Here is a 72,089-nt window from a genome sequence, read left to right as displayed (position 1 = left end):
TTTCTATTGGCAAAAGAACTCCTGAGCCATTACAAGAGTCTATGCTACTCTATGCAAAACACTCAATCACACAGAAATATCTACTGGCCTATCGCAGTGGTAGACCAAACTCCCCACTCAATATCAGATAAACTAAAAGCAGGGAAGCAGCCTTATTGCTAAAAGCAGCCACCTATACTGCTGAAAATTCAACTATCAGAGGACTAATGGTGGGTGTGCAATGAGAAGCTCTGGTCCAAGTTCCAGTTCTTTAACTTTATTTCAAAGGTTCACTTTCTCTTCCTATTTCAAGGTTTGAAATATGCTTTGTATTTCAAACTGTAATGGAACAACTTACCACTGCTCATGATATATATGAAATGTTCCATGGATGATAACATGTTACCTTATTGCATTTGAAATAAATGCAATACTTGCAAATACGTGACTAAGTATAGCATAAATAAACTACTGCAGAGCAAATAAAGTAAAATGAAAGTAAATAAAGTAAAATGCAAATCATTTTGTCTTTCACTGCTCCCAATTCCCCTGAACTCTAGTTAGGAATCTAGGCAATAGCCTTTGGTTTATCAGCTAAGGAAAGACTAACACTGTTAGAAATAAAAAAATGTTATTCTTATTTTCTTTTTATTCTGAAAAATGCAGTAAAAGTTTAAAGTAATTAATTCATTCATCTATAATTAGGGCTTTAATATATGCCAATGCCTAAAGCTGCATTAATGTTCTAAGCTTTCATCAGTATTCATTTTAAATGCTTTAATGCTGCCTCCAATTGTTAAGTGTTAAAATATGAATTTCTCACACCTCTGAATCATCAGTTTTACCAACTAATGGCTGCAGAAAGGAAGGAAAGAAATGAATAATGATATTCACTACACTCACTACACAAAACTTCTGACTCAAGATTTTTTGGCAATGTTTAAATTCTCTAACAGCCTACATTTAGGCTTCTGTATAGCATGCTACCCAAGCTGCCCAGTTTCTCAATGTTGTCACTCTGCAAAGTGGCAGCATCCTGCATGGAATAATATTGCACAGTTTAGTATCATCAGCAAAAATAGAAACAGTACTGTCTATGCCCACCTCCAGGTCATTAATAAACAAGTTAAAAAGCAAAGGACCAAGGACTCTGCGGTACTCCACTAACCACACTGGTCCAGTTAGGAAAAGTTCAATTTACCACCACTCTTTGTAATCTCTGAACGGCTTTTTCTCTCTCCAAGTATGCTCCGGGCCAATATTCCTTCATTTTACAATTAATCTTCTGTGAGGTACTGTATCAAATGCTTTAGCAAAATCTAAGTAGATCACATTCACAGCCATCCCAGAGTCTAGGTTCCTACTCGCCTCCTGATAAAAAGCTATTAAATTAGTTTGGCAAGATCTGTTACACATAAAACCATACTGGCTTATAGTATTGTGATTTGCAGAGTAGTAAGTATCCTAACCTTTATTGCCCTTCTAAAAGCTTTCCTACCACTGATGTCAGACTAACAGGCCTACAGTTTTCAGATTGAGAACAGGATTCCATTTTGAATAGTGGCACCACATTAGCCATTCACCAGTCTCTCGGCACCATGCCAGACCTCAATGAATAATAAAAAGTGAAGTGAGGAGGTTTGGACCGCTAAGCTCAGTTAGTACCCTGGGGTGAATACCATCCGGTCCTGGACCTTTGTTTATCTTTACATGTTCAAGTCTCTAGCTGCAATAGCCTTTCCATCTCTATTCTTGCTTGCTTGACAGCTTTTTGCATGCTTTATTGGTTTCTTTGTACCTGATTAAAGTTTCAGCTTTCCCAGCCAAAATTTTTCTTACCAACTTCGACACCAACACTTTTAGCAAGTTATAAAGGTTTTGCTTTGCAATGTCTTTTCTTGCTTACAAGGGGACTACACAGACATGTATATTTATTAAGCAACATTTTAAAAATAGTCCATTTTTTTCTGTGTTTAAGGCCGTAAAAAAAAGCATTTTCCAGTCAATATATTGCAGAGATGCCCATATACTGCCCAAGTTTGTATGGATAAAATTTAGGGGCCTATTTATTATACTTTGTAAAACTAAATAAAAAAAAAAAAACTTTGTAAAAAGCTGTGTAAAATAAATGGCAAATTTTTCAAGGTGTGTTTTATTTTACGCTGTCCGAATGCCAGAATTGCCCTTATTTCTGGTGGAAGTTGCTCTAACAAAAAAAACACATTCAAAATTCTGCCATTTTTTTATACGGCAAAGCCTGGCAATATGTGGTGAATTTTGTCACTGTTTTTTATGCCGCATAAAAAAATCTGCCTCGTAGTGTTTTAGTTACTCACTTATAGAGCTGTCTTTGCAACTTAATGTCAGAGGAGAACATGTTATTATCCCAATTCCCTAAATACTTACCCACGCAAATGCTACAAAAGAGTTCAGTATCATTAGTTATCACTACTACAAATGGTTGGCTTATGCTCACTAGTTTTTTGCTTACTAGACAATGCAGGTGTGAATTACCAGCAATTACCTCCAATGAAAGTAAACTGAGCTCACATTTGTTGGTGTTTTTGTTTTTACACAAGAAGTAAGGGCTAGGCTTTCTGAAATAGAAATATGTGCTTTTTACCTACCTGTGCTGGTTGTATTCCACATAATATATGCCTTGGCTATATCTTTATTACTGTATGCTTTTTCTCAACAAAATAAAAGCTGTTTTGCATTCAAGAAAGTAGGCAGTAAAAGGTTACTTAAAATCAACCCTTTCAAGTAGGAAAAGCAGGGCCAAATGAAAAGGTACTTTTAGCATTGTTGTTTGCCCTTGAAGCATTTTAGAGTTTAGGTGCCAAAACCACCCAATAACTATATTTCCAATACAAATTTCATCTTAACTAAGGTTTACCATAACTATATTCAGTGTCGGACTGGCCCACCAGGATACCAGGAAAACTCCCGGTGGGCCCAGGTGTCAGAAGGCCCTCCTGCTTCTATCTATTTAGCCTATTTCATGGTCATTCCCTATTTCTGTATGGGAACAAGGAAGCTTGATGGATGGAAGAATAGAGTATAGTATGTAAAGAAAAGAGACTAGGGTGATAAAGTCTGAAGGAGGAGAGGAGGAATAAAAGTTTTGAGAGTGGGCCCATGGTCCAGGGTTTTCTGGTGGCCCCTGCCATCTCTGTCTGACACTGACTATATTTACAATACCTATACTAAACTTCCTTAAGATTACTATAGCCTTGGATATTCTGCTTGTTCAATAACTCATCCAGGCCCCTCTTAAAGGCATTAATGCAATATGCCATCACAACATTACCCAGAAGGTCATTCCACAACCTCACTGCCCTCACTGTGAAAAACCACATATGCTGCTTCAAATGGAAGTGCATCTCCTTGAAGAGGTAGCATCTGGTTTGTTGGTCTTTTATATGGGAAAGAAGTCCCCCTGCAATCTGTCTATACTGTCCCTCAATGTACTTGTACAGAGTAGTCATGGCCCCTTGCAAGCACCTTTTCTCCAGTTAAAACAACCCCAATCTTGACAGACTTCTCTCATAGTTTAATTGTTCCATTCCAGTTCAGTATGTTATTTCTATCAAACTGCATAATGTATATGTGTGAGTGCGTAATTTTATTTTCGTCCTACTTCAGCTGTGTATTCCCTATTCCCTAGAAATGCTGGAAGAACCACTGGAGGGTTGAACTTGATGGGCTGTCTTCTTTCTACCTAAATAAATGATTTAACAGATTTCTTTGCTTGATTGAGACAGGCATATTTTCATGATAATCGTGAGATTATCTTGCCTAGAAATATATTTGATTTTAGTCATTATGTTGTATGTGTTATTTTAAGAATGTCTTCATTGAGGGTTCAATGGAAATATTTACAGTTATTCTAGAAACTTGGTAACCCCAAGTAAACAAACATACTAGCCCAGTGGGTATATACCCCCCTGTTGGAAGCATGAGAAAAAGCACCTGGACACCCCAGTCTGCCACTGGTATAGTATGTATTGTATGTAATGGGCTGAAGTGATAGCAGTATCTGTTTAACAAAAAACAAAACGTGTCATTGTAAATATGTATTCCCACATTTAGGCACTTGGATTTGGCATCTGAGTGAACAGAAAACATGTATGCAAATCACTACAAAAAACTTCACTAATACTATACTATAAAAGATATTTTTTTCCAGTGAAACATTCATTGACCCCTTACTTTGAAAATTCAGTTTACAACATTAAAACCGCAACAATCTAAATCATTTTCTACCCACTCACTATAATGTGTCACTTGTTCCAAGTGCTCTCTCCATTTTGTAGGGTATCAGGCAAAGTAATTTCTTCCTTCAAAGCCCTCTTTGTCAGATTACCTTTCCTGTTTCGGAACACCAGTGTATGTGAGTAACACACAATAAAATAATTTCACATGGTCAGGAAATAACAATAAATTGCTTTCACTTTCAAAATGCACCATGCACCATAACAATAATAAGCTTGCACTGTGAGGAACTACTGTAGGAAAGCATCAAAGCACTAAAGATAGACATGAGTAATTGGCGTTGAAGCTAGTTTATACAGTAATGTGTATACTGTGATATATTAGAATGCTTAAGTCCTTCCATTCTGTGAAACACTGTTTTAGAGATGGTGAGCTTTGGTCTAGTCGAGGAATCTATAGCAACAAGTCAGTAATTAGCTATGACCAGTCACATTAACAAAAACAAGGGGCTTTGCAATAATCAGGGAAAACCTGACCTAAAGCCAACATTCAGCATTTACTAGTCTACTGCAACTAGAAGGAAGAAATCAAATGTCTGGTTGCTATGGGTCGAGGCTACTAAAAAGAAATAAGGAACCTACTGGCTGCTGAGGGCACAGAGGTATGGAGGGCCCTTAGAGGTTCCTAGCTGATGCAATACAGGTATGTGATCCATTATCTGGAAACACATTATCTAGAAAGCTCCAAATTACTGGAAGGCCATCTCCCATAGACTCCATTGTAATCAAATAATTCTCATTTTTAAAAATGATTTCCTTTTTCTCTGTAACATTAAAACAGTACCTTGTTCATTCTCTTTGGATTATATAATGTTAAATTAGTTTTTAGTAGAGTTAAAGTATGATAATCCAAATTACAAAACGATCTATTATCTGGAAAACCCTAGATCCTGAGTATTCTGGATACTCCTGCCATGAGGCAAGGTGAGAGCCTTTTCTGAGGTGGCTGGGAGCAGCAGTTACCAGGGATGGAATAAAGCCACCTCTGACTAACTTTAAGAGCCACATTTTCTTTTTTATAAATTGAAAATTTGGCTCTGCTAGTGCAGAGAGCACAATAGAGCATAATATCTAAGAAGCTAGCATGAAAGACTAAAACCACAAGCACAATGAACTCTTACCTTTTTTCACAGAAAAATACAAAAGAAACACATATGTTTGCCTTTAAAGTGGTATGTTCTTTTTTCCAATATTATCCGAAGCAATGCATGCAAACAAGGACTCATACTTTGAAAATAAACGTACTGATCCAAGATTAATATTTGACAAGAGGATGGAGGTCCCTGCCCCGTAGAGATTTCAATCTAAATGGTAACTTACAGGCACGCATACAGTATTAAGTGCTGCAGGTTACAGTGAGTGACACTCTGATATAACTGCCAGTTCCGGTGCTGTGCGAGTGCTCCAAGAGGGAGTTTTTGAGTTTAGTTCTGAAGAGACTGAGGAAGGATTCAGGAAATTCAGGGATGGCATTACAAATATAAGGAGGAGCTAGGCAGAAATGTTTATGATGGGGAAACAGTCGTAGTATTGTGGGGTGCAATATGACATAACTATGGCTCCTATAAATTTCACCTGAAACTGGTGATATATTTTCATGAAACAAGTTCATTTTATGCATTAAGTAACAGAGCACAAAGTACCTGGAATAATAACACAGTAGCACACAGGTTAAAATGGGAATGGGTAGTTCACTTTGAAATTAACTTTTATATAAACAGTGACATACTAATGGGGATCATTTAAAGGAGAAGGAAATGTTAGGCACCCCCAAGTGACTTGAATCGCTTACCTTCTACCCCGGGCTGGTGCCCCTGTATGGAGGGTAGCAGCGATCGCTTCCTCCTTCCTTCTTCGCTGCGGAGTGGAAAGCCGAACTTTAACAGAGAAGTCGGCTTTTTCACTCTACTGCACATGTGCCGGACTCGGAGTCGCAGCGAAACCAAGGGGGAAGGAGGAAGCGCTACGCTCCAGGTACCCCGGGCTGGTGCGGTTTTCTCCTAACAGGGGCACCAGCCCGGGGTATGAGGTAAGCGATTCAAGTCACTTGGGGGTGCTTAACAATTTAGCACCCCCAAGTGACTTAGCCTTTCCTTCCACTTTAAGAAGACTGGCAAAAGAAGTGGAAGATACAAAAGTTCAATGCTCCTCCACGAAGCAGTTCTACTGTCACTCTGGCTGCGCTCCCTACCTTGTCTTGTGCAGAGCTCAGCATCAGGGGGTACTTACATGCCACAGGACAGTTGGAATGGCCAGGGCCCCTTGTGGCCTGTATCCTCTGCCACTCCTGAATGACACACTAGTTAACAGATGGGTAGAGCATGGGAGGGAGGATGACTGCATGCCTCCTCCCACCTTATTGGGCACTGAACACAGGCAGCGCTCTATTAAAGGGAGTAGCATCAGGTCTGTGTGTTCTAAAATGTAGTGTGGAGACATGTCAGTACAACAATACAAAGAAGGCATTGGAGAGGCCATTTTTCTGCACATTGCACACTCCTTTCCTTGCGGTCAGTGATCCATAATTGGTAATAAACTTTATTAGTTGTAGTTTTTTTCTAGAATACAACTTTTGGTTCTGACCCTCTGTATAAAAACTAGTTTTTAGAGTCCCATTTATTTTTGTGTATTTGGCTTTATTAAAGTCATTCAAATAAAAATAGGACTTTTACTACTGTAGAAATATTACTATTCTCAGAAAACAGCACAAAACAATTTTTTAAGTGAAAGTTACAAAACTTCTCTGGATTCTCTAACTTAATAGGTTCTTTTATACACATCACTATACTTGTGCAAAAACCCTATGTAAACTATTATACAGCACCTATGTTTTACAACCATGTTTTAAATTAATGTTATTGTCCCCGTGTACATACATTTAAATGACACAGATGATTTGTCACACCTTCTGCTGTTTCTGCCTGATTAAATATGCTGATGTATACCTTTATGGTATATCATGTTCTAGAACAGATGTCTCTGCTGAACTTTCCTTTGCATGTATCACTGTGCATTTCTTTACTTTTTGCATATTTTAGGATAACTGAAAATATTCAGCTATGAACATACTATATGATATTCCTATAACTGTATTTCCCTGGCTTCTGTTAAGTTATCACTGCTGGCTAAAAATAACCTTGCCCTGGAGAGCGACTGGTTTTGCCTTTATTACACAGTCTTCTTTATCACCTCTCATAGCTTCCCTGTAGATCCTAGTCATGTGTAGTAATTGTCTCCTGCTAGCCTTGGGGTACGGCCTAGCAAGTAGGACACAGTGTGTGTGTATGCTTGGAAAAGACCAAACATTTTAGAAAACAGTTACACCTACAACATACATACTAGCACGGCTGTGCGGTTATCCATTTCCCTGTCAAAAGAATGCACTAAGGCTGCAGATTCTTTCTATACCATGTATCAATATACACCTCTCCAAATTGGCTGGGTGTGCAGGGAATTTTGGATCTCTGGGGTGTTACACAACACCCTGGGATTCTTGCCTCTATACAATAAAAGCCTAACGGAACACTTGTGGTACAGGTATGTGATCCATTATCCGGAAACTCATTATCCAGAAAGCTCCAAATTATGGGAAGGCCATCTCCCATAGACTTCATTGTAACCAGAAAATTCATATTTTTCAAATGTCAGTCATTTCCTAAAAAACCCTAACTGAAAGAGGAGGAAGGAAAAAAAGTTGTAAAAATCGCAACCTTTTTGACTTTTTTCACACAAAAGCCAATAGCACAAAACCTCTTAAATTATGAAGCAAAAAAAGATCTTCCAATTGTAAAAGGGACATCTGCCATTGACTTCTAGTTGATCTCAACATGTTTTGAATGGTGTATTATATATATATACATATACATGAAATATATCTTTACAAAATATATAAAGATCCAAATAACAGGTCCCATACCTGTAAATTTAAGCTGCACAATTGAAAGTGGGGCTTTCCAGTGGCTCTCAGTGAGGAAGGCTCTCCAGTGGAGCCAAAACATTGGTTTCTTTCATGATGCATTAAGCTTGTGAGAAATTCTCTATATCGATTACTTAAGTCCTGTGTTGCTCGAAACCTTTTTTGGGCTATATTATATAGACACATACTGGTGTTTGTACAGGTAGAAGAACCATTATCTGGAAACTCATAAAGCCAATTTCCACAGGGTCTTAAGGTGGCCATACAGGGGCAGATATAAGCTGTCGATTAGAGCCCTTTAGACCTATTTGGAAGCTTATCTGCCCCGTCAGGCCTCCCCAATCGATATCTGGGTGAAAATTGTCTAAGTGTCGATCTGACAGGTTTGGTATTCCTGACAGTTCGGGGACCCGCTTCAGCTCGTTGATGCATTCCTTGGTCCGATGGCCCCTATACCCGTTGCTGTAATTTAATCATTTGGCTCTAGGGACAAAATAGCTTGATATTGCCCACCTTAGGTGCACACATCGAGAGAAGATCCGCCAAAAGGGTGGCTCTTAATCTTTTCTTGATAACACTTATAAATCAATGTTTATAGTAAAACTCACCTATTGCTTTTTAACATTTAAATGTTGAAGCTTTGGGGCTGATTTACTAAGACACGAATTTGAATCCAAATTGGAAAAATTCCGATTGGAAAACAAACATTTTGTGACTTTTTCGTATTTTTGCGATTTTTTTCGTCACCTTTATGACTTTTCGGAAATTGTCGCAACTTTTTCGTAACCATTACGACTTGCGCAAAAAGTCGCGAATTTTTCGTAGCCATTACGATTCGATCGTATCTTGTCGCGACTTTTTCGTATTGAGCGCTCGTAAGCGGCGGGCGAAACTTTCAGACTTAGCATGATTTTGGAAGCCTCCCATAGGACTCAATGGCACCCTGCAGCTCCAACCTGGCCCAAGAAAAGTCACCATACTGAAGCTTGAATGAATCCGAATCTTTCGTACTCAGCGCGAAAGCTGCGAAAAAGTCGCGACTTTTCGCGCAATTCGTAACGGCTACAAAAAAGTCGCGACATTTTGCGAAACATTCGGAATGGCTACAAAAAAGTCACGAAAATTTTGCGAAAAATCGCAAAATACCGATCATTAAGAAAAAAAACGCATTTGGACGCCGACGGAACGTTCGTGGGTAAGTAAATGTGCCCCATAGTGTTCTACGTTATGGTAAGATTGCTTTCCTAGGAAAACCCAGTTCCTAAGCACTCTGAATAACATACCCCGTATCTGTATAATATTTATGTGCATATGTGTGCGTGTATCTTCGATTAACAAGTCTTCAAAATAAAGCATTGGGATGTGTTTAGACTTTTCGAATATGAAAAAACAAACAAATGGACTTGATAATAAGAAAATGGTAATGCCGTCCTTATGAACGTGTGAATATTTGCTAATTACTATGCAAACACTTGGGAATCACCAGATTTTTATGGGTTTTTTATGTATCTCTAAAAGAAATCCTTTGTTTCTACTGCGTCTAATGTAAGCAACAACGTCTGATTAAAATCTAGAATTCCTATGGAATACTGCATATTTAATGTATTAGTGACGGTTACTCTGTAACAGTGCTATCATTGCATTAAACTTATGAAACTGATAAAGCAAATGGCATATTTTTTTTTAAATATCTACTGCTACTTCATGTAAAGTATTTTAGTAAACATTCAGTAGTTTTAAATAATGTAAGTTAATGTGTAGTTACTCAGTTTCAGTTTAGTTTAACACTGTGATCTAGTATGTGTTTCTTCCATTGATTCTTCAGTAAAAATCGCTATAGATTCAAATAAACTTTCAGAGCTCCTATATGAAATTGTGCTCCCTGAAATCTTTGTTGACAAGTTGACACAATGTCCAGTTGAGGGCAGTTTAGTAACGTGTGGGTTCTCTTCCCTAAAAAAAAAAGAAACACTCAAATGTAAAAAGCTGTCACGGTCATGTAGAAGTCAATAGGAGCTGTCTTATGCAAAATGTGACAATTTTTTATTGAATTTGTGGTTTTAGAGGTTTTTGTTTCTTTTTTCATTTCATGAAGATTAGTAGGACAACAAACACCACGAAAATGGTGTGTTTTTTGTGTTCTTTTTGTTTTTGATCTGAATTTGAACTCATTTGTGATTTTTTAAATACAATCTTTTGATAAATGTCTAGACCAGTGGTCCCCAACCAATGGCTCATGAGCAATTCCTGGTTTGGGGCAAGTTTTAGTTGGATAAAAACCAGTTGTACTACCAAACAGAGCCTGTAGGCTACCAGTCCACATAGGGGCTACCAAATAGCCAATCACAGCCCTTATTTGGCATTCCCAGGAAGTTTTTTCAAGCTTGTGTTGCTCTCCAACCTTTACATTTGATGACTCATGGGTAAAAAAGGTTGGGAATCCCTGGTCTAGACAATAGTGGTTTTAGTGAAAATGGCTCTAACTCTAAAATCACTGAAACCCGAATGCTGATGAATGGGCCTCTAAAAGTTAAAACTTAGGGGCGTATTTATTATGCTGTGTAAAACTAATTCGCCGAAAAAATGGAGTAAAAAGCTGTGTAAAATAAATGGCAAAGATCGCCATCTGAACACCAGATATTATACCGGATATTACACCATTATTTTCCATAAGTTCCATTGGAAGAAAAAACGTGTAATAAAATTACACAGATTTTATGCCGTTTTTACGCCATTTTTACACGGCGAAGCCTGGCGATGTGTGGCAAATTTTCTCGCCGTTTTTTAAACAGCATAATAAATATGCCCCTTAAAGTTGACCCACCCCTTTAAAGACATAGTGACACCGTCTGTGCATATTGTACTAAATTACAGAATGATGTCTTCTTAACAGTTCCTTTTACCTGTTTTTTAAAGAAGTGATTCACCACAAATTAACTTTTATTATGTTGCAGATGGAAGAATTATATACTAGAAACTTTCATATATTGTGTGGCTGATAGAAACATAAACGTTGTGACTTGTTTGCAGTGGGGTTGTCTGGGGGCTTCTTACCTTAGCAGAAATATTCTTAACAATGTCAAAACTGAAAGACAATAAAATAAATCCCCTTTAATTTAATCAGTGGTACAATACAGCACTATCTTTGTTTTTCCTTCACAGACATTTACATACTGTAGTTTTCGAACACAAAACACAGAAAAAGATCGCCAGGACTCAGTCTAACCCACGCTGTAGCATTGAGCAGCTGCTAGAAACACCCTTGTGCCAGTGTTCGGTCTAACCCACATGCTGGAGTTGATCAGCTGCTACAAATGATAAAAAGCCATTATTTGTACACAAAAGAAAGAGAAAAATTGCCAGCACTCAGTTTGCCTTTTTACAAAAAAATGAGGAGTTGTACGTGGGTCCTACACTGCCTATTATTCAATTAAAATCAATTTACATAGTTTTATACGTATTTGATATAAACACGCACTAAACCATAGTGAAATAGCATAAAATCATAAAGTATAATGTATTTCATTCAGTCTCTACTGAGAACTAGGCCAATATTGGTCAGATAAAACAAAATCTGTACATATTCTTTATTCTAACACAATCCCATTGCAGCTCACTCAAGTAAAACATTTCCATACCTGTTTCTTAAATTATTTACAGCTTTTCTATGCCCAGATACAGATGTTGGTGTATTTTTTTTATTGAGAAACAAGCTTCTAGGGCGCCCACACATCAGACATGCATAAAAGGACAGGGAGTAATTAACCTTACACTTAGGATCCTGCGTGCTCTTTAAGCTGGGTTTGCTGCAGGTGCTGGAATGCAACATACAGCGGCCACCCTCCCAATTGCTGCAGGGATGATACAGGAGGTTTCTGGGTGCCTCTATGTGTGATTCCTGAAGAGGTGCTAAATCGCTGAAGGAAATTAAAAACAGACATATTTGGGGAAAGGGAATAAGTCATGCTGAAGATAAAAATGCCATTTGCTTTCTCTGTGTGACTTTGCCCAAAAGTGTTAAAATCAAATCTTATTATGGGGAGGTTCAGAAGCATAACCAGTATAACTGCAGCAAACATGACTGCAATGGGGAGTTTGTCAGATTTGTCACATAGCTTTATATTTTTGTAATGTCAAATACAGATGCAGGACATACTAGCATTTACAGGTTTAAACAGACTCCAGAGGCAACAAATATTTATGTACAGGATTTAATATGCTCAGTATGCTTAGGGAGGTTTTAATGTGAAAGGGTTATGTTATCCAGTTCTATGGAGCACTGTTTCCAAAATCCACTAAAAACTGATTTAAAGAAAAAAGGTGTTCATTTTTTCCATAACAAAGGTTTTATGCTGTGTTACCGTGAAATACATATTTATTTAAGAGAATCAGGGCAAAAGGCACAATACACTGGGGGAAATAGCGCTGTCAGATCTCAGGGAATTCTGATAACAGACCCCCATAACTCTATATAATATATAACCCATTATCCAGAAAGCTCCAAGTTACAGGGGCTATCTCCCATAGACTCCATTTTAAGCAACTAAATGTATGGGATACCTTATCTGAAAACCTATTATCCAGAAAGCTCCAAATTATGGGAAGACCATTTTAATGTCCATGTCCATTTTAATCAAACAATTGTAGTTAAAAACTACATCTTCCTTTTCTGTGTAATAATAAAACAGTAGCTTGTACTTGATCCTAACTAAGCTGCATAAATTCATATTGGTGGCAAAACAATCCTATTGGGTTTATTTAATATATCAGACTTAAGGTCACCCTTTACATTCCTAGGCAACCCATAGGGTCTGCTTCCTCCAGATTTATTCCCACTAAATATAAAATGATGACAATGCTTGCAACAGGAGCTTATTGGCAATCCTGGTAACCTGCTGGGTGCTGCCGCCTCAAGCAAGATTCTCATCTCATCTCATGGCAGCAGCACCCCTGGCTTGCAAGAAACTTATATATATTTTTTTAGATTATGATTAACATGGGACTACATTTACAAACCGAGCTAGGGGCAAAACATTGTCATGATCTGCCATGATTTCGTTTTTCCACACTAAGGGGCACATTTACTAACCCACGAACGGGCCGAATGTGTCTGATTGCGTTTTTTTCATAATGATCGGTAATTTTGCGATTTTTTTCGGCGTCTTTACGACTTTTTCGTATTTTTTGCGATTTTTTCGGCGTCTTTACGATTTTTGCATAAAAACGCGAGTTTTTCGGCGTCTTTACGATTTTTTCGTAGCGTTAAAACTTGCGCGAAATCAGCCCCTTAAGGTGGAAATGGTGGATTCTTTTTGCCTCTGTACACTGTGCCACAAGCCTCCACATTAATCACTAGCATTCTGTTGCTAGGCCCAAGAAAATACTGCTTTATGCATGGTGTTCATGTGTGCAAAATGTTCTCTGTAATCATCAAATGTTGCTTAAGAATAACACTGTCTTGTGCAAAATGTCAGGAATTCAAAGCAGATTTCAGTGAGAAAGGCAGTCTATTCAGCTCCACCCATGAGCAAATGTCAGGCCATACTGGTTGATATGGGATATCCTTCCATTTATTGCTAGGTTACCATGGTAGCCTCCATGAAGTGTGAGAAGGTAATTTAGAGTTAAAAATGTGTGATGTGGGATTATTTCACATACTGTATTTCATGCCTTTTTACATATCAATAACTAGAATACCCATATACAGTACTTATAACACAGGGTACCTGTACTAGTTCAGAGACTAATTAACCCTAGGACAAAAAGTTACAACCCTTTAAACCACCCCTACTCCCTAATGCAGACATTAGCATCACATGTTAAAGTGTCTCAAAAACAGCATTTGTGTGTGCCCTACTGACAAACTACAGTGGCCTAGTGGGGCAGACATGTACTGGGCTGGGAATCACCTGTGCACCTCCCCAATTGCTTTTTGTACCTGCCGTGTATTTACCTTGAATGTATGTATCATGTTGTGGTCTGTATTGTAGTTCCTTTGTTACCCCATGCTATTAAATAGGCAATTGCCTATTGCCTTGAAGGAGAAGTTTTACCAAATCTATGGTCTGAGAAGTCCTGTCCTCAGTTCAAATGCCAACACCACTGATCTTTTTTACCTTGATTTTAAATTAAATATGATTTTGCCTATAGTTCTACAATATTTTTTATGTCATCAGTTCAACCAAAATATGAAGACGATGGTTTTATGCCAATAAAGCCTTTATTATAAGAATCTGCGTTTCTAAAAGCTAAAAAGTACATTGTGGAGTCTATAAGAAAGATTCTTAGTCACTAAATATGCAGAGAAACTAAAGCAAGTATCACAAATATGTGCTGGTGATGCAACCAACAACACTTAATTATCAGTTCCACATGCAAATTAGGTGAGAAAATGACTTGTCTTTTTATATTTATTTTATTTGGAAAGAGGAGGTAAAAGTTGATGAGAATTCACTAACCATATGTTAGATGTGGACTGCTGTGGCTTAGGTGGGTGGATGGGGGGGTTCTGCTGCCTAGTACTAATCGTGATACATTTAAAGATGCTCTTGAAATGTGTTGAAGCCATGGCATGGAATAATTAACACAAACGTGCTCCTGTTAAAAGCAGCCATTGGTTAAAATTGTGACCCGGCATTCTTTATTGTCACTGGAATACATGCATGGAGAAGCAAAGAGAGGGGCACCCATTCCTTCTTAGCCCTTTGAAAAACAATTTTAGCGTCTTTTTTCCCATGAATTATAGACATATATTAGATTTTGCCAAAATAAAGCTCTGCTTTTTCCAGTGATGACAACAAAATAAAAGGATATCAATGTACAGTTCCTAAGCTGCAACCTATAAAAAACAATCTTGACCAGGGTTGGACTGGGTCAGCAGGACACCAGAAAAAAAGCTTGGTGAGCCCCGCTAACACAGACTTGCTCAAGGGCACAATGAAGAAGCAAATGGTACAGCGCTCAGTCGAGGGGGGTGGGGGGTGGTAAGGGAGCCTGACAGCTGGTTTGATGAGTTGGGAGAAGAATTTGACTGGGGGGCCCTTGATATGTCTGCCCAAATGGGCCCTGGACACCTCAGTCTGACACTGATCTTGACCCTAAGCTTGACAATAACTTATTCCCCAGTCTAACACTACTCCCATAAGTTGTAAAAGATGGTAGAGAGCTTCTACGAGGGGGCCCCTGGGCTTTTACATGTGGCTAGTAATGCAGCTGGGAAGGGGTTATTAGTATAGAATGGAAGGTGGGAGATTTAGTTCTGCTGTAAGGGTAATGAGACAAGGAACTATCTTAAATTGTGTGGCTCTCACATGGCTGAAACAGCCCCATGTTCCCTTATATGATCCCATGGAAAAAGAATGGGAAGTTGGGAACACAAAGAGCAGACAGAATTCTTACAGAAGATATTTTTTTTATTCGTTGGGCCAATAACTGTAGGAGCCAAACTACTATTGGCAGCACGCACCCTTAATAATATGCTGCTGGGTTAATCATGATTAGTAAACATACATTGGATCATTCATTTTGTTTTGCGAGATTTGGAGTAAGTACATTGTACCATAGATGGGTAAATGCTAAATGAGATGTTAGAAACACTATATTGTTGGGGGAATTAGAAATATTACATTTGATCCATTATTCTCTTATCCATCCTATGCAGCTGGTAAAACTTGAGTGATCCCCTTCTTACTTAAGTCTACACTATTTTGTCAGTTTTTTCAACTATAATCAAAGGGAATTGTCTGTGAGGAAGGTACAAAGGTACCTTTATAGCCTTTCATGACTTGACACCATTTTTATGTGTGACAAACAGGCCCATGTGCTGTAATGGCGAGAATTTACTATTGGCTTTAATGTGTGAGAAAATACACAGAAATGATATGCAATCACTGCGTAGAAGGTTGTGCTTAAAGGAGATGGAAAGGTACAATCACTGGGAGGTGCCAAAATGTTATTCAACTCCCAGTGGTTTTAATGTTATGAGAAAACCGCACCAGCCCGGGGTGCCTGCGAGACAAAGATCCTCTTCCTGCTTCTGTGTTTGCACCGCTTGTGCAGTAGAGTGAAAAGCCGAACTTTTACAAAAAAGCCAGCATTTCCACTCTACTGGACACGTGGGGGCCCCGGAGATCCCAAAGATTGAAGAGAGAAGGAAGAGGATTGCCGGCTCGCAGTTACCCCAAGCTGGTGCGGTTTTCTCCTAACAGAAGCACAGGTAAGCGATTACAATCACTGGGGGTGCCTAACATTTTGACACCCCCCCCCCCCCAGTAATTTAGCTGTTCCTTCTCCTTTAATCCTTGGCAGCTACAAGTAACTGAATTATATAATATTATTGGGAAATTGCATCTAACTCTTTACAACAAAGAATATAAACCCAACAAATTATCGATTTAATTTTTTTCCTGGTATTCAGGAGTCGCGCACATGCAGTGTTTCATGAACCCGTTTAACAGTTGAGGTACTTGGGCCTTTTTGTTTAAGAAGCTTGATGCAGCTATAATAAAGTATTGAGTTACTTGGTTTTCACTTCTTTGCATCTCTAGTTCACACCGTTATCTGACAGCACTTATAAACAGATCTGTGACACCTGAGAAATAGCAGATTTGTTTGACATGTGTGAAAGGGAGGAGAGAGATGCACTTGAGATGCATGTCTTGATAGATACCGATATAATAAAACTGCTTATAATAAAAAATGATCATGTGGAGCAGTAAGAACATTTCTGGGAGTAGCTGTAGGGTACCTGTACCAGGAGAGCTTGCACATAGATTGCACATTCTAGGTCATTAGTGAAGCAGTAATTTGCAGCTTTTTCCAATACTTTGTATCTTCCCCTGAAGCAGTAAATGAGCTCTATAGCCTTTAATAAACTTTTCATAGTATTGTTTCTCAACTTAGATGTTACTGGATTCCCACTCTACTTTCACATATGCTGGGTCTGGTAACATCATGGCTGGATTCTTACAGGAATACTGCTCAATAAAACATTTTTTCAGGGTATCCACGTATATAAGTCCACAAATTGTAAGAGGGTCCTCTAATAGCAATCCTGTCCAATCTCTGCTCACTCAACTCCCTGTACTTTGCTTATATGTATGTATTAAATGTGTGTATATGCAACTAATAAATGGAGTAGTCCCAGGGTTATTTATGATTCTTTTCAAAGTAGTACAAGGGCCATCATATATGACTATCATGAAGTGCACTATAACATGTATTCTATATAGTAAATATAATGAGTGTTTTAATTTGTACAAAAACACAACTTTTGCCCTGAATCTGTTTCAGGTGAAAAAAAATCACTCATCCCTGGCAGATAAAACTGGATGGGAATATCCTTCTGCACATTGGAGAACTATATCTATATATGTGTGAATGTATTTATATATATTTATATATCTAAGGTAACACCCAATAATAACACCTTGAATATATTCAGTAGCTACGGGCTACAAAAAACGCAGTACATGTATGGGACCTATTATCCAGAATGCTTGGAACCTGGGGTTTTACGGATAAGGGATGTTTCTGTAATTTGGATCTCCATAACTTAAGTCTGCTAAAAATCATTTAAATATTGAATAAACCCAATGATTGTTTTGCCTCCAATAAGGATTAATTATATCTTAGTTGGGATCAAATACAAGGTACTGTTTTATTATTACAGGGGAAAAGGAAATCATTTTTAAAAATTAGAATTATTTGCTTATAATGGAGTCTATGGGAGATGGCCTTTCCGTAATTCGGAACTTTCTGGATAATGGGTTTCCAGATAAGGGATCCCAAACATTAAAATCTACAAGAGTACAGGACTTTTTTTATAGGTTACGTTTATCTTTATACTAATATTTATAATAAGTTATCAATGGGCCTATAATTAGGGGCCGATTCATTAAAATACGAGTTCAAATCCCGAACGGGAAAAATTTGGATCGATTATGTTGCGTAATTTTTACCGCAAGTATGAAAAAGTTGCGTAAAATAATGAACAAAATCACCAAAAACACGCAAGGTACGAAAAAGTTGCGTAAAATACCAATGCTCCGATCGAACAAACACTCTGATCGTTCATGGATTGATGAATCTCCCCCTAAATGACAATTTAGTCTTAATTAATTTTGTATATTTTTAAATTAGTGATGATCCAATTTTACTTCCAGCCTACAGTTAAGAATGCTATCTGGTTATCAGGGTCACTGACAATAGCAAAAAAAAAATCAACTGTGATGCTTTACTCTTATTGTTATTCCTTTTTGAATTTTTTATCATTCTTTTCTGACCCTCTTGTATTGATTTTCCTTTCTGATTTCCAAACTGCCAGCTGGTCATCAGGGTTATTAAGAAATAAGCAACCAGATAGCTGCAATAACAATCCAGAGAGCAAGAAAATCAGGAAATATTTCTAAAGTTTTAAAATAAAATGAAAATGATGACTGAGATTATCTTCGAATACGCCTCAATACAGGTCTACATTATAACTAAAGGTAATAATAACTGCATATTTAAATGCAAGAAAATGTATTAAAATATCTAACTTTTCTATCTTCTCTGAGACCTTTTCAGGTTTACAGATTCTCAGCCCTTGTATATTTAAACCCACCATCTAATACTGGTGCTGAAATTTAAAAATCAACAAATGGCTATTACAACACTGAAACATTATAGTCTCACCCTTCTAACAAAAGGAAATACTGACTTTCAGTACACCACGGTCATAGCAGTGGAATAGATATAATCAACGTATAAGAGTGTAGCTGTGTATTTTATCAAATAAAACATCTCAAAGAAAGGATCCATAAAACGCAGTGTTTTGTATGCACAGAGGTAGTGCGCATTCAGTAGGAGGAACACTGCTATATACACTGCTGCTGTATTGGAAGTCAGTATATTTGGTCCTTCTGTTTGGAGCATAAGAATATGTTCATATGATTGTGTACGGTTGGGGGTTTTCCTATGTAATGCATCTTTTTGTGAATATTGGCCCCAAAATAAGTGGGAGTGTAATGTAGCCTTAAAGAAGAAGATCTCAAAAGACACAGATGTTTACATGTATTAATAATTAATCTATATTTAATTAAGCAATAAGCCCTTGGTGCATTACTGATGCTTTCTGCTGTTTAGGAGCACATAGACTAATGTAAAAGAGAACATACAATAATATAAGAATAAATACAAACAAATGTTAGTTAACTAGGATGTCTATATACATACAAGTGCTAAATATCTACATATATATGAGTCTGAGAGTCTATATGGTAAGTGCCAGATTAGAACGTATAATGCACTACATAAAATCGCTGGAGGATTACAGGATCAACATGCAGACACACAAAATTCAATGATACAGGCATGTAAATCTCATTTCATTGTCATTTTTCAGTGTAGTTATTTTGAGCAATAACTAAACCAACTTGTAAACACAGTGGTAACAAGCCTATATGGGCTTTTTTCCAATAATTCCTAGCTGCATTTAGCCATCCTGACATGAGCTGTCGCATGAACTCAAAGGGCCTGAAAGCATGTATTGATTGGGGACTGACATTGGAAAATATAATGTGCTTCCATGTCCCCATTTCTGTTCATGAATGCATGGACTTTTCCTTTGTTTGAGCTGCTATACCTTAGCTACAAAGTGATCCGTTTATTTATATAAACACCATTCAGGTAATAAAGGAAAACTGGGCAACCGTTGGCATATTTATTTCTTCACACATTAGGAGATAATATGAGGGGGTTCTTCTGTTTTCCCAGCTTAAACGATATGACGAGAAAATGCTCTCAGAAAAGAGGTTTGAACCCAGATTGCATGTCAAGGCAGCAGTATAAAACAAATCTGTCTTTCTAATACAGATGGAGTATAAAAAAAAAGCACCACAAAAACTGACTGGCCATAAGGTATTCAACATGTTCCTTTGAAAACAATATGTTGTTTCCCTCTAATGTGTTTAATGTTGTCACAATAACTTGTTTTACAGACTCTTGGAGTTCTACGGTGCCTTCTGGTCCACCACATTTATTTTCTGATTTCTGTTTCTTTTTTATAAGCTGCAAATGTTTGTTTCCAGAATATAGAAGCAACATGTCTGACACAGTTTGGTTTTCTCATTTGTATGTTAAGGAGTTTTGAATTGTTGATCTTTGCTTTACAGCAGGGGAGTCTAAAGGTGGCCATACACGCACCGATAATATCGTACGAAACATAGTTTTGTACGATATTCGGTGCGTGTATGGTATGTTGGCGAGTCAACCGATATCGCAGGAAGCTGCTGATATCGGCCGACTCGCGATCGGACCAGTTTGAAAATTTTGATCGGGCGCCATAGAAGGCGCCTGACCAAAATCTCCCTTCAGCGCTGAATCGGCAAAAGGAGGTAGAAATCCTATTGTTTCTACCTCCTTACCTGCCGATTCAGCCCTGAATGGTGTGTGGCGGATCTGACGATGCTTTGTGCGACCGATGGTCGCACAAAACATCATCAGATCGCCACGTGTATGGCCAGCTTAACTGTGGCACTACCAGGGGTTATTATGTCCTCTTATCTGCTCCAGGGTTTCATATGTGTTTTTGTATAGCATTGGTATTTCATCTGGCCCTCTTATGAAATACAGCTCAGTAACTGTAAAAAAAAAGTTGCAAAGCGCTGCTCTAGAAACAGTATACTCAGGTCCAGATTTAAGTGAAGGCTACAAAGGCCAAAGACTAGGTTGGCAAGAATTTAGGTCTTGGATCACAACTGCAGACCCCAGTACTGCTGGTAGGAATGAATGGTTGCAAGCAGGTTCAGCAAGTGATTGGTGTGAACATGCAGGGAAAGGCTGACCAATTGCCCTCCCCCAGGGGCACTGGTCATCAGACGGACTAGGGCTGAACCCAATGGAGATCTGGCATGAGTAAGCCAAAACAATATCAAAGAGATTAAATGACGGTTATACAGACAAACATCAAGGTTGCCTTATCTGTTTTACAGTGGGCAGATGCTAACTGGAAGCAAAGAGCAGCAAGACTATGCCATTGTAACTTTATAATTGCACCATAGGATAAAGGGTAATTTGAGAAATTACAGGCCTTACTGCAGTATTTAAAGATTGGAAAAGCAGGGAAGAAAAGACTGTTGCTGCTGTGACTACTGGGTGCTGAGATGGTTACATAACATAACATACAATAGGGATTATAATCTGCAAAAGGGCAGTACAGGCCTGACTGCTGCTGACATTTTATCTAGAGAATGTCCATCCAAATGCAATAAAAATCCAGTATGGCAGATTTGATGCAACACCCTGAAACATACCAACAGATCGATAAGGCACGGTGTATTATACATCTAAATCACATGAGGTCACATTTAGTCTATACCCCATGTAGGGGTATATTTGTTTATTTTAATATGCTTTGGTGATTATTTTTACTGGAAAATCTCCAGCTAACACCCGTTAAGCATTCTCTACCGAGGTGTTTAAATTTTAATATTTAAGGGGGTTATTTATCAACATTGGTATTTTAATTTCTTTCTTCTTTTTTATTCCTTCTTTTAATTTCTTTCTTTTGACATTATTTTGCACTAAAAATCATGAATTTGAATTATCGCAGAAAAAAATAAAATACAAATGTTAATAATTTGATTTTTTTTAATGTTTTTTTTTTTAGCCATTAAAAATTATGAGTAAAATACAATTTTGATGTATTCAAGTTTTTTTTTTATTCAATCACGTTTTTAATTCAAGAATTTTTTAATAAGGGGCACATTTACTAATCCGCTAATCCGAATGGGAAAAATTCGGATTGGAAACAAACATTTTGTGACTTTTTGGTATTCTTTGCAATTTTTTAAGTCGCTGTTACAACGTTTTCATAAATTGTTGCGACTTTTTCGTAGCCGTTACGACTTGTGCGAATTGTCATGACTTTTTCGTAGCCGTTATGATTTGCTCGTATATTGTCGCGACTTTTTCGTATTGAGCGCTCGTAAACGGCGGGCAAACCTTTCAGACTTTGCATGATTTTGGAAGCCTCCCATAGGACTCAATGGCACTCTGCAGCTCCAACCTGGCCCAAGGAAAGTCTCCCATAGGGCTCAATGGCACTCTGCAGCTCCAACCTGGCCCAAGGAAAGTCACCATACTGAAGCTTGAATGAATCCAAAACTTTCATACTCGGCGCGACGACTACGAAAAAGTTGCGACAATTTGCGCAAGTCGTAACACTACGAAAAAGTCACGACAATTTACGAAAAAGTCGTAACGGCTACGAAAAAGTCGCGACAATTTACGAAAAAAACGCGAAATACCGATCATTATGAAAAAAACGCATTCGGACGCTTTTCGGACGTTCGTGGATTAGTAAATGTGCCCCTAAGAGTTTAAAATGTGACCTGATGTAAAGAGAAAGATGGTCTGATATAGTTTTGCTTACAAGTCCTATCTTAGGTAGTTAGTGCCATCCCCGAAGTCTCTTATTTCCTTAAGGCAGACCCAGTTTGCATGATTTATATAGTGAGGCATAAGATACAATTTTCCGGGCACAAAAAAAAGTGGGCAACATATTTTTTTCATGGTGTTTAATAGAAATTATATGTTTTTCCTTCTATTTTGTATGGTTTTGCTGAACTGTTTTTTGGTGTACTATCATATGTATATCATATGTGCATGCAGGGGACATGCATCCAGACATTTAGCGAAAGTTGCACAAATAAAACCAAGATTTTTTTCTTTAACCTTTAACTTGGCGTGTAGAATGTAAATATTTTTCCAGGCTTCATTCCTATAAAGAAACTAAAAAAGGTTCTGTCCGTTGGTACACTGAGGGGGAATATAGTATTAGAAAGCAAAGTAGCAGTTGTTAACAAGTGGCTTGTTAGGCCGCAATGCCCGAGCTATGATAAGCGCAGAGTCATTTTGCCACTTTTTAGTCAATCCTTTGAGGATAATAAGTAAGGGGTATGGAATAAGTGCTTCCCTTGTGGGCCTCCCCTTAAGAGTTTAAAAGCGAAATATTGATTTTTGAGTTACCCTGCTTCAACTCAGCTTTGCTCTCGTGATTTTTTTCATATCCCTTGTAGATTTCTGAGGCCATTTGTAAAGAAATATAAAATTACCGGTGAAACTGTGGCATGTTCATGTAAGTTTTCTGCACCTAGATTATGGTCAATTGACACCGTACTGGTTTCCAAGCAACAATAACCATCTGTGACATATTTGAGGTACCTTTACTATTTGCATTTTTGCAAGAGAAACCATAAGGAGAATAGACTAATTTAAGTATTTAGTACTGATTATAGTACTTTTGGTATATTTTTTGTTGTTATATAGAATGTAAATGTCACAATACAAGGCTGATTATTAATGAATTCAAATTCACATTACATGGCAGCATAATGAATCACTTTCTGCTAATGTTTTGGTAATTTTTGATGACCCCAGCTTCTCAGCAGCAGCTCAAAGAACAATAGGGTCGCACTGAGTCACTGGGTTGAAAAAATGGCCCAAAAAGATCACAAATGGTGATCATTACTGTTATAGGGTTGCTGAACCTCTGCCATAGTTTGTTTTAGGCTTCATTTGTCTTTTAATACTTGATTTAAAGTCACCACTACAGTTGGAATCTTGTAGTTTAGAGAACCTTTAGAATTCCTACTTACATAAACCTGTGGGTGCCCCAAATGTAAATTGTGTTCTACCTGTAGGGCTTGAGCTAGTGACTAGTAGATCACAGCACCCCTTCATTGTCTATAAACTAGTCAATCAGATCACCCTTCTGGGTCCATCTTTCAGATAGCACTTAAAATGGTTGACCATGATCCTAAAGTGTGGGTACCTCTGAGCCCAAACAGAGCTTGCATTCCCCATAACATACATCATATCTGGAAAGGTGCACTTATTTCACAGCTGTTTTCCAGTTTAGGGGGTCATTCCTGAATCTCCTCTTCCCTGAACATGTGCACACTCTGGTAAAGGTTTACATATTAGGTAGGGACCTTCAAAGACCTCTAAAACCAAGGGGGTCTTAAAGAGAGACAAATAAAGATAGGTATAGATAGATGCATAGATAGTTAAGTAGATATACTATACTGACCCATTAAGTCATCACGTACAGAGATTTGATGGAACCTTCTATAATTAATAGGCATGAAGCTGTAGCACCCTTTGCCCTAAATAATGAACAGATACCCAGATAAATCTATTGTCCTGTGCAATTTATATTAGCTGGTAATTTTACTTCCGAGCTACTGAGGCATCATCAGTCTGGAATGGTTAATTTCACATGTTACAGGTTATTTTGGTCCTTATTAGTATTCTTAATATGATAATAAAGCAGTGTGAAAAATGCTATTGACTTTCTTCCACAGCAAGCTTAACTGTTTGATAAGTGTTGTGCTAATTGTGCAGAATGATGGCTTACCAACAAGATTTGCTGCGATGTCTACCTGATATGTTTTGTACTTCAGCTTTGATCACAGAGACCTGGGAAATATCTGTTGTGCCTTTTCACAGCCTGCTTATTAAGAAAACTGATATACCTTTTTGCAGAGTATTATGAACCAAAGTAAAATGTTCCACACTGCATAGCAATGTATTTGTTACAAGATCCTGGCCTTTTAGAAATGAGTTGTGTTTTTTAGATTCAGAATCTGGAACAATAACTTGGTTCTCAAACACATTCTTATCTTAAACTGATCCCTCCTAAATAATTCTGTCTAAAACTGCACATAACTGGAAGGTGAGAAAACGCCAGGTATCTATATATAATGATCATGCCCCATTAGTTGAGAGAGTGGGACTTTGATTTCAGCCAAGCCTCTCTTTATATACTCCTGGGATCTGCAGTGCCTTCACCCTTGAGGAAATTGCTCTGGTAACCTTCAGGCTAAGGGTTACATCACTACTAAATGTCGTTTAACTTGAAATTGTCAGTTATTCAGGCAGAAGATTTTTTGACCCTCTATGTGAGACTATTGGGTTTAATTTCATATGAGGTTTTCTTTATATTCTCCCTGGACTACCTGAGGCATTAGCTATTAACCTGCTGAAGTGCAGCTACATTTGCTCCCATACTATGATGTTGCCAAGCAGTTGCATCTGAACTGGACCAAAAGCTATATATTAAGGCAAAGATCACTCTTTAAGTCAATCGGTACTTGCGTGTTTCTGTGCTTGGTCCCCTTTATTGTTATATGAATTCTCTTTGCCTGGTGGATTAAAAACATTGTTTTTATTATAACAATGTTGTAATAGGCAATTACTAAACTAAATCATCATGAAAAATATTCTAAATTCCATTCTAGAGTTATTTGAGTCGAGAGACTTTATGTTTATACATGTGAAATCATGGGTGTCCAACAAATCTCCCTCCCTGGTATGTCCTTAGCAGGCCCCCTGTTCCCCTGGCCCCTGGTCTGCAGCCTTTAGTGACAGATGTGGATGGTCCCCAAAATTGGGAGTTGAGGCAGGAAGGGGCATAGAGGGTAAATATATGGTTTTTTTTGCAGTGTGGCACGGGGAGTGCAAGTTACACCCCTGATTCTAAACATTTTATTTGCCCAAATCCATTGTAACCATTGCCTAACTCTTTGCAGTTTTTAAATGCCCACAGACCCAGCAGCCAAACAACTACTGCTCTGTGAGGCTACACATTTATTGTTATTGTTACTTTTTGTAACTTTCTTTTCTATTCAGGTCCTCTCCTATTTATATAACAGTCTCTCGTCCAAACCACCTCCTATTTGCTAAGGTACCTTGGACCCCAGCAACCAAACTAAAAATGAAATAACGACAAATAATACAAAATCAAGACCAATTGCAAATTGTCTCAGAATATTACTCTCAACATCATACTACAAGCTAACTCAAAGGTGAACAACCCATTTAATACATTGCAAACAAAAACACCCAGTCTGTAATTTAGTGCTAAGTACTGGTAATATTAACGATAGAGTCAAAAACAAGATTAGGTATATACTAAAGCTTTAATTTTATATATAAGTTTTATATATAATCATGCATCTGGTTACCTAACCAATTTTTGTTGCATATTTGAAATTGAAAATGAGAAATGTATCATTTACAACAACAAAATTGACTCATTAAAAGTCACATTAGGATTCAGTTCACCTGTACACTTAGGGGCTGATTTACTAATCCACGAACGTCCGAAAAGTGCCCGAATGCGTTTTTTCGTAATGATCGGTATTTTGCGATTTTTTTCGTCGCCGTAGCGACTTTTTCATAAATTGATGCGACTTTTTCGTAGCCGTTACGACTTGCACAAATTGTTGCGACTTTTTGTAGCCGTTGCGAAAAAATCGGAAAGGTTTGCCCGCCGTTTACTAACGCTCAATACGAAAAAGTCGCGACAATTCGCGCAAGTCGTAACAATTCGCGCAAGTCGTAACGGCTACGAAAAAGCTGCGACAATTCAAGAAAAAAAAAATCACAAACAATACGAAAAAGGCGCAAAATGTTTGTTTCAATCCGATTTTTTCTCATTTGGGATTCGGATTCGTGGATTAGTAAATCAGCCCCTTAGGATTTGGACAAATCATTCAAAAGTGGCAAATTTGGCAGAATCCTAAAGCTGATCCTGGATTTGGTGAATCCCTATTGAATATTAGCATGCCGTTTCCCTGTAAGGAGCTACTGACTTTAGTAGTTTGCAATAGGAATTGGACATAGGGGCATTGTGTCACACTGTAGCAGGGTCATTCAAGAGAGAGATAGAAGGCTTTATTAGTAGTGCTCTGCCCAGAGTTAATTAGCTTCTCTTCTTTAATACAACAAGTATTTCTATTTTCTCCTTTTTTTCCACTGGACTTTTTTTTCCATTAACTCACACAACTGTAATGAGGACTGCATCTTTATTTTAGATATTGTGAAGTAGTACAAATGTACTCATTTTCCAAGAGGTGAATGTCGAGGAGGAATGAAATGTTCCTCATTTGTATAGTCATTCATATTGATATAATGTGCAAAATGGCTCTTTGTTTGCCTGGGTTTTAATTCATTTCAATATCTTTCCTGCATATTAAGAGATCATTTTTACCATTTCACCTTAGGCAATTAGGCTAATTAGCAGGATGAACTGTATGATTCCTATGTCAACGTTCTTCTACTTGTGCTGAGCAATAAATGGATAGATGAGGTGCTCGCAGGCCTACACATGTCATTATTTATGTAACTAGTCCTTACACAATGTGTTTCTATCTTTCCCTCCCCTAATATAGGGACCTTGGCAAGGATGAACCAATATTCAAGCATTTAATAGCAATTATAATGAAGTGTTGTCTTCTATCTCAGAGCTGTCACTCTCTGCCACATCACATATTCTTTGAGACAGAAAAATAATTGGCCACTTTTTTTTTCTTGCTTTGAAAATGGATCTCCATGGGGAATTACAGTTTTTCATAAATCTGGGACATGTTTTCCAGTGCCGTGACTTTTTTTTAAGTTTAACTTTAAAAATAATCTCCTTTCATTTGTATTGGTAGATTTTGTTTTATGGAGGAACTGTACCCCTGTTTGGTGTAAATAGAATTTTGAATGAACCTTTTGCCCACTGGGTATATTTTATTATGAGGCTGTTCTAAAATATGTACAAAAGACAAACACAAGCCTCAATATTGTGATAAAGACTTATATAAATAACTGAATGTCATTTTGTTTGTATTATATCATTGAATTATGGGTATTCCTTCTGCAAGATGTTCTTTTATTCAAATAACACAAAGGGACTGATATTTTAATTGTTTTTATTTATTTGATTTTCTCTGCTGCAACCCTATTTCCCCCCTATTTTTGTTTTTTTTTTCTTTTTTAAGTGCCAAGCCTTTTTGATCTTTCACCTTTTTTTAAGAAAAAATGCAATCAAAATAAATTGCATAATAGGCGGATAGAGATAGATGGCCCATGGTCCCAGTGGGGTGTTTACCCTTGTTTTTCCAAAAACATAGTGAAATGATCCAGAAGGAACTTGATAGAAACAAAAGCAGATAACAAATTATCAGCCATTTATTTCTCATTACAGGTATGGGATCCGTTACCTGGAAACCCGTTATCCAGAAGCTCAGAATTACAGGGAGACCATTTCCCATAGACTCTATTTTAATCAAGTTATTCCAATTTTCGACAATGATTTCTTTTTTTCAGTAATAATAAAATAGTGCCTTGTACAGGTATAGGACCCATTATCCAGAATGCTCGGGACCAAGGGTATTCCGGATAAGGGGTCTTTCCGTAATTTGGATCTCAATAACTTAAGTCTACTAAAAAATCAATAAAACAGTAATTAAACCCAATAGGATTGTTTTGCATCCAATAAGGATTAATTATATCTTAGTTGGAATCAATTACAAGGTTCTGTTTTATTTCTACATAGAAAAAGGAAATCAGTTTTAGAATTCTGAATTATTTGATTAAAATGGAGTCTATGGGAGACAGGCATTCCGTAATTCGGAGCTTTCTGGATAACGGGTTTCCGGATAAGGGGTCCGATACCTGTACTTGATCAAGAGGCTTATTTAGCAAAATTCCTATTTGTAATTTTCATGTGTTTTTTGCTACTTTGATTAATCTCGAATTTAAAGAAAAATGTGAATGTTACCATATTTGTATTAAAATCCGGATAAAAAAGTGAAAAAATAAAATTGTAAAATACGTAAAATTTTTAATTTTTGCGTAATCTTTAATCTGTCTCAAAGCTTAAAATAAAATTTAAAAGCCTTGATTTGGCTAAATAGTTAAAACTTGAACTAGGACAGTTCACATTGACTTCGACATGACCTCACAAGCTTATGAATGCCGAAGTTCTACATCCATGTTTTTTCGCTTAATAAATATGCAAAAATGTGCCATGGGTTCACTCTCCAAACTTTTATTCCTCCCCTCCTCCCCCAACCTCTTTATTATCCTAGTCTCTTTTCTCTACGTAATATATTCTTGCATTTATCAAGGGAGACATATTGGGCCAGATCTGATTCAGTGAAAAAGCTATCTATTAGTTTAAGTGAAAACTTATGGATGAGAAAAAACTTTTCACCTAATTCAGTTTCAGTTTTTTCCCACAGTTTTTTTCTGAACTGAATCCCATCTCAAATGAAATCTTGTCCATAAGTTTTCAGGTAATAAACCTTTTCTCCGGGGCTGTACGGGGAAGCCAGCAGCACTCAGTACACTGCACTTTAGGATAGGAACCAATCAGCAGGTAGGCTGACCTGATAGATAACTGAAGCCTGTCTTGTTTATGTGAATGCAGGGCTGTTATTGGCTATCGCCCTACTACTATGTCTCTGGCAAGGACTGTTAGAACACACCCACCATTCATTTGAAACACGTGCAGGGACTTTAGCAGGTCTATGGGAAGCTCCGAAAAAAAGTAAAAACCAGCGCCATATATTATTCATTATTGTCTGTAAGACTGTGGGGATTTTCAGTTATACTATATCTCTCCCAATACAGAAATAGGCAATGACCATGAACTATGCAAAATAATTAGAAGCAAGAGGGCCTCTGGCTAGTGATGAATTTATCACCAGGCATGGCTTTGCAGCGAATTTCCGCATTTCGCCATCTGCGAATCGTTTTGGGAAACTTCCATGAAAATTTGCAGCAGAAAAATTTGTTGCAGAATTTTTTTAATGCACGTCAAATTGGGCGCGGTCGTGTTAAAAAGGGCGTGGCCACACCAAATCAGACGTGGTCGTGTCAAAATTGGGTGCAGTCGTGTAAAAAAAGGTGTGATCGTGTAAAAATTGCCTGTGCTCACGTCAAAAAAGGCGTGGTCTTGACAACATTGGGTGGGTTTTGCAAATTTCATGGCGAAGCAAAACGGGACAGATTCGCTCATCACTACCTCTGGCACCTGGGCCCACCTGGACTTATTAATAAATACATTTTTAGTTCTAATAAATGGCAACAGCATATTTAAGACTACCAACACTGCAAACCAAATCTGTTTGGTAAGTAATAACTTGCTATGTGTCCCATGGGTTTGTGCATGCCTCTGCTTTTGTCTGCATGTTGAAATAAAGATGTCTGTGTGACGTAGATGTGGCCTAAACCACCTGACAGAATCTAACCATATTGGCCAGATGGATGCTTTGTTTGCAGTGTTTGGCTGAAGGGGTACATTAGACAGAGAAGTACTGGGGCACAGGAAGGAGTACACCATCAACACATATATTAGATGCTACAAAAATAACTGTGGGCCTGTCAGAGAATGAAAACCACCACAGGAAACAATATGAGGAGAGGCAGTGCCAGGAAAGTGAGAGAATTGTCGCTAGTAGGCAGCAGGTTTGGAGAACCAGCTATAAACAGAAATAAATACAGAATACAAATACAGAAGTAAGTTTATAAATGTCAGGCAGGCGCCACTTACACGACTCTCTTCTGTATCTCCCTCACTTAAGGTGCAAACCTCAAGCATCAGTATAAACTGTGTTGTGTTTCCTGGTGCCATGTCCATTGTTGGGATCTATTAAAGAAACCCAAACCCATGTTTTTCTGACATTAAAATCAGGTGAATAGGTGGTAGGTATTTATTATTGGCTTTTGGAGCAGTTACATCTGAATTAATAGAGGAGTTCAGGAGTTCCTGACTGCTGCAAGTTTTCAGCACTAGAGTGAATCACATTCAATTTTAACATTCTGGAAAACGGGGGCATAACCTTTACTTTGAACTCTTCTATTTGCTCCCCCCACCTCTCCACAGTAGGGCCTCCCAAAGCCAGAGTAGCCAGGGTTGTCATTGTCAGATTCTCTTAAGGTGGCCATACACCATCAGATCCGCTCGAATTAGAACGACAGGTATAGTAGAAGTCGAATAGGGGACCACAGCAACGAGCCAATGCGGTCCCCAATCCGACTAAATTTTTTAACCTGCCCGATCAATATCTGGCCAATTTCAAGCCAGATATCGGTTGGGCAGGCCCGCCGTTGGTGCCCCTACACGGGCCGATTAGCTGCCGAATCGGTCTTAGGGACTGATATCGGCAGCTAGAATCGGCCACCTTTAGTTCAGTTGTGCCATTGACTCTGGACAGCTGAGAATTTCAGCAGTATTTCTTCATATATCTATTATATTGAATGCTCTCAGCATACTTGACCTTTTATCGTAATCTTTCATCACTGTTGCGAAAGGTTTAAATCTTGTTTAGTTTGTAAAAGACACTGCTCACTTGTATAGATGTTACTCCCATGTCTGTAAAGGTGGCCATACACGAGGCGATTTCGCTCGTTGTGCGATGAACGATTATATCGACAAACGATCGTATGGCGATCGAGTTCCCATACGATATGCCATCCACGGGCAACGATAATTTGGGAAAGATTTGTCGCATCATTATCGTAAAATACGTACGATCGTACATCTACGTACGATCGAATGTCGTTGACTTCCGCTGCTGGCAATCGTGACATGCGCAGAGAACAATCGTTGAAAGACAAATGTCTGACACTCACACCAACTGGCAGATTTTATCGTTAAACGACCAAAATTTTTAAACCTGGCCGATCGATTTTGGGGACGATAATGTCGGCTCGTTTAGTGGGCCGACGATCGTTCGTACACCACCAACTATACGATACGTCGGCGCGGGGGGGTGGGGGAAATATTCGCACATGGGGGGGCACAAATGGGGGGCGGCCTCGGAGCGCCTGGATTTGAAATCCAGAATCACTTTAAAGGAACAGTAACACCAAAAAATGAAAGTGTATAAAAGTAACTAAAATATAATGTGCTGCTGCCCTGCACTGGTAAAAGTTGTGTGTTTGCTACAGTAACACTACTATAATTTATATAAATAAGCTGCTATGTAGCCATGGAGGCAGCCATTCAAAGGAGAAAAGGCACAGGCACATAGCAGATAAAACACTATTGTATTCTACAGAGCTTATCTGTTATCTGCTATGTAACCTGTGCCTTTTCTCCTTTTTTTCCAGCTTGAATGGCTGCCCCCATGGCTACACAGCAGCTTATTATATAAATTATAGTAGTGTTACTGTAGCAAACACACCAGTTTTACCAGTGCAGGGCAACAGTGCATTATATTTTTATTACTTTAAAGCTCTTTTGGTGTTACTGTTCCTTTAATAAAAAATAGATTTCCCTATAGAGCCAGGTGCAATGAAAAAAACTTTTCTCACTGTTTATCACATGAAAACTATATTAAAGTCTATAAGGAAAACTGGAACTGATTTAAGAGAAAAGTTCATTCTCCTCAGATTAATTCTTGCCCATACATTTTTACACGATAAATTATAAAATAAACGTTTTTCATTGATATAAATTTGACCCACTATCTGAGGTTCTGGGTTGCTGAGCTAAAAGACAGGTTAACAAAATAGACACAATATACATTATTTCTATAAATATACAATATAAGGCTGTTTAGTAATTGATTCTGATTCACATTACATGGAAGCTGATCATTACTGTTATAGGATGATGAACCTCGGGCTGGTACAGCTTAGTATATAAAGTATTTCTAGCCTGTCTCGTCTCTTTACAGTTGAATGTCAATTCTTGAGGGCTTATTTATGTCCGTAAGTGCAGTGAGCAAAGCGTGATTTTTAAACACAATTGTCATGTCTTTTTTCCAACAATTCACCTTCTTCCCAAAATTCTGGCATAATTGCATACGCAAATAAGTGACTCAGTTGCGCTGTGCCTACCACAGTTGCATTCTATTGGCCTATTTACATGTGGTTCATGTAAAATCAAGCTCAACTAAGTTGAATATTTTTAAAGTTTTTCTGGCATCACTTATGGTGTTTCAGTGTTTGGCATATGAGTGATGTGTGTGCCCTATTCCTTGGCACAAAGAGAAGGTGCAGTAGCTCTAGGGTTCTCCCGTGTCAATAGGCGCAGCAGTGCCCAACTGGGAACAGAAAGCAGGAAGCACTCAGCGGTGCAGAGTGCAACTATAGAGAAATGCAAGCAGTGCGTTTTAATGCAAGTACATTTAATGAAAGTGGTTTATCATGCAACTGGCTGCTGGAAAAAGTGCAAGATGCCACTGGACGTAAATGCACTTGTGTTTAAACATCACTATGCTATCCTGCAGTTATATTTCAGTGTAATAGCAGTGTGTTCAATAAGGACAATACAACTGACATAGTGGTCCTTAATTCTTATATAACAAATGTTACATCTATAAGCTTGAAATGCCTACTTGGGAGAACTAGGAGGCGCAAAAGAGACTGTTTTAGAGAAGGCTTACAACCATTTAAAAAACCTTGTTTTGTAGAGCAATGCTATGTGTGTAACATGAGACAAGGCCATTTCAATGTAGTTGATAGTGATAATCTATTTCTACATGAAATATGAGCTGAAGCAATCACTATTTCAAATACAATTTTATATAGGATTTAAAGCAATTTCAACATCTACATATAAACTTTGTTTAGAGTAAGAAATTTAAACCTGACATCTTTGTGAAGCCTTCTAGGTAAAGTATCTTCATTTTGCTTGGAGCTGTATTTCTATTTCATATTTCTGTATTTCCGTTTTCATTTTTTTAATAAATATCTGGAGAGGGAACTGAAAGACTAGAGTGTGACTGGTCATATTCTGCTCTAAAGAAAAAGAATTTGATGTTCTATATATTTAGGATACTGGCAGGAAACCCTAGCACATGCTGAACACTCACTAACCAGATGAATACGAAAATATCTCTTCACACTAAATGGAAGGAAGCTTTACCCCTCGGTGCCCAAGCATAAATATCTTTAACACCTGGTCTGTTCGAGGTGTTTGAACTCCCAGGGTGCTTGTCACTATTTTTACACTATGCAAGTGAGGGATGGTTGGAATTGTAGTACTGAGAAACAGGCATATCATCACTTTACATTTGAACATTCTCAGCTGGTATCATTCTTTACCCATCCTTCCTTCTGCTGCTGCATCACACCTTTTCTACTGTAGCCGGGAGCATCTTATTCTATGGCAATTCAGCTCTCATGGACTTACTGTACATACTTTATGTAAATGGCACCCGTAATATAAAGTACCATGGAATTCTGATAATTAAGGATAATGTTGCTCATATCATTCCTTACTAAGCTTCTATCATAGCATATCTGCCAATGCATGGAGATTTAAACATTTGAATGCTTCCGTTCCACTTCCAAGCTCTCCAAATTGGGCTGTACAAGCTTTATTACAGTTTCTAGTGGATTTTATTTGTATACCACAAATGTATGCAGTGCTTACCACAAACACGGGTACACAAACCACAAGCAAGGGTACAGTTATACTTAGAGAGAATTAGGAATTTTAATACACAGTTGAGGTCCCTGCCCCAAAGACCTTACAATCTATGATATATGCAAGAGGTTTTTTCTTGAAGAGCTCTACAACATAACTATATTGGTGTTTATACTCTAATTTTCTGTTGGAACAACCATTCCAACTAGATACAGTGGCTTGCAAAAGTATTCGGCCTCCTTGAACTTTTCCACATTTTGTCACATTACAGCCACAAACATGAATCAATGTTATTGAAATTCCACGTGAAAGACCAATACAAAGTGGTGTACACGTGAGAAGTGGAACGAAAATCATACATGATTCCAAACATTTTTTACAAATAAATAACTGCAAAGTGGGGTGTGCGTAATTATTCAGCCCCCTGAGTCAATACTTTGTAGAACCACCTTTTGCTGCAATTACAGCTGCCAGGCTTTTAGGGTATGTCTCTACCAGCTTTGCACATCTAGAGACTGAAATCCTTGCCCATTCTTCTTTGCAAAACAGCTCCAGCTCAGTCAGATTAGATGGACAGCGTTTGTGAACAGCAGTTTTCAGATCTTGCCACAGATTCTCCATTGGCTTTAGATCTGGACTTTGACTGGGCCATTCTAACACATGGATATGTTTTGTTTTAAACCATTCCATTGTTGCCCTGGCTTTATGTTTAGGGTCGTTGTCCTGCTGGAAGGTGAACCTCCGCCCCAGTCTCAAGTCTTTTGCAGACTCCAAGAGGTTTTCTTCCAAGATTGCCCTGTATTTGGCTCCATCCATCTTCCCATCAACTCTGACCAGCTTCCCTGTCCCTGCTGAAGAGAAGCACCCCCAGAGCATGATGCTGCCACCACCATATTTGACAGTGGGGATGGTGTGTTCAGAGTGATGTGCAGTGTTAGTTTTCCGCCACACATAGCGTTTTGCATTTTGGCCAAAAAGTTCCATTTTGGTCTCGTCTGACCAGAGCAGCTTCTTCCACATGTTTGCTGTGTCCCCCACATGGCTTGTGGCAAACTGCAAACGGGACTTCTTATGGTTTTCTGTTAACAATGGCTTTCTTCTTGCCACTCTTCCATAAAGGCCAACTTTGTGCAGTGCACGACTAATAGTTGTCCTATGGACAGATTCCCCCACCTGAGCTGTAGATCTCTGCAGCTTGTCCAGAGTCACCATGGCCCTCTTGGCTGCATTTCTGATCAGCGCTCTCCTTGTTCGGCCTGTGAGTTTAGGTGGACGGCCTTGTCTTGGTAGGTTTACAGTTGTGCCATACTCCTTCCATTTCTGAATAATCGCTTGAACAGTGCTCCGTGGGATGTTCAAGGCTTTGGAAATCTTTTTGTAGCCTAAGCCTGCTTTAAATTTCTCAATAACTTTATCCCTGATCTGTCTGGTGTGTTCTTTGGACTTCATAGTGTTGTTGCTCCCAATATTCTCTTAGACAACCTCTGAGGCCGTCACAGAGCAGCTGTATTTGTACTGACATTAGATTACACACAGGTGCATTCTATTTAGTCATTAGCACTCATCAGGCAATGTCTATGGGCAACTGACTGCACTCAGACCAAAGGGGGCTGAATAATTACGCACACACCACTTTGCAGTTATTTATTTGTAAAAAATGTTTGGAATCATGTATGATTTTCGTTCCACTTCTCACATGTACACCACTTTGTATTGGTCTTTCACGTGGAATTCCAATAAAATTGATTCATGTTTGTGGCTGTAATGTGACAAAATGTGGAAAAGTTCAAGGGGGCCGAATACTTTTGCAAACCACTGTATTTCTAATAAAAAGCTGGTATATTTTGTGGAGATGTTATATTTTTTTTCTTGGTTTGGTACATTGACATTACATCTGCTTCAGTAAGTACAGACCATTTCTTCACCGCCTGCCTTTAATTCACTTGCTTCATGGTAGTTCTGTCACATTGTGGAGCCCACCAATGAGATCTGTGCCTTGGACCAGAGCAGATAGTATTTTTCCCACTGGAGGATCATCTTGGCTAAACTAGGCTGCTGGTCCTGGAAGACTTGAAAAAAGCTGGACTACAAATTTCATTGAGCTATAAGTCTTAAAATTATGTTGAAGTTTGCAGGTATTTGTAGTCTAGTGACATTAAGTAATGTTGAGCACCAGTGTTTACATTAACTTTAACATGCATTTTTGATAGTAATACTATTTCTTGTTACTGATAAAGACCTATCCACATCCATAAAAATGGTTATATATCCCAATGACTTACCTAGCCTGGGTATATTGGGCTCCTTATAGTTACGTATTGGATGTGGTAAAAAACAAATGTATAAGCTACACACCAGACCCCTGCTCAAATGACATTATAGAAAAAGGAAACATTATAAAAAGTTCCTAGGACTGGCTTAAAGAGATTCTGTCATTATTTTTATGGTGTACTCTTTATTTCTCAATGACACTGTTTACATAGCAAATAATTCACTCTACCATTAAAAATATTATTCTTGAACCAACAAATTTATTTTTTAGCTGTAATATTGCTGTGTAGACAGCCATCTCAGGGCATTGTGCCTGAGTCTGAGCTTTCAGCAGGAGCCAACACTACACATTAGAACTGTTTTCAGGTAACCTATTGTTTCTCCTACCTTAATGTAACTGGAGGAGTCCGAAGCCGGACTTGGATTTCTTACTATTGAGTGCTATTCTGATATCTGCTCGGAGCTGCTATCTTGCTACCTTCCCATTGTTCTGCTGATCGGCTGCTGGAAAAGAGGGTGATATCACTCCAACTTGCAGCGCAGCAGTAAAGTGTGACTGAAGTTTATCAGAGCACAGGTCACAGTCTGTGGCACCCTGGGAATATTGCTAGCCCCATGTGAAGTTTCAAAATTAAATATAAAAAAATTGTGTTTTTGAAAAATGGATTTCAATGCAGGATTCTGCTGGAGAAGCTCTATTAACTGAAGTGTTCTGAAAAAAAAACATGTTTTCCCATGACAGTATTCCTTTAAACTGAGGAGACTGAGGTGAGGCACTTTTTTTCTATAAATTCAGTTTGCAGAGGTATTGCGATCCTCCAACATATTTTAGGGGTAACATTCTTGCATTGCATTTGTTGTCAATAGAGCAGAGTCGCTCCACTGAAATATTGGTCGACACCTATAATTTTTTAGCATATTAATAAAGGGTAAATGCATGATGGGAGCTTTGGTTCAGTCATTTTTAAAGGGGATCTAAAGTCAAAAAATAAATTGATGTAAACTTACTCTGAACATTTTTGAAATTTACATTTATTTATTTATATTTATTAATTATATTTATTTATCTTTTCAACAGATATTAGCAGTTTTAGATATAGTCAATACTGCCAGGCAGGCTTCCGCTGAGTAAGTTTACAGTCTTAGATTCCCCTTTAAAGCAATGCTGCTTAATAAACCTTTTGAAACCTTGAAATGTTACACTTGAACTCAGAAATTTCATAATAATCTCAATACATTAGATAACAATTACACAGCTGACATAACACTAGTGGGCATGATTTGGTGATGGAATATCCCATTTTTGTTATTGTTTTTTTACCAGAATATTGATTTATATCTCTTATATGTGCATGATATACGTATCATATATATATAGTATTCTTCCACCTGTGGCCCAATGAATCTTGAGTCTTCTCTCTCTATTGTACCATGCTTGAATGCACTAAATAAAGACCATATAATTACTTCCTAATGAAAGAATTTTGCATAAAAAGTATGTTTGTTTCAGCCTAATAAGTGGGACAGCTAACAGACAGTATCTTTTCCAATATGCAATCTAGAGGCAACAAATGCACAGCCAGGCCTTTTCATGAACAAGAATGGCTGCAGGTAACACTATGATTCTGAATGTAATTGAATTCCAGTTGCTCTTTATTTTTAAATTTGTTTTACTGTGGCATCTTTGTGAAATATATTTATTAATACATGTATATTTACAATTCAGTTAGTTTACTCAATCAAATTCTGAGTATTTAATTAATATTAATTACCATTTTACACATTTTGCAACAATTGGGATTATTATAATGTATCTACATATATATTTAAGATGATATAATATGAGTTTAGTTTTGAATGAATATATATATACACACACATATACATATAAACTATAACCATTAGGCTGGGGGTGCAATGAGGCTGTGACCATAAAATTCATATAAACAACAACAAGAAGCAGTGTAGGGCAGTGATGTTGGGGAATGCCCTTCCTAGTGATGTGGTAATGGCAGATTCTGTTAATGCCTTTAAGAGGGGCCTGGATGAGTTCTTGAACAATCAGAATATCCAAGGCTATTGTGATACTAATATCTACAGTTAGTATTGATGGTGGTATATAGGGTTTATATATGTGAGTGTATAGATAGGTCAGTATAGGTTTGTGTGTGCTGGGTTTACTTGGAAGGGTTGAACTTGATGGACTCCGGTCTGCCCTACTGTGTACTGTGTTGTACCCAGGCAAAATATATCTTTCCAGTGTGGTTTCTTATATCCTTACTAAGCCAATAGAATGTCAGTTTTACAGTACTGCTATATAAAAATAGCGGAAACACATTCATTGAAGCATGGTGTTTCACCTTCTTTAGCACCAGCTTCAAGAAGCTCACATTTACAGAACAGATGCTGGTCCTCTCAAACCGAAAGCTTCTTAACATCCCACTGATTTACTGAAGGTGTTTTCTTCTTTTGAGATACCCCTTACATTCTCCCACATGCCTGAGTCATGATCTATGTGTCTCCTCCATAGAATGGAAAGCCCTGGGTGACAAAAACAGAGCAATCCTAAGAAACCCACTCAAGCCTCAGAGTAAAAGGCATGTGGTTATTACTGTGAAATGATTTACAGGAAATGTATTCAGTTAAATGGCCAGAAACACAGAGAACTGAAATTATAATATATTTGCACTAAAATGTTATATACTATAGGCTCGTGCAGCACCTGCAAATAAAATATTTATTGTCATCAAGTCTTATTTTATATGAGAAAAGTTTTCATTCCATATGCAAACAACTCGGATAGTATTGGACACCTGTTTATCCCCTTGAGAATTAAAACCATTGCTTTCTGAGGGGTAGCTCTATCTGCTACACTTGTGAGCTAGGCAGCCCTACTGGAACCTGTATGACATCCCTCATAGTTACTTTATGTGACAAAATGTGCTTGTAGTTGCACTAATTTTTATGAATTAGCTGCAAATTTGGAAAAAATGTTATTCATCACTAATAACAATACAGTTATCATTTTCAGAACTTTTTTAAAACCCCATACCCTTCTCCCCATGGAGCAGATGACTACATGGGGTGTAATGGCATATATCTATATTCCTAAGCTTTTTTACTCATGAGCCACACCAGGGTTGGACTGAGCTGTGCAAGGCTTCCCCAAGGGCCTCCACACCACCTCAGGGGCCCCGACCACCTTTTCCCCTCTCATCCATCACCAGCCTCTCTGCTTATATGTATACCTTATACTTCACCACAATCGGGGCAGGGAGGGCAGCAGAGAGCTGCAGGTGGGGATCAGGCCCACAAGGACCGGGGCCCAACCATTTTTTCCTGGTGTCTCACTGGTTCAGTCCGACTCTGAGTCACACTCAAATGTATAAATGTTGGAAGGGGAATGCCTATGTGCCTCCCCCACACATCTCTCTTGAATCAAGAGCTGCCCAATGCATGTAGTGCTTGATTTAAAGTGCAGTATAAAGGTCTAGGGCAATTTGCACAATGCCCCGTGCAGTGGGCAAAGTGCAAAAAAAAACGCACTTTGCACACTGCGTGGGTCATCATAAATCAGACTTCTGAACAGAGACTAAGCTCAATTTGGCACCAATTCTCACTTCTATTTTTTAATTTTGGCCTGCAGACTACTCTAGGTGCTTTAAGTTTTTATCTGGTTGTTTGTTGGCAATGCACCATGGTAAACATTAAGGTCCCTTGCTGAGCCTTCCCCAAGTAAGAAAAGAAGAAAACATTTATTGCTGATTCGGCCTGAGGTCTTAAGCTGGCTTTGTAAAGATATCTTCCTGATATGCTCACTTTTAGGCGAGCAACATTGGGTTTAAAGGAGACATATCCTATAAAAATGATGAATGTACCAGGGAATTATACTCCTCTAGATATAGAAGGATTGTGCTTAAAAAAGTTGTGTTTCTGACTGATTTATTGAGAAATTCCACAAAACCCCCACTAGCCCCGCCCATCTGGCCCACTTCCTGCTGGCTGAATTCTCTGGATGAGCTGGGGAGCCGGCGGCCCTCAGTACACTGCACTGTAGGATAGGAACCAATCAGCAGCTAGGCTGACCTGATAGGGAACTGAAGCCTGTCTGTGCTTGTGTGAGTGCAGGGCTGTGATTGGCTCTCCCCCTCCTACTGTGCTTCAGGCAGGGACTGTTAGGACACACCCACTCTTCATTTAAACTCGGACAGAGAAGTGATACGATCTATAGGGAGCTCCAATAAAGGGGCCATTTTTACAGATAGGATTCATTTTTAGCACAAAGTGAAACCAGCACCGTATATTATTCATAGTTGCCTACAAAATTTGGGTTTTCCCATTTATCCAATATGTCTCCTTTAAACTGATTGACTGGCCCAAGGGTCAAACAATCAGATCACAACGAAAGTATGCAGGCAGATCAACAAGCTTATTGGTCCTCACCTCAATGGGATTTTTAAACCTGCTCACTCATCATTTGCCCAATTTTTGGCCAGATATCTGTAAGGCACGCCCATTGGAGGGTCCTCTACACAGGCAGATAAGCTGCAAATCTGCCCATGTATGGCCAGCTGGATAGCTGGATAGGACAGTGTGCTGGGGGATAAGAATTGAATCTCCTGCCACATGGTTTAACATTATATGAAGATGAGCCTTTGTTGCAAATCAGCTACTGCAAGAATATACAGTACATGATATAAACTACAGTTGGCGAGTAAGATCCCTGGGATTATAATAAATCCTGATGCACGAAAGGCCACTGACTTCAGGAGGGATCTAAAGTCATAGACACAGAGTGTGAACTCCATGCTCCAAAAATACAACAATTTAATGTTAAATTAATGATATTTATGCACAAAAAACTACTATCAGGCCTATGGGACGTAGAATGTTTCTTGGGCATTCTGCCTGCCACATCTCTCTTCAGCTAAAAAAGTCAATGCCAAAATGTCCAAAATTGCTACTTGCCTCCTACAACTGTGCTCAGTGAGCATCAGTTGAAACCATGACAACAAGTTATTGCCTGAAAACATTTTTGTGTGTGGGAAATGCAGAAGGAAAAAAACTGTATGCCATTTTCCTAATTAAATAGACATAACAGGGAAGTAATGTTAAAAAAGTGCTACGTTTTCTATAGGTGTAGGGGTAGATAAACTTTAACAACCAATCAGCAGGTAGAAATTGCCATTACTCTATAAATATTACAGCACACAACCATATGATACACTTAGGAACTTGAATCAGCCCCATCTGGCATTAACATTAACAAGGGTTACAGAATACATATGGGCAGAGGGCCCTGCTAACAGGAGCTTGCAATCTAAAGGTACTGCTTTGCTTAGTTTTTATTGTGTTAGAATTTTACACCCCCAATGCCCCAAGTTTTTCCAAATCATGCCATCTGACATTAAGTCACACATCCTTTCTTGATAAACACTAATCAAGTTCAACCAGGTCTGATCCAATGAGGTTTCTCATCTTCTGACATGTGAAAATACTTCCTTTTTCATTCATATATCTCCTTAGGTAAATTATTGTGGAGTCTCAGTAGAAATTGTTAAATTTAACTGTTCAGTACCAGGTTCTATTTGCTAAAAGTCAAAAACACCCAGTAAAAATAAGCTGGTTTGACAGAAACCGATGCATTGCTTTCATGTTTCCTATTGGTATGAAATTATTGTGGGTGTATGTGGCTTCCAGATGGCTTTGCAGGCTGCAATGTGGAATCAGAGGTGGCGCTAATGAGTTGAGGCCACAGCGGAATTCACAGACGTGATTCATTCATTCTCTCTGCGGGGAGTGACTGCAGCCCTAATCTTGTCTATCCAGCCTCCACAAACCTTTGGCAAAGAGTTCAGTCTTTTCCTTTCTCCATTCAGCTTTCCTACTCCCACTCTCCAATGCCTGTTTATCTTTTTGTAGGGTTTATTTATATTGGGGCATTATTGAATAGAATCACTTTTTAGCAATTCTGAATAGATTTCCTGTGGGGTAGGTGACATTCTATCATCACAAATAAATATATACTGCAATAAAGCACATAAAGGACCCAGTGAAAGTAAAAAGCAACTGGACCCAATGAAAGTAACAAGCAACTGGATTGTTTGTTTCTGACTGGTCCCACAGCTTTTCAATTTCTTTGGTGCTGCTACACTCTAGTATTTTTTCTCCAGGGCCACCTAACCCATTTGAAATCATCTAGCCATACACATAAATATCCAACCATTTAGCCACTGTCTAACTCCAACCCCCTGTTTAACTCATTACACCTCATTGCCATCTGGGCTACACTCTACCCCTTAGTGTATCACTCCCTCTGTCTTCCTCTTTGCCTGTTGCCCAGTCCCCTGATTGGCTCTTTCTATTAAGCAACCTGCCATATATTATCAGCTTCTTACAAAACCTGAAATTGAGAAGAAAGTCTGAAGAAAAGTTGATTATTGGAGCAGCCAAAAGAAATGCCATCTTCTTGTCTATGCAGCCAGTAACATTTACATGAGCCCTAGGTACTCTGAATCACATACATTTAACAGTATATTATATGATATGATAATGGGTCACATTAGGTTCTCATGCAAAACAGTAGTTTAGAAATCTAAATAAAAACAACAAGCCTAAGATATGCCTGGTTACATTCAGTTTCTAATACAATGCCTAGGCTTCAATCAACATGTTCTGTTCTTTTGTGCTCCTTGTCCAACATGGACGTCTTTTACAAAAACCAGCAGGGGTGCTCTGGGTTTCTTTTTTCACAAAAAGCCCCAAGGATACACCCAGTCTGAACTAAAGCGTATTAAATACAAATGTTAAAGCCTTCACACATTTCATTATGGGTATATCATTTTTTAACTTTCTCCTTAAGGTACTTCAACAATAGAAAAAGGCCTGGATAAATCAAAAAGAAACAAGAGAATATGAAATCTGACATTTTTATTAAAAGGAGAGTTTGTTGGATATGTATGTCTTCCAAGTGTGTGGGCATGTGCGTGTGTGTGCTACATGGTGTGGGTAAAACCTTTGTAAACATGAGAATATGATGTGGCATCTGACCTGCTACACAAATACATAGCCAAACAAAAGCATAAATATAATATACCTCTGCCCTTTTTTATTATGATGATTTATTATTATCTGTTTATAAAGCACCAACATAGGCAACTGATTTCCAGCACAGAATAAGACAGACATGGTAGTAATACTCTAGTTACTCTACATGTAGCATGTGTCATAGGTTTAAAAGTTGTATGTAACGTAATTCAAATAAATATGCCCATTTGAAGAAGCAGGGACCTTTTACACAGCAGTACACAGAAATGTAACTAGGACCTCCTAGGCCCTGATGCAGGATGTCCAACCAGGTCCCCTATTCCTCCCTGGATGCACATTTTCTCTCTTCCAGAAGATGCGATGCGGCCTCCGGCGGGTCACTAGGGGGCATGGGCCCTGATGCAATTGTACCCCCTGCTCCCACAATACTTATGCCCCTGGCAGTAGATTAGAGGTTCTGCATACAGGGCTTACATGTAATTTACCTTTCATATGCTAAACAGGACAGTGGGAATATTTTATTCCCAGGTATTAGATAGACAAATATATAATAAAATCAAAGTGGTCTGCACTCCAAATATCCATGTTTCTCAAAGTGCTTTATTCCATAAATTTCACCAGAGAAACACGGCACAGATATTTGGAGTGTGGATCACTTTCATTGTGTGCGAGTGCAGCTTTCATATTATTTATATTTATTGAACATCTACAAAAAGTATTTTCACTTTTTAATGTTACCGTGCTGTACTGGGTGGGACTTAGAAATTGCTCTGTGCTAACCATTCACGGAGCACTGAATAAGCATGGCAATGATACAGATGGTCACTAGCTAACTCTCAAGTGAGGTAATTGTTGCAATTATATGGCCCTGAGCCACTTTCAATACTATGTGGCCCCCAGATACTGGGGCTCATTTACCAACGAATCGCAGCGCTATTACTAGTCGCAGAGGCAAAACTTTTGCCCTGCGCATAAGCAAATTTAACAGTATAGTGCAAACACGGTCGCTTAAAGTTTCATGCACTAGTGTTGACGCAAACTGCTGCGCCATACAAACATGCACATATGATGTCGCAAAACTGCACATATGATGACGCAAAACTTGTCATAAATTGTGTGCATAGATGGCGAAAGCTAATGCTCTAATAAACCCGTACCAACTACATGCTTCCTAACTTAACAACCTAGTCAGTTGGTGTTTAAATGGAAAAAAGATATGAAAGGCTCCATCACATTAACATGGGAAACTGCCTTTATAGATAAGAACAAAGTTAAAAAAAAGGGTAAATGTTATTAAAACTTTGTAAACAAATTAACAATTATATTTTTCTAATAATGCTAATTAACATATCATAAATCTGAGAAACATTAACATGGTTTTATTGATGACATACCTAAATTAGTTTATTGTAGTGTAAATCTGCGAATATACTAGCGCAAATGTTGAAGAACGCGCAGTCAGAAATACGCCACAAATGAACAGGCGTAAAGATTTCAATGCAGCCGTGCCTGCGCAAATCTGCCCCTATATATGCGCAAATAGCACATATATAGGTGCAAAGGGCGCACTCTCGCAAAAATTGGGCACTTAAAACACGCCCCTAGCCACACCCCCAAAAAACATGTAGTTGTTTGTGACATTATTGCCCAGTATTTGCGACATGTGCATAAAAAGAACTGGCAGAAAAATAAATGAACCAACGCAATGTAACGCATATGCAATTGCGTGTGCCCACAAAATGGCGCATGATCATAATAATAAATGAGCCCCACTATGTTTTACTGAATTTGCAGAAACCTTGACTGGATGATTTGATGTTATATTTCAGATTGCAGTTCAGTTTCTAATACATTTGTTCTATAGTAAATTCAGGAACAGGGCCAGTCGCCTTTAGAGTGAATGTGGCCCTCCATGGGATATACCCATTGACTATGGCCCTCCATGGTATTTGAATTAAACTTTGGTTGGAAGCTGTAAACTGGTGATTTTTCAAAATATATATTTTTGGTGTAGAGGACCAAAGGGACGTTTCCAAACCATAAAGCGGGCCGTATAAAATTAAGATCACTACAGCAGAATTTTGTTGGAAAGAGAAAATTTTATAAATGTATTACAAGATTGTAAAGGGGTTGTATTTTACACAACTGTACATTTTTAATGGTGAATGGGGTCTTCACATTTCATTTTATTGAAGAGGTAGGTCAACTTTATTTGTAATTTTTAGTATGATGTAGATATTGATATTCTAAGGCGATTTACAATTGGTCTTCATTTTTTTTTTCTTCATTTTTTGTTGGCTGCCCTCCGTTTGGTATTTCAGCAGCTATAAGGTTGCTAGGGTCTTATTTACCCTAACAACCGGGCTGTGAATTGAATGAAATGATGGACTATGAAAAGGCAAAGGACTGAATAAGGAAATGAGAAATAAAAAGTAACAGTAACAACAACAAGTTTCTAGGAATATAACATTATATAACATACTTAATGTTAGCTTAGAGGTGAGCCACCCGTTTACATTAGGTAAAGCATGTTTTATAAAACTATAATTTGCAATATTATCCACAGTAGAATTCTGTTGTTGTCAGTAGAGGCCTTATTCTTATCACTTTGTACTGCAGTGCTTTAGAAAACATAAAAAAATTTAGTTCAGAAACATTACGAGAGTTAAAAACATTTGAGACATTCAAGAAACCACTGAAAAGAATTTCTGTCCCAAAGAGCTTACAGTCTATGAATGAAAAGATTTCGATAAATAAAAGAACAGTGCAACATCTGTAAATCTGGGCTGTATTTGACTGGTTCTTGGCTATTTTGGTTTTTAGTAGTTGAGCTGCAAGGGAATGAAAGACTTTGCTATTCTGTATTAGATGGATATTTTATTAATACAGCAGATAAATCACCGGGGAAAACAGCTTTCCCTATTTGGCAGCCAATCGAGAGTGGAAGTGGCAGCTTGCTCTGCCTTTCCATGAATCTACTCGGCATTGCCAGTAATGCTGTAATCTGTCACGCACACATTAATAACTGCTAAAATGGAACACCAACAAACAGAATTTTGACACATATGTTCTTTGGAAAGGTTTCCAAGAAATATAAGGGGAGTAAATTCTGATTTTAAAGGGGAGATTGTGCATGCTTAAAGATGAAAACAGATTTCTGTCCAAACTGCGATACTAAGACATCACATTAGTCTCTTTTTGTTTTGACATTTTAGAGCCCCCCTTCCCTTTATGTTGACTTAAAGGCACTTTTTAATTTTCACAGATACATTTACAGGCCTTTATTCTTTGTGTTTTCTGTGTCTGAAGCTACAAAGATTCTCATTTACATCTCTATAAGTCTGTGTGCAGGGCTACGGGATTCCTTGTCTCCATTTTGTTGCAGAGGAAGTGAGGCGCAATCCACAATTAGGCTGCATGCAGAGTCTATCTGTCTGAACAAGACTGGGCACCTTGTAAGTTTTACTCAATGTACTGGATACTAAATGGCTGCTAGGGAAGCAGTGGGAGTGTTTATAGGATATACTTACAGTTGGGTTAATCAGACTTATTGTAGCAGAGGAAGTGAAGTGCAATCCACATGCAGCCTATATAGGTTATTTACAGTGTATATGTCTGAATGGCATTGCCATAGGCCCCCATGGGGTTAATCAGACTTTACACAATGCAAGCTCTCTCCTGTATTATACTTAATATAAGCATTTCAAAGCTAACCTAAGCTAGGAAACCCAGAATATCTTTATGATAAAACTGATAGATATCTGTGTTAGTAGGGTACAGCTGTCTATTGGTTTACTGGAAGCAAAGCCCCTTCTCTGTTATCCTGCCAAGGGGTAATAGAATGTTAAACCTGTAACAGACAGGGATAACTATCTACCTATCATTCCATTCTCTTTCTCACACGCATGTTATAATATCCCTCTCTGTCTGGATGTCATGTATGTGCCTAAGAGTGCCTAGTTTTTGTATGTGTATTCCTCCGAATGTATTTATTTATTTATTTATCTATGTAGCTATCTATCCATCTATAAAAAGAAGATTATGAAAATGATAGATCAATAGATAGATGATAGATAGATAATAGATCACTAATGATATATAGCTAGATGATAGACTGACACATGATGAATAAAGATAGATAGATAAATAGATAAATAGATAGATGATAGATAGATAGATAGATAGATAGATAGATAATAGATAGATAGATGGATGACTGGTGCTAAATAGATCATATAGATAGATGATAGATAGATGATGATAGATAGATAGATAGATAGATAGATAGATAGATAGATAGATAGATAGATAGATAGATAGATGATAGATAGATAGATGATAGATAGATAGATAATAGATAGATAGATAGATAGATAGATAGATAGATAGATAGATAGATAGATGATAGATAGATAAATGATAGATAGATAGATAGATAGATAGATAGATAATAGATAGATGGATGACTGGTGCTAAATAGATCATATAGATAGATGATAGATAGATGATGATAGATAGATAGATAGATAGATAGATAGATAGATAGATGATAGATAGATAGATGATAGATAGATAGATAGATAGATAGATAGATAGAGTTAGATAGAAAAACAGTGAGTTTACGTGCTGTATTTTCTTTAAATGTAATACTGTTTCTCCAGGAAATGCACATTAAAGAACAAATACTAATAATCAGGTAATATGCAGAACCCTGAAACCCTGCTAGCAAGTATAGGCAGCCTGCTTATTGCTAAATACAGAGTTTGCCATCAAACTTGAAAGGATAAGTAGTCTTTTCTTCTACAGAAATATCAAGTCTGCTCTTTAAATGCCTTTGCTCCTTGTCCTTCCTTCATTTTGTAAGTATTGATATATATTATATATATTATATATATTACTGTTCTGCAAGAGCCATCCAAGAGTGGCTTGTTGAATGAATATTCTGAAGAGTGAAAGAAAGAAAGCTACAGGAGAGCATGTGCATTGTGGGGAATCTCATAACTAGAGCCACTTTGTACAGCGAGTGCAGTCAGTGTAGCAATGTGGATTGCACTTCCTCTGCATCAAAACGCATAGAAGACATCCACTTGCACTGCAAACAGACTCATAGTGATGTAAATACATGGCCTTGAGCTTCAGACAGATCATGGGAATAAGAGTCTTTCTATAGATGTCTGTCCAGTCTGAAAGTAAATCTGTAGAATCAGCTATATAGATCAAATAGAAAGAAATGAGGCATTTTTAAAGGAAGGGGGGCAGTAACTAGTTATACTAGTTCTCTTTCCCTAATAAAGGGCATGTTGGTATATAAATATATATGTTTTTAAAAAGTATAATACTCTTATCACAATTACCGAAACACTCCATGTATCGCCTCATTTAACCAAGACTCTCTGTGCGGATTATGTATAATGGTGCTTTCATTTTATTTGTTTATATGGCATTATAATAATATTATATTGCATTTATTACTGCAAAAAAAATTTATTATTATTCTATCATATTCCTAGTTTGGTTTAACAAAAATGTCAAGGGGCTTCACCTAAACTCAGTTTGGCTTCTGATCAATGCTGTTACCTAGTTTATCCCTCTCCTTCCACCCCCTCCTACCAGCTTAGTAAGAGCTCAGTGGGAACTATATAACCGCAGCTGATAATTTCAGAACTGAAGATTTGTCCTATACAACTGGGATACTCCTCACTGGTTCCTAAATCAATAACTAGAAACTGAATCATTTGGATCCTTATGTCTTCTGGATTTGAGCACCTTGTTAAAACAATCAGCTTTCTTAATATTATTGGCTGCTCTGTGCCCATATGTACAAGCTGACAGATCGTCTAACCAAAATGTTTGCTGGGTGTGTACTGTGTGGGTAATGCAGCAACGTGACACATATACAAAATAAGGACACTGTCCCCTTCAAGATTTTACAGTGCGAAATAATAACATAGACAGACTGATATAGATAGATAGATGACAGAAATAAAATGAAATATGAGAGATAGATGAGATCTATCTATCTTTCCATCTGGGGGTGATACATAAGAAACTGCTGGGTGTGTACAGTGTGGATAATGCACAACAATGTACCCAAGACACAACTATGAAATAATCACAGATATAAATAGACAAATAGATAGATGAATAGATGACTTAACTGAATCTGTATCTATCAGTCTAGGGATGATAGATAAGTAGATAGAAAGACAAATAGAACCATGCCATATAAGAGGTAGATGAGATCCATCTATCTTTTCTCTGGGGGTGATACATAAGAAACTGTATTTTTAAATTAGTGAATTCTGTATGTATGAGACCATTTTTACATATTCTAAGCATCTCACCTAATGTATCTCAAAAGTCTCAGTGGCGTTTTCCTTAGTGGGTATTACAGTTCAAGATAAAATGTAGCAAATTTAGACACTTAAAAACGACTAATTTGCTGGCACTACAGATGATTTAAGACAATAGGACCCTATGAGCATGTCAGGGAGAGCCCACAATGACAGTTCTGTGGCAGCGCCATTAGTGCGCACTTGGGAGGCAGAGGTGCGGGCCCCAGCCAGCGGCGCCGCTACAAAAGTAAATAGTGAGGAGCAGCTCCGTTTGGCTCAGCACCAGGGGCAATGTAGCACTGTGTGGGCTGCTCCCACATGCCGCAGCTTCCAAATCTCATCACTTTCTCCCTCACAGACTCACAAAAGGGGATCCTGCAGGCACAGCAGCAAATAGAGGGGAATGACTGGGAAGGGAGTATGGGGCTCCCCTGTCTGTCTGTGCAGCAGTGTAACAGGGGGACAAACTAAAGTGCCAGATGCCTGTCTCTTTCTCTCCTCCCACTTTTACCTGAATTTCAGTAAAACCCATTTATGAAAACCTTTTTCTTATAACCTCTCAACAACAAAACCTTGCTACATCCGAGTCCGCAAGTGCCAGGCTCAGTTAGTGGGACTCCTCCAAATATAAAATATCACTTACATACATGTGATAATAGCAAAACGAAAATGAAGATCACTCGAAAAAAAACAAAGCAATCGAAATCTTTTTTGTGTTATTTTATTTTTTGCTCATTTGTTTTATGCTTAACCCTTTTTGCCAACTAGAAATAACTGTATCCCACTTTGAAAATTTAGAGTTAAAGGCTTCCTTTAGTAATTAGTCCAATTTCAAGACTATAATTACAAAAAGCCAAGTGGCGGTCGGTGCCAAGATCGCGTTTCGTGCGCCCGACTTGCGCCGGCTGCTGTGTGCGGGGGTTCGTGTGCCAGGGCTTTAACCAACCAAAGAAATGTTTAACGATACGGAGTCTAACGAATCTTCTACTAGTAGCCCTGTGTGTCTTAAAAGGGAGATCACACCGGGATGGAGTTGTGTTTTCTTACACAAAACGACTTTTGATGAAAGACTTAGTTACAGTAGCGACTCCCGCAGTCTGACTTGCCTGCCCTGTGCTGGGCTATTGGGCTGAGGGTGGGAAGGCAGCGGAGGCAGTTGGATTATTAGCAGAGCATGGTGTTTAGATTCCCTTCTGATACATTTACTTAGCAGGAAATGTCTCTGAATTGACACCAGTTAAGCATGCGGCCAGACGTGTTATTCTGTTAGAATGTTGGGTTTTAGCACCATCAGGCTCATTTCTTTTTGGATAGGAGAAAGATTGTATTTTTAACCACTTGCTAAAAAAATGCCTTTTGTTTCTGGACTTCCATATAATGTGTTCTAAAGGGGCCGCACGGCCCAAACAAACACTTGCAGGGGAAGGAGGGTGCGATTAAACGGAGCAGCTTTGCTTGGTTAACTTCCATTCAGTAGTCCCTTTGAGCCAAGGCTAAAAATAATTGCTAGCATTGCATGTGATGTAGAATGCTCAGCAGCCAGTGAGAGAGGCACAGGTGACATGTTCCAATTAGGAGTTGTCTAATTAAATTACTGTCAGTGAAAGCAACCAATAGGCCAAGGACTAAAAAGCTTTTCCCCCCTTTTCTCTTTTTTCTTTTCTCTCTGCCTCTTGCCTTGAAAGAAAGAGCAAGCCCCTCCCCGAAATGATTAGCCCTAATGGGGGAGTGATACAGGGGAGTATATAAAGTCTCCCAAGCTGCCCGGTGACACATTTCATTTGCCACTTGCTGAGAGAGAAGGCTGGTGTGTGGGCTTTCTCTTCAGCTGCACCCATTTATCTGGAGACACCTATGGAACACCTACCTCACTGAAAGCCATATCCTATGATTCAGCCCCCCCTTCCTGTGTGTAAGTGAAGCCCCGCAGTGCATGGTGCTTGGCGCTCCTTATTTACTTCTACAAGTTCTGCCTCAGAAGAAGAGAATCGCAGTCAGAGGATGCAGCTAGGAGAGCAGCTACTGACCAGTTCTGCTCCGAATCTGCCCCACACCTTCTACCCTCTGCCAGGTGACCCCAGCAGTGCTGCCCACAGCCCCAGCTTGGAGTTCAGCGTGGGGCAACACAAGGGCCAGCAGCACAAGAAATACAGCAGAGGGCTCCAGTTAGACAGCCCCAGAGAGCCCGGTTCCACCAGCACTGCCTCTGGCACAATGCTCAGCGAAACTGGAGAAGCTTTTTCCGTAGCCAAAACGTTGCCGGACAACGGGCGCAAAGGCTCCCCCTCCGCAGAGGAGGAACTCAGCACCGCGGTACCCTCTTCAGCTCCTCGTTACCTGGACAGCAGCCTTCAGGCAGCCTCTGAGCGCTACTACCTACAGCCCCAGGGGCAACAGCCTCAACAAGCTGCCACAGAGCTAGGCTCCCCATGTTCCATCTTCCCTTATGCTCCCCCGCAGCACAGCGCAGTGTATCCCGCAGGAGGAGCGGCCAGGTACCCTCCATACGGCAGCATGTTGCCCCCAGCCGGCTTCTCCCCTCCAGTGTGCCCATCCCGGCCTCAGTACTCTTCAGGCTACCAGTACAGCCAGGCCCCAGGGACCATGTATAGCCCATACCCACCTGCAGGTACTGGCAGTGGACTCAGTGCGCTGGGGCTGCCTGGCGGCGGTGCGGGAGTTCGAGCTCAGGTCTTCCTCTGCAACCGGCCCCTCTGGCTTAAATTCCACCGGCACCAGACTGAGATGATCATCACCAAGCAGGGCAGGTAAGGTTACTAGCCCAACTTGTTATTAGTCTTATTTGCCAACAGGGGAATGAATGTTACTACTACAACTACCTAGTTATTACATTAGTATAAATACGAATTTAGAAATGACAGGGCACGTAGGGGGGTTATTACTATACATATATATTTAGCGCAGGTATAGATTCTGTAGAATATCTATTAGCAGGCAGGTATGGGGGACTATTCAAAGTATCCGTAGCACGGATGGGAGTAATATTACTGTTATTCTGATCTAGAGGACAGGTAAAGAGTAATACATATATTAGCAGGGCAGGTACTTCCACCGTATTTGTCACCAGGCAATCAAAACATATTAATTTCGTTTCATCAAATTATTAGTACAAGTATTATTATATTTTCTAATACCACTAGGGCATATCGGGAGTAACATTACTTTTCTTATATCCAGCAGGGCGTATAGGGAATTAATGTTATTACTGTTATATCTATTAGCAGGGCTCTAAAGTGCTGACACTATTATTTTAAATACAAAATATACATATTTATTTTAAATAAAAAATACACACAAGTTTAATGAAAACTGTTGAGACGGGACAGCTCGTTGGGTACAGTAACTATTGATGATTTTCCAAGCGTTTCTCTTCATATCCCTGGGACAGCTGCCTTATTCACAACGGGGTACGCAAGGGTCCCCTAATATACTAGGTCTGTAGTGATTATAGGGACAGGAAAGTTGATTGATTTCTAATTGCAGTTACTCTGTATGCAGGTTCGGGTGGCAGTTTGCGCAACTCTCTATAACTATAACTCCTAAAACTAAAATATATACATTATTTCTAAGGGCAGCAGCAAATAAATACGCGTTCCTTATACACATGCCATTAGGAGTGCACCCCTGTAGTTTAAAATTACTCTGTCATTAGCCAAATAATTTATTAATTTCACTGGCGAGAAATTGGTGTAAGTGGATATATTTTTGGTTTCTTGTATAGGACTAGATCCCTTTACTAACTGGGCTCTATTTTGCTATTTAATCAGAAATACACACTGCGTTTTGGATTTATAAGATTTTGTTTTCTTTCTATGTCAGTTAATTTTATTTTCTTAACTTTCTTTACTTTTTATAAAACTATAACTATTCATTGCTTAGCCGGGGTATCAGATGTGCTTGTGTGCCATCTAGTTAACTTAAGAGAGTGCGATGGGACTGTGATCTAATGGATGGTATTGCTAATATTTTCATTTATATATCTGGTACAATATGCGACAAGAGGCTCCTGAATAGTTAGTTCCAGGCTCACCTGATTGGTGCTTTTTACCTTGATGTGAGTCTGGAACTATCTGCGCCTCTGTCCTACAGTAAACATGCCCCTGCGCCCAGCGCTATTTGCGCCTCTCTGCCCATTACACTTTCTCATCAAGCCCTACACCCTGCTTATCAGGCCCTTCTTTTCATTTCTACTTCAAGTGCCCTGCCCTGCTGCGCTTTGCTTTTTCTGTGTGCCCTGCCATCACTAATCGACCCCTGCTCTTTCCTTACAATTTCTCCGACCCCGGATTCGCTGTCCATCTTCTCACAGTGTCTTTGCTTTGCAGGAGGATGTTCCCTTTCCTCAGTTTTAACATCACTGGCCTGAACCCGACAGCCCATTACAACGTGTTTGTAGAGGTGGTTCTGGCCGATCCGAACCACTGGCGCTTCCAAGGAGGCAAATGGGTGACCTGCGGCAAAGCGGACAATAATATGCAAGGTGGGTGCCGCGCAAGCTCTTGGTGGAATTCACATACAGTCCCACTAAACAACTTGGATCTGAATTTCAACTGCAAGTTGAATAGATTATTTTGCCGTGTGTTTTCTGCTCAGATTTTTAGCTTTGCACTTATTTATTCAGTTTTACTTATGTATTTAGTTTAAAGATAATACATATGACTTGCGTTTTATTTCCGAAGCTCCGGGTTATTTCGGGGGGAAGTCAGTAATAATAATGACAATAATAACTTGCTTTGTTTCTTTCTCAGGGAACAAGGTTTATGTTCACCCAGAGTCTCCCAACACCGGCGCACACTGGATGAGGCAGGAGATCTCCTTCGGGAAACTCAAACTCACCAACAACAAAGGCGCAAATAACAACAGCACCCAGGTGAGCAACTACTCCCCAGTAGCGACGCTGGGGTGTGGGGGCGGGGTTAGGTGGGCAGTAAGACCCATACCTGTATCAAATGAACCTAATATTATAAGTAATTAGAGAAACAAAAACGCTAAAGAAATAGATGTCAATAAATATACCCAAATTAGCGGGCATTAGTAAACCTAATGTAGGTATCCGATTGTATATACTTCTACACAGCGGTATATATTCTTCTACACAGGGGTATAACATACATATACACAGGGGTATATACACTCCTACACAAGGGTATATATATACTTCTACACAGGGGTATATACTTCTACAGGGGGGAAGATACACTCCTACATGGGGCTTAATACAGTCCTACAAAGGGGTATATACACTCCTACACAGGGGTATATATACTCCTACACAGGGGTATATATACTCCTCCACAGGGGTATATATACTCCTCCACAGGGGTATATATACTCCTCCACAGGGGTATATATACTCCTCCACAGGGGTATATATACTCCTACACAGGGGTATATATACTCCTACACAGGGTTATATACACTCCTACACAGGGGTATATATACTTCTACACAGGGTTATATACACTCCTACACAGGGGTATATACACTCCTACACAGGGGTATATATACTCCTACACAGGGTTATATACACTCCTACACAGAGGTATATATACTCCTACATGGGGCTATATACACTCCTACACAGGGGTATATACACTTCTTCACAGGGCTATATACACTCCTACACAGGGCTATATACACTCCTACACTGGGGTATATACACTCCTACACTGGGGTATATACACTCCTACACTGGGGTATATACACTCCTACACTGGGGTATATACACTCCTACACTGGGGTATATACACTCCTACAAAGCAGCTGTTGGTCTCTCCGCAGATGATAGTGCTGCAGTCTCTGCACAAGTACCAGCCTCGCCTGCACATAGTAGAAGTGAGTGAGGATGGAGTGGAGGATCTGAACGACTCTGCTAAGAGCCAGACTTTTACCTTTCCGGAGACGCAGTTCATCGCGGTGACAGCCTACCAGAACACTGATGTAAGTAACCGGTGGCCCATTAGCGCTAGCGACTGCTTTCTGGCTTGAAAGTATTAGGACGTTTCAATATCTCAGCTCTTGACATTACCTTTATTCTCCTCTGGTTTCAGATCACTCAGTTGAAGATTGACCACAACCCATTTGCAAAAGGCTTCAGGGATAATTATGATTCGTAAGTATTAATAATATGTTGGAAAATGTATCTGGCACACAGGGGACACACTGTCTCCTCTTAAAAGGGAAGGTGGTGTGTCATGGTAGCCACCCATGTATTAGAGATATTAAAACCTTAATAGAGAAATCATATGGCTTCTAAACACAAGCTTGTTGGGGGCCTGTGTATGCCCCCATATAAGAACATGACCAGGTACCATGGGAATCTGCACCAGCAGAGCTATCTCCTGCTGGTGCAATTTGCTGCATATTATTTCAGAAACCACCATTTTGGCAACCCTTGATTATATGTAGTGAAAACAAATGTGTCAGATGCAAGTTGTAAATCACAGAATACTGTGGGGAAACATGCTGGATTTAGCTATGAGGGCTGAATTAAGAGTCATTTAAATGTAGTGCCCCAGTTAGTTTCTTAATGAATGATACCCCTTCAGCACATTGTTAGAGTGGGTTCCCTGGATTTGGTCCTTTGCACCAGCCAGTAAACTAAGTTGTTTATGATTTCTACACCAATGGCTGCTCCTCAGCAATCCCATCATTTGGGTTCAGAGCAAGGGTGATGTAAGGAGGTACCATTACTGTTAGATAATATTCATAAATTACTACTCCCAGTGTCACCAGTGGAATTTGCATCAGATTATGCTTTATTAAAGCAGTTTGTTCACTCTGCACTGTGCATAAGTAAATCCTTGGTATCCTATATGGGCCCCATATCATTGCCCATAGTCTGGTCATGTTTGACTCTTATTTCTTCTATTGTAGCATGTACACAGCATCAGAAAGTGACAGATTAACGCCATCTCCTGCGGATTCTCCTAGATCTCACCAGATAGTCCCTGGGACCCGCTACAGTGTGCAGCCTTTCTTCCAGGACCAGTTTGTCAACAATCTGCCCCCTGCCAGATATTACAGTGGGGAGAGGACTGTCCCCCAAGCAAATGGTCTCCTGTCTCCACAGACCAACGACGAAGTGGCAAATGCTCCCCCTCAGCGGTGGTTTGTGACCCCAGTCCAACAAGCTGCTGCAAATAAACTGGACATGGGGGCATATGAAACAGACTACTCCTCAGGTTCCCTCCTCACCTATGGCATTAAGTCTCTGCCCATCCAAACCTCCCACCCAATGGCCTACTACCCAGATGCAGCCTTCGCTTCCATGGCAGGCTGGGGAAGCAGAGGTTCTACATATCAGAGGAAAATGACAACAACTTTACCTTGGTCCTCAAGGTCAAGTCCTTCAGGTTTCTCAGAAGATCTCCTACCCAAGGACAAGGTCAAGGAAGAGATGAGCTCTTCGTGGGTAGAAACCCCTCCTTCCATTAAATCGCTAGACTCTAATGATTCTGGGGTATATACAGGTGCTTGCAAGAGAAGGAGGCTCTCCCCTAGCACCTCAAGCAATGAAAACTCTCCTCCTATAAAGTGTGAAGACATTGGCAATGAGGACTATAAAGATGCCACAAAGGGACTTGGGTATTACTCTTTCTACTCTAGTTCTTAAAGAAAGGTTCTTTTGCTGTATAAATATGACCTTATGGGATGGACCACTGTATATGCCAAAAAGTGGGTTTGCCTTTCATTTGGCGTCCTCACTCAGCCATGAAAGTGTTAAAGCCTCAGTATTATTATTATAATTTTTTTTTAAGGAATGGAATAAGCTTGGCACTAATGAGTAAAACAGGTTTTCTAAATATATATATATGTATATAGTTGTTATTATATATATTTATAAATGTATAAATATATATAATTATTATTATGTTTTATTTATGGCACAAAATGCCAATGTACATTTATTGTATATACACCTGCATATTGTGGAGTATAAGATATTGTATAAATAGCAGCGTCTCTGTTTGGAAAGATGTACCTGACATAAAATGCACTGGTGGGTTGTACATTGTATTCGTGGCACAAAGCTGTATATTTATAGAGTTAGGTGGCAATGTCAGAATGTATTTTCCACTTTGTCTTGGAAGATTTCTATTTAAATCTTGTCTTTTATGGCAAATCATGTACAAATGTAAAGTCCAGTACTGAATGTTCCGAAGTGGGACGCATTGTGGCTTTACCTAGCTTTCTCTTTCTTTCGTTTTTGTATATATTGCTGTCATTTTTAATAAATGTGGTGCCTCTTGGGAAATCCATACCTGTTCTTTGCAAAGCTTACTTAGCACGTACCAGCTATGCCCGGGGATGGCCTAAATGGCTATAAATATGTAATTGTGGCTAGCTCCTCCTCTTTCTTACTAGCATACTGTTCATTCCACCCCCTTTTACTCCATATCACCACACACACTTATACGCAGCCACAAGAAACAAGTGCACATGCACAAAAAAAAGAAGTTGCACAAATATACACACACTCATGCATTCACTCATTAAATACACAGGTGCAACTCCTCCATGAACATTTGTCCATACCCAGTGACAATTTGCAATTTTGCACTAACCAATATTACCCCCCCCCCCCAAGTTCAGCCTGTTTCCCAGTATGTGAGGATGTGTTACCCCCGTGTGCCAGTTACCCCTGTGTGCCAGTACACTCCGTGTCATTTCCTGGAGCTGCTGGAAGGCACAAAGGATGCAGAAAGCCATGGTACCCCACATTTATCAGATAGCCAAGGGCAGAAAGTATAGGATTATATCCTTCCTGAATGCAGCTAATTCACTCCCAACAATAAAAGTACAGTTCCCTGCAATGGCAAATAATTCTTTTTTTGCCCTGGGGGTGGGGCAATGCCACAATAAGGTTTAATTGCCAGGGTATATTTTAGCAGTTAGGGGAAGACCTCTAGTGCTTTGAATTCATGTCAATAATACGATATTAGCAGTAAATATCAGCAATCAAAATACCAATTATGACACAGGGAAGCCAACTCTAACATACTAATGGGACAATGTGCACATTCCCAGCCAGCTAGGATCGGTTAGCGTAATGTAAGCACGCCAAATGGCCCTGGGATGATCGCTGTGGTTTATTGTAGTTTTATCCCCAAGAAAATAATGAACCCCCCCACAAACTTTTATTCTCCCTATTATTCCCTTTTATTCTCTCTATTATATGATTTAATTTTATGTTCAGTCTACTTTTCTATATTCTTGTAAAGTACCTATAACTGGGTACAAAATACATACTCACCCTCTGTGAGAAAAAAAATCACAAAAAAGGGGAAAAGGAAACGGTGATTTGTTTTCATTTTAAAATATCTTTCACTAAGTGAAAACAATAAAAAAAAATAATGCTTTCAAAGTATACGTTTTAATATATTTTAATTGAAAGGAAAAAAAGATACCTTGTTCTAAATCATGCCCACAAAATAGAGGCAGGCAGCCCATCTGTATTACAGCCTGGAATAGAGAACTAGATTTAGTCATTATAGACAGTAAATTAAATATATTGAACATTATTCATATATATATATCTATATCTTATCTGATCATATATATATATATATATATATATATATATATATATATATATATAATTTATATATTATTATAATAATATATATATAATAATAATTATATAATAATAATTATTATATATTTATTAGAATTTTTACAATTTGGAAGAACCTGATAGACACCAGAAAATTAAACAACAAACACAACACAAACAAACAAACAAAAAATACATATATATATAGTTAAAAATAATAATGGTCAATAAAAATGTAGACATATTTAATCATTGCGTTACATTTTAAAATTGATTTAGATTCTGAATGTTCTGTTTGATCTCAGTGAACCCCATTAATGTGGATACAGCCAATTTCCTCTACTAATTATTATGCAGGCTTAAGGAATGCAAAAGAAGGTGAATTTTTGCATAGGATAATTATTGAAAGAAAAACAAACAACCCTACTGTTTTCTCCTAAGGACTGTAATTTAGGTAACTTAAATTACACAGGTTTCCAGGCAGTTTCTACAAATGGACAGGTCAGATATTTTCAGAACAGTATTCAAAGGAATCCTCCCAGAAAGCCGTATTTGTATTTTTCTAATTAAATTACAGTTCCACGAGGGCTGAACCCACAGCTCAGTTGCTGTAGACTTTGCATAAATGTATTTTTGTAGAAGGAGACCAAAGTGGCTTTATGTAGGAAATGCAAACGGTAAAGAGATTAGTCTGCTTGCAGGGCAAATAGAACCTGCCAGGGGAGGCAAATACTCACAGACCCCATTCCTTTGTCCCTCCGTGCATTTATAACGAAATTAACCTGCTCATATGCAGCAGAGCCAATTATACCTCTGCCCTTGGCTTTCCTTATTTACTCCAGTGTATTCTGTAACTAAACGTTGTACTTCATCTAGAACATCGTCCTCTTTGAACTCTGTTTGATGAATTTAATGCTCATTGCTTTGCTGATATCCAAAATTCCCGAATACAGCTTTTGTATCTCTTGTATCAAGATCACCTATTCATTTTTAACACTGCATCCAAAACACAGAAAAAATGTATTCAGTTGGGCATATTTTTTTTTAAATTTAAAGGGCTTGAGAAGGTTTAAATATATTGATATCAGATATGGTTTCTTTTTGTCTATATACAATTTGTATTTTATGCTTTATTGACAACTATTATTACTGGAAACTGTTGTTAAAAACCCAAGGATAACAATAAGCAACAATCATACTGCATATAAAACTCAATGTGATTATTATCAGCTCATAGATTCTCACACACACACACACACACACACACACTCCTACATGCACGTGTAATGTACACACGCACACGATATACTTAGCTTTAGTGGTTAGCAAAAATGAGAAACTGCAGAACAGAACACAACAGTGGAAGCTTCTCCTTGTGAAAATATTAGTAAAAGTAAGAACATTATTTTCTATATATTTATTTGGTTTCCCTGTGTGTGTGCAAACCCATAATGCTGCTTTACTGTGTAAACAATTAAGTTGCTTTCTTTAAAAAATAAAATAAATATATATATAATATACATAATCATTTTCTATTTGCATATCTATCTCTCTATCATCTATCTATCTGTCTGTCTGTCTATTATCTATCAAGCATTTAGGTTAGATCTGTCAGTTTCGTATGTATCATCCCTATCTATCTATCTATCTATCTATCTATCTATCTATCTATCTATCTATCTATCTGTCTATCTATCTTTCTATCTCTATTCATCATTTATCTATCTATCTACCCTTCTGATGTTTTCTAGATCAGTTTGTAAATAAGTGTTGGGTGCCTGTACATTCCTACAGATCACCTCTTTTCCTCTCTACCTGCAATATAAGAATAAAGAATCATTATTATTGTTGTTATTATTTTATGGTGTGGGGAGCAGAATGTAGAACAACTCTCACACTGTTTAATAGAAACATAAGAGGCTGCCTGGCCCCAATTAACACCCTGTGATTATAAGGCATTCCTAAGCTGTGGTGTCAGACACCAAATTGTGAATAAATGTATCTAATTAATCCTCCTAGGATGACACTGATAAACAAGTTTATATTGAGAGAGTGACAAAAGCTGTGTGTGCCACAAGGGCTTGTTTGCTGTTCTCTTAAAACAAGGTTAGAAGTCACTTGCTCACCCCGTTCAAAAGGCAAGTACAGGGAGAGAGCAGGAATGAGCCCAGGCAGTGCCTGACACTCTCGAATGAATCATCAGGGGCTGCAGTGTCAGTGTGCAGGAAGGGGGGGCACTGCCATACTAACACAGAGTCCCAGTGCTGCTGCTGCTGCTGCTCAGTGTGCAGGGGGCACTGCCATACTAACACAGAGTCCCAGTGCTGCTGCTGCTGCTCAGTGTGCAGGGGGCACTGCCATACTAATGAACAGTCTCAGTGCTGCTGCTGCCGCTGCTCAGTGTGCTGAAAGCACTGCCATACTAACGAACAGTCTCAGTGCTGCTGCTGCTGCTCAGTGTGCAGGGGGCACTGCCATACTAACGAACAGTCTCAGTGCTGCTGCTGCCGCTGCTCAGTGTGCTGAAAGCACTGCCATGCTAACGAACAGTCTCAGTGCTGCTGCTGCTGCTCAGTGTGTGGGGGGGCGGGTTGCACTAGGGGAAGCTGCATCACTAGTATAGGCTAGACGAGTCAAATTTCCATTTTTAACCAGAAATTAGGCTCTTAATGTTACCAGGAGTGCCTTTTTGCCACCCGTGGTAACTTGTGGGCCACTGAGTCTCAGTGCTGCTGCTACATGCATCCCGACAGGATGGAAAAGCCATGGCACTAAAAACAATGACAAGCAATATTAGAGGTGTGCTGGAAAAAGAGAAATGTGCGTGGGCGTCTGTCTGTCTGCATGTGTGTAAGTTTGACTGTGTATATTTGTGCACTCTCCTTACTTACAAAGTATTTGGGGATGGTAAAGCAATCCTGATAAATACTCTGGAACCTTGGTACTGGAAGTGATGCTATCATTAAAAGCATAAGGGGTTATTTGTTTTTCAAACCAGTGCCAGGCTGGTAGAAGGCATGTGCAAATGTACCTATTAAAGCATTGGCATAATAGGGCAGGGAGAGAACAGTGGTCCATCTCCTGTGTACTGCCTTGGGTTCCCACTATCTTACTCATATAAACACAAATGAGATCATTTACTTAGTTATCCCCAAAGCCCCTGTAGGGACCCATAGGGTTAAGCTCCCTATGGTGTTATCCCTTATCTTTATCTAATCTGTATTGTTATAGGGCAGAGCCCTCTGATATCAGGTTACAGTTATTAGGCTGCCCCCTATAGGTTTAGCCCAGGTTGACCACTCCCCTTGGCAGACTATATAGTGTCTTGCACAAGGAAGTGTCTTCCTCTTTTGGCTGCATGCTGTGTTCTGGACAGATCCCAACTGAGCCTGGACCAGAACATAGGCCCAGAAGCCATTTGTACCCTAGGGGACCACCTACCCTAGTGCTAAGTCGGGGACAGGGCCCCGTGAACGAGGTAAAGCCAGCACAGTCAGTTTTGTTATTAGCACCCTCTAGGAGTGGTGATTGTAGTCAGTCTATTTAGTAAGGGCAGTAAATAGCCCCAACCAGGAGTTGTAACTAAAGGGTTTAGTCTACCCAGGCTTTGTGTGCCATTTCTGCAGGACCGCGGTTAAGACATAGTATTCAGGCAGTTTCTCACCCTGATCAATAGTCGGCCGGAGGGATCCATTCCAGATAAAGGGCATCCATTCCTGAGTTCAGCTAATTCTCTGTGCATTCTCCAAAGGGGTTATCCTGTGCCTAAAGTGTCACATCTGCTGTATTATCTGTGACATCATACACTGCTGTGTCTGTGAGTATAACCCTGCTGCACTATTTGGTTGTGCCTTGAATAAAATTGTACTATAGTTGATCAGCAAGAATCCTCTGGCGTCCATCTTTTATCACCTGCACACCACACCTCAGCTAGTTGTAGTTCCACTACACCCTCGCTCCATCCTGATTCTCCCATATAGCGGAGGCTCACCCCTTTGTATTAAGTGTCGCAAATGTAACCCATGCTCTCTATTCACTACTAGCCTGGGTTTATTCCAAATTGGGTCAGAAAAGCGTTACATTTATGGCGCCCAACGTGGGGCCCGAAGGGTTAAATTCATTTTGAAATTATCGGAGCCATTACCTGAGGGGCTGAGTAAAAGTGTGTGTGTTGCTTTAATATTTGCTGACAGGCACTGCCGGACGCGATAGGCAAAGGCGCCTGCAGTCCTGATCGTAAAAGCACAGTACTAATTGGCCGTGGGTTCGGGCTTGGGGATTCCCCCCGTGTAATCCCATTGGCCGGCGGAACTGTCAGTCACCGCCCTTGTATTTTTGGCGCTCTTTCTACAAGATCACGCGATAGGCGGAGTTGTTTGTGAGAATTGGTCGGCCATTTTCCGAGACTCTGACGTCACGGCGGCCATCTTATGCCTCTCACTTGAGCCATACTGACGCGTGGAGAGAGAGCTCTTGCTGAACTTTGGATAGCGGCTGCTTCCACTGTGAAACCAGCACATTTATATCCTTGCTGTGGTACCCTACGGCTACCAGTAATACCTGCGCATAGGGAAAGGTCCGTGCCATACCAGATCTGCGGCTGCGTTCTGGAACCGAGGCCGGACCGTACAGCCTATAATACCCGCGTTGCCTACCTCCCAAAGCGGCTGCACCGGCGGGTGAATTGGCAGCGGAAGTTCCCCCGGGAGAACCAGGACTCGCGGCTGCGACCTGGGGATACTGACCGGAGCGGAACACATCGACAGTGAGTACTAACCGCGGCTGCGGAATACTCTTCGTACTTACCCAGTCTGCGAGTAAAATGACCGACCAAGCGAGCCTTAAATCACTGACCCCGGAAGCCACGGATAGTGGCGTATTAACTGCCCCATCCTTCCCACATTTTGTTTGGTTGGGCACATTCAGTGAGCAGATGCAGGGGGATGGCACTACCAAAGTGATGCCGTTTTGTGTGGTCTGCGAACATGAAATAGACCAGGCATGGAGGGAATTGGAGGAGATGTGCCCCTACTGTAAGACGCGCTGCTGGGCTAGACCCCTGCAGAGGGCGCATGGGCCGTTCCTTCAGGGTGGCATGGATTGCCCAGATGTCCTTAGGCCTGCTACACCTGTACCCCCACAGAACGCATCTACTAGTGCTCCTATAGGGGCTGCGCAGGATATTGAGACCAATACAGACAGCTCAGAGGAGGACATTCTTGATTCAGTCTCTGTGGCTGCTTCTAAATCCACATGGCCAAAGGATCAAGCTGACCCAAGTCGCCACTCCTCACAGGCTCCTGCAGGAGCCTCCAAAGCAGAGGAAGATCTGCGTTTACTTCGCTTAACAGTGGGTAGAGGTAGATCCAAATCGCCTACCCCGGAGGGGGCAAGTGCGAGTTCATCACCTTCCACAGGGAGTGAAGTATTCCTAAGTACCACCTACCCAAAGAGGAGGTTTAGACCCAATTGGGCCCATATGGACTTTGGACCCCTTCCAAAAAGTTCTCTACCAGAGGGAACTCGGTTCTTTGACCCTCCAAAGGAACACGAGGAAACGTTAAATGATCCACCAGGTTGGCATATCATAAAGCCACCCCCAACTGCAGTTAATAAGGATACCTCGTGCTGGGTCGCTCAAGGAAGGGCAGACCCTGAAAAATTCAGAGCCGTGTCCAGGGTTCAAAGGATCATAAATGAAAAAGTTTTCAAACAGTGGGGTTTTTACATGCCCTATGCCCCGGAGTGGGTTTACGACATCGTAGAGTCACATGTGGATGAGTGGCTCTACGGAGAACTAATTCGGAGGTCAGGCCTGGTACCCGGAGGCCTCCTTCATCAAAGCACCACCAAACGGAACCAGGATTCAGAGTACCTGGCTAATGTCGCCCGAGAGTGGTGGTTCGGTCACACTGTCTTGAAACACAGAGTAAAGTCTTGTGGGAAATTTCAGGAAGACCGTGATTTTGCACTTCTCTCCAACCTTCCTTCAGGAGGAAAGATTGATAAGCCACATCCGGCTTACTATGTATCATACCAGGTCACTAAGGTGAAGTATGAGCGGAACCTCCATTAGGAAGAAAACCCCATGCCGGCTTGGATACCCTTCACCAGATGGGATTTTCCCCCGGGTGGGAGGTGGGTAGAGTTTCCCTAGCTGTTAAAGGGCTTACCCACCATATTTGGGCACCTCTACAAAGACTGCCAGTTTTGCTGCCATAGAGGTGACCCTCCGTCTTCTTCAGTTTATCCACAGTGGTGGATTTGTGTTCTTTAAAGTTTGGGACTCTCCAAATTCCTCAGGAGAGACTGTAAAGTTTTGTTAAGTTGGGTGATCAAGAAAAGACTGCTGCGCCCCATCCCACTACAACTTCTATGTTTATCTACCTCATCTAAGAGTAGGAACCCATTGCCTGATCCACACCACGAAGTGCATGTTGAGACATCCATGAACACTGGGTTGGGTGGAAGGCCTGGACTTAATAAAGTTTATGGGTGGGGATGTATTACAGTTTAAATTGTGCCCAATAACAATTCCTTTACAGCCAAGCATGTGCCTGGGGACCCCTGAATGAAGGCAGGATCGTCCTCATGTGTAAGTGTATCTATTATATCCCTGTTGCAGGTTACAGGTGGTATATCCAGGATACCTAAGTGTGTGCCTGAGCACCCCTGTTTAGTGGTCAGGAAGGTGACTCAAGATTTGTTATAAGTATTGTGCCTGTTATACCTCTGTTGCAGAGCCAGAAGGTATGTCAAGGATCTTTATAAGTAAGTGCCTGAGTGATCCATAGTGACACTCATGTATTGTAAATGGTTTACAGAAACGAAACTAGTAACGAAACAGTTAACATTTTCTGTGCCTTAAATTTTTGATTTTACAGCTATCCAATGTACCGGATACTCCTCAGGAGAGGGTATCAGAAACGGATGTAAGGGTACTGTATTTTTGCACTAAATCAATGCACTACTGTTATTGATTGAAATGTGTACTTAATATTATTTGCCATTGCCGGGTCGGAATGGATTTTTCCCCCGGGTGAATGTAGGGACCCATAGGGTTAAGCTCCCTATGGTGTTATCCCTTATCTTTATCTAATCTGTATTGTTATAGGGCAGAGCCCTCTGATATCAGGTTACTGTTATTAGGCTGCCCCCTATAGGTTTAGCCCAGGTTGACCACTCCCCTTGGCAGACTATATAGTGTCTTGCACAAGGAAGTGTCTTCCTCTTTTGGCTGCATGCTGTGTTCTGGACAGATCCCAACTGAGCCTGGACCAGAACATAGGCCCAGAAGCCATTTGTACCCTAGGGGACCACCTACCCTAGTGCTAAGTCGGGGACAGGGCCCCGTGAACGAGGTAAAGCCAGCACAGTCAGTTTTGTTATTAGCACCCTCTAGGAGTGGTGATTGTAGTCAGTCTATTTAGTAAGGGCAGTAAATAGCCCCAACCAGGAGTTGTAACTAAAGGGTTTAGTCTACCCAGGCTTTGTGTGCCATTTCTGCAGGACCGCGGTTAAGACATAGTATTCAGGCAGTTTCTCACCCTGATCAATAGTCGGCCGGAGGGATCCATTCCAGATAAAGGGCATCCATTCCTGACTTCAGCTAATCCTCTGTGCATTCTCCAAAGGGGTTATCCTGTGCCTAAAGTGTCACATCTGCTGTATTATCTGTGACATCATACACTGCTGTGTCTGTGAGTATAACCCTGCTGCACTATTTGGTTGTGCCTTGAATAAAATTGTACTATAGTTGATCAGCAAGAATCCTCTGGCGTCCATCTTTTACCACCTGCACACCACACCTCAGCTAGTTGTAGTTCCACTACACCCTTCTCCCATATAGCGGAGGCTCACCCCTTTGTATTAAGTGTCGCAAATGTAACCCATGCTCTCTATTCACTACTAGCCTGGGTTTATTCCAAATTGGGTCAGAAAAGCGTTACACCCCCATACAAATTATCCCAGGTTTGTATAATAGACGTTAGAACTACCAGATTTGTTAATGTCCCCTTATAGAATGAATGCATCTAACAGCAAATATTTTTTCAGCATTCTTCTGCAGAGTGTTTTACAGGCTATGTAGCAGTGGAGAGACACACTCCCTCCTTCCATTGTCCCATGAGCTGGCACTACAGTTTCAGTTTTGCTTTATAAGCATGGGTCAATGCACCAAACCAGTGGATCTTTCCTCAATATGCCAACCTTGAGGTGGGCAAAATTGTGCTGATCCAATTGTTTGGCCACAATGAGGGTATGCAGGTCATCTGAGCAAGGGCAAAATCAATGAGCTGATGCCCAATGGGATTATAAAACCTGAACGATAATCATCTGACAGATTTTTGGAGAGCTACTGGCTGTCCAGGCCGATTGGAGGGCCCATACATGGACAAATAAGCTGCCAACTGTGTCTGGATGGGGCAATTCAGTATCCTAAACCTACCTGTGTGTCACGTCTTAACTTGAAATAGTGGTTGGCTGCATAAAGAGGAGGCTAATGTATGAGAGTGGTGAACATTAGCTGAACATATATGGGAAGTGCAGAAAGAGCAGCTGCTCTAGAATTTATGTTTTTTGCTGCAAAAGTGTCAGGACAGGATTGAATCACTGGGCAACATGCTAGCTCTCTAATGCTGACATGCTGCTACTGCTTCCAGACATTCACCCAACAGAGGAAAACAAGCACAGCTGGATGTGTGCAATTTGGGACCTATTGGGAACTGAGCAATTCAGTATAAGGCTAGGGGCACACGGGACAAATGACCACAATACAGGTGGAGAGAAGTGAATCCACTTCCATCTGCTGCTTTTACTGATGGGCACAGCACAGAAGGTAAAGGTTGGGGACTTCCTGGGTTTCATGGTGGTGGTTGGGATTTAGAACTATGGGATTGTAGGTGGGGTGGCATGAAGAAGGCAGGTATTAATAAGTGACAAGAAAAGTGATCGTGGGACTGGTCTGAAGCATGTCTTGTAGGGGGAAATTTGGGCAGAAAAAAGAAGGTATCCTAGTTATGGCAGGTGAGGGTTCTTGTTGAAGATGCTAGAAATAGTCCAAGATGGTTAAAAAGCAGAAGGATACACTGGCAGTATGTTCAAATAAACAGGATTTTAATATGGTGGAGTATCTTTAGTTAGTTTTCAGAGATCCCTGTGGCTATCCATGTGCACGTACAGTAAATTCCTGATTTCATTATACTGTTCATATACAGGTTTCCATGGCAGATTAACATGAGAGGCACATCGGGCCCATGGTTTCTAGGTGGTCCAGCAGTATGAAGAAGGGGAGGGGCAGAGTAGAGGCAAGGTGGAAAGCATTGGGGAAGGCAGCCTTCCTCTGCCATTACCAGTCAGGGCACACTAGCTAAGGTATCCTTCTCAACACCTTCATTTTCATCAACAACTCCGAAATGCCTTTACCTTTATGCACCCCCTGGTGGCAGAAGAAGGCTGCCTAATGCCCAAGGGTTTACATGTATAAGCAGAACTGCCTCCTTATTCTCTATTGGAGCTTCCAGAAAATTCAGCTGGTGTCAGGATGGCTTGAATTGAGGAAGGTGGGAAGGACTTGGCTAGTTGCTTAGTGATATCACATGGTGAAGCCACGCCCACTGAGCAACTGGCTGTAACATTATTTCATGTTATTAAAGTATGCTCAAGAATGCTAACTGAAAGCTGGCCATACACGTGGCAATCTGACGATGTTTTGTGCGACCATCGGTCGCGCGAAACATCGTCAGATCCACCACACACCATTCAAGGCTGAATCGGCAGGTAAGGAGGTAGAAACAATAGGATTTCTACCTCCTTCTGCCGATTCAGCGCTGAAGGGAGATTTTGGTCAGGCGCCTTCTATGGCGCCCGATCAAAATTTTCAAACTGGTCCGATCGGCGAGTCGGCCGATATCAGCAGCTTCCTGCGATATCGGTCGACTCGCCGACATACCATACACGCACCGAATATCGTACGAAACGAGGTTTCGTACGATATTATCGGTGCGTGTATGGTCACCTTTAGGAATGTGGATCTGAGCCAATCAGCTGGAAGTTTCCTCATAATCTTACAAACTGCATTACAGCAGTCTTGGTCTTGGTGCAGGAGCGTGGCATTCTGGGAATTTCTTTACACAGCTCAGCGTTTTTTTTTCCTATGAGGCTTCTGATCATCTGAATGGGAGAAATATGGGGAGACTTAAGGGCACTATTGAGAGAACTAAAGGTATGCCTGAAGCTTGAGATTAACTCTTTACTAGCCTTTCCTTCTCCTTTAATACCAAGGGCAACATTAGATATTACAGGCCCCATTAACATGCCTGCCTGTTTACTCAAGTAGTTTTTGTGTTCAAAATTACTGTCCTTATTACAATTGGATGGCATTTAGACTGTACAACATTCTGGGAAATATGGCGATCATTTTTATGATGCTATTCAGAACAAATACTGGGACAGGACTGCATATGTTAGATTGAACCCCATGAACCCAAAGTTACCAATAAAAAAGTTTTTGTTTATTCCATAATCACACGTAAGCTTTTCATCTAAAATCTCATCTAAAAATTAGATTTAAACATTTAATTATGTTTCTTGCAACTGATATCACTAAAGTGCAAAAAGTCTGAATTTAAAAAAAACAAACAAAAATGACTGTGACTTTTGTATGCCACCTAGTGGTGAAACTATTAAATCGCATCGTTTTTGTCTTGGCATTTATGGGCAGATTTATCAAAACATTTAGAACTTAGTTCATAAAAACTCACCCATGTTCTATTCACTCCTGTAGGATTTTTAATGGATGAGTAATGGATGAATGGGTGTAAGTTAGAGTTCACCATTTGATAAATATGCTGCTAAAAATTCCAAAGGAATGAATAGAACGTGGTTTAGTTTTTATGTATTAAGCTCTAAACTCACATTTTGATAAATCTGCCCCTAAAATTATGTGCTGGCACAGATACCAGAACCCTACTGCACCTACTAAGGCTCTTTTGTCAGAGTTACTTCTTAGCACTAATGCGAGCATTAGTTGGCAATGCCATGAAAAGTGCTTTCAACTCCGGATTTGTAGTTTCAGTGAGCAGGGGCCTCCATGATATTTATTTTGCACTTACGAATAAGATATGTAAGAGAATGGTTAAGCCACACCTAAATGACACTAATATTGAAGCATATACAAAGTGATGCAAATTTTGCAAATGGGGTCACAAATTTGTACGAGTGTAAGTGAAACGCGTCAGGGGAGGACACTGCCAGCCGGGGCAGCAGTGACAGGGATCACTGGGCCCACTGGGTTTTTTTCTGGTATCCCGACGGCCCAGACCAACCCTGGCCAGGAGCAGTTTCAGTTGTCAGCGGCCTGAGTCAATTACTACAGTGCAGCTATGACAAAAGAGCAGTGTCGAATTTTGTGGCATTTGCAGTGACACAGAAAATTTGGCAGAAGAAATGCATTGTGTGTAAAAACATGGCAAATTCCCCCACTCCCCAATTCTGCACTTCTGGGTTGTCCATTGTTAGTAAATGAGGTCTAGTATATTTCTGAATAAAAAAACAAAGAAACACTGACCTCTGGTGGTCACAGAAGGAGAGGCCGGAGAGGCCACAAAGGCCCGGGCCTAGGGCGGCAGAAATTTAGGGGCGCCCCGGTGCAACTAAATTTTGGCGCCATACGGAGCAATGGGGACCTCTCCCCACTGCTCCGTATGGAAGTGTTTTCGCGCTCTGGGAGGAGGGCCGATCAACGGGGGCAGCCTCGGTGTGCCCAGAACACAAATTCGGCACTTATTATAACTGTTTTTATACAAACTTTTATACATATTTAAAAACTGATTGTATACATAATAATTGTGCTCTTGCACCTGATGAATGTAATCGCCCTGATTTGCTCTTTGTAATTATCCTGTTCTTCTATATATCATTCATGGTGACACTTCTTGAACACAATTCTCATAATTACCCTGCACGGGCACATACCCTAATAATGTGCATATAGGTATGGGATCTGTTATCCAGAATGCTTGGGACCTGGGGTTACCGGATAAGGGATTAATTATATCTTAGTTAGGATCAAGTACAAGGTACTGTTTTATTATTACAGAGAAAAAGGGAATTAATTTTAAAAATCAGAATTATTTGCTTATAATGGAGTCTATGGGAGATGGCCTTTTGGAACTTTCTGGATAACAGGTTTCCGGATAAGGGATCCCATACCTGTACTATACTATGTACAAGACATAATTGCCCTGCTCCTCTGTATGCTACACATAATTACCCTGCTCCTTTCTATGATGCCTGTAATCACATTGCTCTTCTATATGCCACTCATAATCACCCTTATTTTCTATATGCTGTTCATAAGCACCTTGTGCTTCTGCATGCTGTCTGTTAATAGTGTTTAGTAGTAAAGAGGTGCATATGCCAATGCGTATCTCCTTCTTCTGCCTTTTATCATCTCATTCAGTTACAATAACTTTATTAAACAATGCACAACAGT

General features: G+C 39.7%; 1 protein-coding gene across 1 annotated transcript; it reads left to right on the top strand.

Moving 5' to 3' along the window:
- The first annotated feature begins 51,832 nt into the window (after positions 1–51,832).
- On the top strand, positions 51,833–58,297 carry eomes (eomesodermin). Its single transcript, NM_001128652.1, is given in 6 exon segments — positions 51,833–52,787; positions 54,366–54,520; positions 54,789–54,910; positions 55,822–55,980; positions 56,091–56,152; positions 56,917–58,297. Coding segments are annotated over 6 exon segments (2,004 nt in total). The 5' UTR covers positions 51,833–52,020; the 3' UTR covers positions 57,656–58,297.
- Positions 58,298–72,089: the final 13,792 nt, after the last annotated feature.

Source organism: Xenopus tropicalis, chromosome 6 (assembly GCF_000004195.4).
Source record: "Xenopus tropicalis strain Nigerian chromosome 6, UCB_Xtro_10.0, whole genome shotgun sequence".
In the NCBI taxonomy this organism is placed as follows: Eukaryota; Metazoa; Chordata; class Amphibia; order Anura; family Pipidae; genus Xenopus; species Xenopus tropicalis.
Note: the sequence above shows the minus strand (reverse complement) of the source record. Positions and strands in the feature narration are given on the sequence as shown.